At 37.2% G+C, this 72089-nt stretch overlaps 2 protein-coding genes and 1 long non-coding RNA gene across 4 annotated transcripts; 2 read left to right on the top strand and 1 right to left on the bottom strand.

Moving 5' to 3' along the window:
* Positions 1-14382: 14382 nt before the first annotated feature.
* LOC128248334 (uncharacterized) lies at positions 14383-18475 on the bottom strand. The gene is made up of 2 exons (XR_008264573.2): positions 17770-18475; positions 14383-14590 (listed from the first exon to the last, which is right to left on the bottom strand). It is a non-coding gene; the product is annotated as an uncharacterized LOC128248334 (long non-coding RNA).
* Positions 18476-20711: 2236 nt separating this feature from the next.
* LOC106880878 (carbohydrate sulfotransferase 11) lies at positions 20712-65190 on the top strand. Of its 2 annotated transcripts, none has more exons than XM_014931033.3 (3): positions 20712-21056; positions 36567-36601; positions 54503-56669. In XM_014931033.3, exons 1-3 carry the CDS (start codon positions 20972-20974, stop codon positions 55661-55663), a joined length of 1281 nt encoding a protein of 426 aa, XP_014786519.2. In that variant the 5' UTR covers positions 20712-20971; the 3' UTR covers positions 55664-56669. The 2 variants fall into 2 exon arrangements, with proteins under 2 accessions (XP_014786519.2, XP_014786520.1); XM_014931034.3 differs by lacking the exon at positions 54503-56669 and adding an exon at positions 63901-65190 and having other exon boundaries at positions 20753-21056.
* Positions 65191-71173: 5983 nt separating this feature from the next.
* Positions 71174-71695, top strand: LOC149134598 (uncharacterized). Its single transcript, XM_089355119.1, has one exon. The coding sequence runs from the start codon at positions 71174-71176 to the stop codon at positions 71693-71695; it is 522 nt and encodes a 173-aa protein (XP_089211245.1).
* Positions 71696-72089: the final 394 nt, after the last annotated feature.

Below are 72089 nucleotides of genomic sequence, written 5' to 3'. Positions count from 1 at the left end.
TCTAGAGAGCCCTTGCCAGTTCATCTTCCGAGGATGACAATTCTGACCCATTCAGGTCAGAATAGAACATTTTTTTCGCCATTTGGTCCAGCTAATTCTCCTCAACACGGAGAAAAAGCACCACCTTCAAAAACCGCTGCAAAGCAGCACAAAAGCACACAAAAAATCAAACAGCAATTCACCAATAGCACGCACTAATTCGACTTTGGGATCGGCCGGTACCGGACAAGGATTCTGGATTATTTTTCCACATTTCTTTAACTTAATTTTTGAGAGTGGTCGGGTTCATTCTTAGTATTCTTGTTTGTTAGAACAGTTGAGTTTATTTCACATATTCTCATTTTAAAAATCATCTCTGGCTAATCGTTGAGAGGATGTTGGTGTTGCCTTGGCGGAGTTTTGCGCTCTCTGAGAGCTCTTGTTATACTTTGTAGATGATTTGCGGAAGGGTTGTAACTTCTCTCTACAGTTAATCATGGTATGATATAATACAATATGGTATCTATATATTTATTTATTTGTTATTTGTAATTACATTTTATAATTATAATATATTCTTTATATATATGTATATATGATAATTTTGCATATATATGCGGTATTTTTATACCTTCTTATGACCTTTAAAATTTTTCATAATGTTGGAAGTTTTTTATCTAATTATATTTTCCCAAGTTTTTTTTTTAAATACGTTTATCTGTTATAGAACTAATTATCTCATATTTTTGCCTTTAATCCCTGGCCCTCAGTCAATAGAAAATGTGTAACCCTTTCTCAGATGAAATCTTAATTTAATCATGGGTTCATTGTTGAATGGTCTTATCCATGACCACCTTAACAGTTTGCTAGATGAAGCTTTACGAGGTTTCTATTTTATATAAAAGTGTCTACTTTTTTTAGGGCTTAAATTAGTTTATATATCCTTCTTTTACTTGGTCCTTAAATCCCTTTCTAAACTTTTAAAAATTTATTATTTGTTCTACAAAATATAATAATATATAAATTTTGCTAAATTTGGATATACATTTCCCCCTTTGTACCCTTAATGTCCATTTAGACCTCATTGTGACCCCCTTTATTTTCTATTTTGGGCCCCTTTAACTGATAATAATGTTTACGTTACCCCTACCCTGCCTCTTTCTGGACATGTACCATTATCTTACTGACATCTTCTGAGACACGTTCCTTCATGTAGCCATAGCGAATTTATAGCCACAGTAAAATAGTAAAATTAATTAATTTATCACCAGCTGCTAAAACTTATTTTTCAATTCCCAAAGGGTTAAAATTCTAAGTGGATGTAGTATACTAGCTGCATTAGATCTTTTGATTGTGATAATCTATCTATCTATCTATCTATCTATCTATCTATCTATCTATCTATCTATCTATCTATCTATCTATCTATCTAAACGGATTTTTTTAGTTTAGAATCAGTAGTTCTTTGACTGCTATTTCTAAATTTTCAGTATGTTGGAGAAGCAACTCAAGCTAATCCCTGTATATTTATGATGATAAATGGTTTTACCGATAAAGGTTTTTTTCATACTGAACTACTTGGCAAAATTGTTAATTATTAATTCTATTACTAATTGACGATTCCCTGCCCTTATTCTTGTGTATCTATCTATCTATCTAGGTCGTCCCTTAGGATGCCCCAAGACTGCTTCCACACATTTCCCCCATTCATCTCGATCTTCCATAATGGTCCTCAGCTCCTGTATCTCTTCCATACCAGTATCCTCCAGTAGGTTGTCGATGTAGGTCGTCTTCCTCCTTCCTCTCCTGGTTCTTCCTTCCTTTGGTTGTCAGAGCATTAGCTTGTTAGCAACTTCATCAGTATGTCTGATGCAGTGTCCAGCTAGCCCCATTCTTCTATGCTATATCTTCAAGGTTACTTTTGGTAGTTCCTGGCATAAGTCGGCGTTTGTTGTATGGCTCTTCCAGGAGACATTGAGTGCCATTCTAAGCATCTTCGTATAACAACCGTCCAACTGCTTCTTCAATGCTTTAGTGAGCGTCCGTATAGAAAAACAGACTCCACTGTTGCCAGAAACAACTTCACTTTCAATTTTCTTGCTAAATTTGGATATACGTACGAAGGCAAGGAAGAAGAACTGGGATTGAAACTGCATAGGCAAAGAAGTAGACGGCATAAAGTAGTAACAGTAACTGACCTAGACTATGCTGATGACCTGGCATTACTAACAGAGAGGACAGATCAGGCACAGGAGGTGCTGAGCAGATTAGAGCAAGAATTGGGTAAGGTAAGATTGTATTGTAATGCAAAGAAAACATTCTTCAAATATTCAACCACAAAATGCTTGTATCAGTGAAAGTGAGAGACGGCAATTCGCTCAAAGTAGTTGAAAATTACAAATACCTTGGTGCGTGCGCACAAAATACTGAAAAAGGCATCGTAGCAAGGAAAGCTCTTGCCTGGAGCGCATGCCATAAATTGAGAAAGGTATGGAGTTCAAAGTTAGCAAGGAAATTGACTGTGATAAGGAGATAGATAAATGTTGCTATATTACCATCTCTTGACCTCTTTGTTATTCTCTTCTGCCACTCCAAATTATATATATATATATATATATATATATATATATATATATATATATATATATATATATATATATTTAGAATATATATATATATATAGAATATATATATAGAATATATATATATATATATATATATATATATATATATATAGAATATATATATATTTAGAAGCATCAGTTGTGGCGTGCAAGAGAGACGATTGCGCTGGTATGGACATGTGGTGAGAATGGAGGAGGATAGCTGCGTGAAAAAGTGCCACACCCTAACAGTTGAGGGAACCCGTGGAAGAGGTAGGCCCAGGAAGACCTGGGCTGAGGTGGTGAGGCAAGACCTTCGTACATTGGGCCTCACCGAGGCGATGACTACGGACCGAGACCTTTGGAAATGGGCTGTGCGTGAGAAGACCCGGCAAGCCAAGTAAGATCGTTGCCAGTGCCCCTGGACTGGTTCTTGTGCGGGTGGCACATGAGATGCACCATTTTGAGCGTGGCCGTTGCCAGTACCGCCTGACTGGCTCCTGTAGGATTTTCGAGCGAGATCGTTGCCAGTGCCCCTGGACTGGCTTGTGCGGGTGGCACATAAAAGACACCATTTCGAGCGTGGCCGTTTTCGTGCGGGTGACACGTAAAAGCACCCACTACACTCTCTGAGTGGTTGGCGTTAGGAAGGGCATCCAGCTGTAGAAACTCTGCCAAATCGGACTGGAGCCTGGTGTTGCCATCCGGTTTCACCAGTCCTCAGTCAAATCGTCCAACCCATGCTAGCATGGAAAGCGGACGTTAAACGATGATGATGATGATGATGATATACATATATATATATACATATATATATATACATATATATATATATACATATATATATATATATGTAAAAGGATAAGATCTTATCCTTATTTATATAAATTTATATATTTATTTCGGCATATTCACTGCGGTGGTATTTTTGACCATATCGCACTAGGAGTTTTAGGCGGGCAATTTAAACTGGTCGTGTGCATACGTGCATATATGTGTATGTATACGTTCGTATATGCAAGTATCCGTATTGGTGTATATATTGTAGCAAACTCATAAGAGGCGGAGAGAGAACATAGGTTCGTTTTCCCGTACAGGAGAAATTGTTGATTTCTCATTGGTTAAAAATTACTGCCCATATACGAATTCTAAACTTTCGCTAAAGAAATCTTTCACGAAATACGGTTCTTAGAATTCGTGTATGAGCAGTTATAAAAACCCTGATTTTTGGGAAATTATTCAGTGATCGTTGGTTGTCACTCAAATCCACGGCACTCACTCTCCGGTGTCCGTTGATTGTTACTCAATGCCACGACACTCACTCTTTTGAGTATCGGGCTATCTTTATGCCATGTTTATTACTCAAATGAACGTTATTATAGATTTTAAGTTATAATATGACAAAATGTTTACTTTCCATTATAATATTAATACTAATATATGTAAATAAACTAATGTAGAAACTATTTTCTTTTACTTCACGTTCTTTCAACTTGTTAAATTTATTTCTGTATTTATGAAACTGTGTATTTTTTTTATATAACGGTTAAAAGAATACGAATCCATATCTTCAAATCATGTGATACAACAGTCCCAACCGCCGGTGCAGATGAACCATCGCCTGCTAATATAATCTGTGCTTTTTTTTTTAGCACTTAACGTCTATACGAAGTGATTTGTCTGGACGATTACCGCAGCTTACGGTGTTCAAAGCAACACGTCCAACTTAACTTGGACGTGTAAATTAATATTCGAGCAAATCGACCCCAGGACTTATTCTTTTGTAGCCTAGTACTTATTCTATCGGCCACTTTGCCGAACCGCTCCCGGCCCCAGTAGCTAATTAATAGCTTTTGTTTGTATCACAATTTGAACAGCTTCAACATAGTCCATGTTTACCTTCACATTGCCTCGGACCGACCAAAGCCTTGTGAGTGGATTTGGTAGACGGAAACTGAAAGAAGCCCGTCGTATATATGTATATATATATATATATGTATGTGTTTGTACATATGTTTGTCTATCTGTGTTTGTCCCCCCAACATCGCTTGACAACCGATGCTGGTGTGTTTACGTCCCCGTAACTTAGCGGTTCGGCAAAAGTGGCCGATAGAATAAATACTAGACTTACAAAAGAATAAGTCCTGGGGTCGATTTGCTCGACTAAAGGCGGTGCTCCAGCATGGCCACAGTCAAATGACTGAAACAAGTAAAAGAGAAAGAGTATAGTGTATATACATACATATATATATGTGTGTGCGTGCGTGTGTTGCTTAATCAGGGGAAAGAACGGTACTCACAACGCTTTACAAAGTCCCCGAATCTCTAAGGGGGAGATCTCCAAACCGGAGACCTGATCTGCATGATTGCAACGGAGTGGATTCTAAGAACCAGGTGATGGTGCTAAACAGGGTGAAAGATTAAGTGTTCCATGCAAAAAGGCCACGATAGGATTTGACCTTAGAACGCAAAGATTCAGCACAAATGCGGCAAGACATCTCGTCCAGCACTCTAACTATCGCACCAGTCCACAGCGTAAACTAGAATCTTGTACCTGAATACAGTTTCAGGTAACCGACAGAAAATGTGCAAATGATATTAATTTTCTTCTCTGTAGAGCATAACATGATTCCTTGGCATTTCTTCAATAAGTCTGATAAGGTATTCACTATCAACAGCACAGACAAGCTGTCACCCAAGAATATTCTTATCGATAACCTAATTCTGTTTGTGACTGTAGTAGTCGCCTCAGTTATCGGTGATAGTTTTTTAATGACATTCCCTACAATGGCTACAGTCTGAAGTCGGTGTGCTGGCAGAAGCGTTAGCACGCTGCGTGTAATACTTACCGGTTATTTTGTCTGACTTTACGTTCTGAGTTCAAATTCCGCCGAGGTCGACTTTTCCTTTTATTCTTTTGGGGTCGATAAATTAGGTACCAGTTGCATCTGTCTTCCTGTAAGTTTGAATGGTGAAGTTCCAGACGAGTGAGATGTGATCATTTTCAAGCACTAGAGGTTTTTGCAAATTACCCAGTGAATATATTGTGCAGCTCTATCATGCCTGTTGAGATACTCTGTAGGCGCAAGAAGACTGCATATGGAGACAACATGATCAATAGTTTCATTTGGTTGTTGACATACACGACATGTTTGGGAAGCTACCGTTCTTTAATATGTTGGCCTGGTAGTTTCTTGTAGGTAAGCATTGATCTTGGGCTGCTATGATAAACCCTTCTGTTTCTGATTTTAAACTAGAAGCCATTAGCCATTGATGGGTAAGGTCTTTGTCAACATCGGCATTATTAGCTCTCTTTGTGTATTTGCCATTGAGAAGTTTTTCTGGCCATTTATCAGTAAGAATATCTAAGACAGCAGTTTTAGCACGAGTTTTCAGACGCTTAGCTTTTTCTCTGCTTGTTTCTAGTACGTCTATTTCTGGAGCTTGCTGTATTTGGAATTCACTTAGATATTCCTTTGCCTGTTTTGTTACTGAGTATGATGCTTTCTTGTTTTCATGTTTTGAGACAAGTTTTAACATCCAGTCCTCAGAGTTTTTCAGGTAGGTGTCTAGGCCAATCGTGGCAATCTTAATTGTTAATTCCAGTTGTAAAAATCTACGGCCTCCCTCTTTTCTTAGCAAATAAAGTCGTTCTATATCTGCTTTAGGGTGGTGCATTCTATGCATTATCAACAATTTTCGTATTTTTCTGTCAAGATTACATATTTCAGTAATTGACCAGTTAATGATATTGAAACTGTAAGTCACAACTGGTATGGCTAAAGTATTGATCGCTTTGATCCTGTTTCTTGCATCCAGCTGTCTTTAGTATTGCTCTCACCCTGCGATAACATTCTCTTCTGATCCTTTCCTTCATCACCGAATGTTTAATTCCGTCTCCTTCAAATACCCGTAGGTATTTGTAGCTCTCCGCTGGTTCTATCTTTTTTATGACATTCTGCTGGTCAAGGTTAACGTTAGATGTTTCTGTCATTTTTCCTTTGATAAAGGTAGCTTTTGCACATTTATCAAGGTCAAATTTCATCCTGATGTCATCACTGAATTGTTTAACAATCGCTAGTAAGCCCTTGAGCTGTTGGTCATTTTTTTGCAAAGAGCTTTAAATCATCCATGTAAATGAGACGATCTATATTTTTTATCAAACATTTTATAATCGTACTCTACATCATTGAGCAATTTGGAGAGAGGTATTAAGGCTAGACAGAAGAGGAGTGGTGATAGTGAGTCACCCTGGAAAATACCACATGAAATTCTTACATCTCCAGCATTAAGAGATTCATTGTCACTGTTCAAAGTTAGTGTGGTTCTCCATGATCTCATACTTACAGCCAAAACGTTTCACAGAGTAGGAGCTATTTTATACATTTCCAGACATTTCTTAATCCAGTTATGTGGTAGGCTATCAAAAGCTTTTTTTTATAGTCCACCCAGGCTTTCGACAAGTTTTTGTGTCGTTTGGGACAATCTTCCAGGATCATCTTATTGATGAGTAGCTGATCTTTACAACCATATGGTCCACATTTACATCCTTTTTGCTCATTAGGGAATATGCCACTTTCTATTAAAAAAACTATAGGTATATTCAGTCAGGACAGATGTTAGCGTTTTATACATTGTTGCTAAGCAGGTTATGCGTCGATAATTTTTTGGTTCATTTATTTCTTCATTTTTTGGAAGGAGGACTGTTAAACCATTAACTATCCAAGAGGGAATCATACTAGGATGTTGCAAAACATTGTTGTAAAGTTTTGTTTGCAGTTCATAGCTCTCTTGTAAAATTTTGTTAGCAGTTCATTCAACCAGAAGTTAGGAATTTTATCCTTTCCTAGAGACTTCCATTTGCTTGACCTCTTGAGAGCAAATCTACCTTGACATCCTCCCACTTTTGCTCTTCTAAGGAGTCTAAATCTGTAGATATTCTATCAATCCAAGGGGCCTTTTCATTGTGTGTTTTTTCTTCTGCCAAAATTTTATTCCAAAATTCCTGCACTTCTTCTTTTGGTGGGACAGACTTTATTGTAACTGGTATTTTCCCCTTCTTCCTGTAAAAATTTTTGGGATTATTTTTGAGCATGTTGTTGTCCTTGAAGAATCTAACGCGCTTTTCGTACCTTGCTATGCGGGCAGCTTTAGCACATACCTTTTGCTTGATGGTTTCTATGGTGGTATCAATGTCAAATATGGTTTTCATATTATACTTTTTCTTTAATTTTCGGGTTTTTGTAGGTTTCATAGTTTTGTCAAACTTAAGGTTTTTTTAACCCTTTAATATTAACATACAAACTTAATGTTTTTTAAACCTTATTATTATTATTGTTGTTGTTGTTATTATTATTATTATTATTATTATTATTATTATTATTATTATTATTATTATTATTATTATTATTATTATTATTATTATCATTTTATCTTTATCATAGGTTTTGTTGGAGCTCCTGGAGTTTTGCATGCGTTGCGGGTTTGCTACCTGCAGCCTACGGTAACATGCTATTCGTTCTTTTCAGCTATCTAATAATTTCCTGATTATTCTGCCAAGGAGGCAAACCTTTTGTAACAGTTCTACTGGGCACTCTATTCCAATTTCCTTCTCCTGATACTGTTCCCAATGACAACAATAATTGGCACTGTCTTCATTTTCTCCATTTTCCATAACCGCGCTATTTCGTACTTAAGAGGCTTCTATCTATCTATCTATCTATCTATCTATCTATCTTTTCGTCTTCCTTTTTGACTATTCGTGGGTCAAAGAGGCATGCAGCACCAACTATATAACATATGTGGTGTACCTTGTCCCCCACCACTAGGTCCAGTTTGTTATGCCCTGGCACCTGATCTGTTTGGATTGGGAAATCCCATTATTATTATTATTATTATTATTATTATTATTATCATTATTATTATTATTATTGTTCAGTAGTTTTATTTTTATAACGTGCTTTCACTTCACTACCGAGCGCAGCTCTGTGTGCCTTGGGTATGTGCTGTGGTTTGCTGTGATGCTCTTATGGTTACTGTATTGAAAGTATTTTGCGTAGGATGTGTGCAGTGTCCAGTAGTGCAATTTTCTGTATGTTATATATATTTGTAAGTCCTGGTGTTTATGTTATGTATTTGTCTGAATATTTTTTTATTATACCTAAGGCACCTACTATGATAGGAATTGTTTCTGTTTTTAGATTCCACATTCTAGTTACCTCTATTTCCAGGTCTTTGTATTTTGAAAGTTTTTCCATTTCTTTTAGAGAAACGTTGTCATCTGCTGGTATTGATACATCAATTAGAAAGCATTTTTTTCTTCATCATCTTTGATAACTATATCTGGTCTATTTGCCTTAATTTCTCTATATGTGTGTATTGGCATATCCCAGAGTATGGTTGCTTTCTCGTTTTTTGTGACCTTTTCTGGCGTGTGTTTATACCATCTTTTTTCTGTTGTTATTCCATAGTGTTGGCATAGCTTCCAGTGTATATAGGTCCCAGCTTTGTCGTGTCTGTGAATATATTCCTTCTTAGCCAGGACTGGCTGATCTACTCTGAATAACCTATTCTGGTGGTAATCCTTAATTCATTGGTCATACCTTACCATCTTTGTTTTCTTTGCAACGAGGTGCTGTTTCAGTTCCTCCACTTCTACTTTCTGGTCATTTCTTTCAATATTATAGTTCCTTTTCAGCGCCCTGTATTTTTGTTCACTTTTAAGCTCCCCTTTCTCTTTTCGATCTAACACAGAGATTTCCTTCGAGAGCATGTCTAACCCTGCCTGGATTCTTCTTTTCCACTATGGATCTTTTCTTTTGTCACTCCCATTATGTTTCTTTTTCTTGACATCAACACCCACGTTTTCTGCTACTACAATATTTGCTGCCTTGTTATTATTATTTGTTTCTGTGATGTTGTTTGTTCTGATGTATTTCAGAATTTCATTGACATTTTTCGTTTTTTGGTTCAAATTCCACCGATCAACCTTTTTAAGGTTGCAAATAATGTCGCTATCGTTCTCCCGTAGTCTTACCTTTATTCTGTCATAGATTGCCTTTTGTTCATCTGTCATGTCGCCATTAGTTTAATTGTCTTCTTTTAGATTATCTATATGCCTGTCATCAAGTAAACTACCACTGCTCCTTTCCTGTGCTATGAGATTACTCTTATCAGTAAGAACTGTATTTTCATTCTTATCTATGCTGCTATTTTTCATGACTCGTCTTTTGATGGCTTCATAGCTTCGAGCTCTACTTCTGTAAACCAACAATTTTTTCTTATTGCTCTAGCTTGATCACATAGTCTCTGTTCCGTGAGTTGAAACAATCCCTTTTCTCTCCAATGACCATACATACGTTGTCGGTAACCCCTAATTTGAGCACCATTTTCATCTACCGGGCTGCTTAGGTAGTAACACTCCATGACCACAGCACTATTATGATAGCACAGTAATCTGATGACCACCACACACATCTACGCCGTGTGTGGTGGTCCCTTTCTGGATGTCGTCAGGTTGGATCCGGACCAGAATCTCTGAGCCTACCGGGTGTAATACTGTCACCATCATTGGCTTCAGTTTCATTACCACCGTTATTCACAATATTTTGTTATTACATTGTCACTCATATGAGGTAGCGATTATCAGGTTGCGCAATTACCAGTGTTTTTATTGTGACATCATCACTAGATGTATCATTAATCAGCCCATAAGGAGGCGCCACCCGTTTCCTATCATATTATTATTATTATTATTATTATTATTATTATTATTATTATTATCATCATCACTGATATTGTTTTTATGTGTAGTAGCAGTAGTGGTTGCAGCAACAGTTGCAGGGGTGGGGGTAGTGGTAAGGGTGGTAGCTGGGCCTCAAATTCCTGTGCTATCATAATAGTAGTAGTTGTAGTATTATTGTAGTATAGTTATTATTTTTATTGTTTTCATTATCACCATCACCACCACTACCATTGTTGGAGGAAATAGTTGGGCAGCAGTTTGGTGAATAGATCTTATTCTACAGGTCTATGAATAGATTCGGCAGATGGTGGAGAGGTCAGCCGTAGAGACAAAAAGAATCTTCGCACCTTTTCGGTCAGCGAAGGTCAAATGTGTTTACTACTTCCAGTGGCCGCTGAAAGCGCTGCCTTGAAAAGAAACAATTCAACCTGTTCTATTTGTAATTATTGGTTGAAAAAACAATAACACACACACACACACACACATACTGATATTCACGTCGTTGAATTTTTGAATTTCTGAATTCACTTGTGTTGTCGCAATAAAAGGTGTGTTTACGTATTTGGATAATATATTAAAGTTGGAGAATATAGTAGGACTTTTGTAATAAAAAGGATGTTTACATTTTCGAATACTCAGGGAGAGTCAAACAGAAAAGAAGACAAGTTGTAGATAGTAAAGGTTTAAGATTTACTAAATATGGTCTTTTGTATGACCGCACAGAGAGAAATGGTAGTGTCCTTAGAATAAAAAGGAGAATCGTTTGTGTGTTCGAAAGCTGTAGGTATGTAAGTTTCCTAACTTATTTTATTTTGAGGGAGAGTTAAACTATTCACAAGAAATTGTAGATATTCCAGACTTTGGGAATAGTAGGAGGAAGAGATGTTCACCTTGTTGGATTTTTGAATTTCTGAATTTCTTTTTCCTTTCCTTCTGGAATTTTTCTTTTCTTTCTAAAAGTTTTGCTGTGGTTTACAGTTTTTGTAGTTGTGCAGTATGTGTATATTGGCAGGTGCTTAATTCCATAATTTTTTATCGTGCATTTAATTGTGTTGTTACAATAAAAGGCACGTTTGCATATTCTGTTAGTCAGGAAAGAAGGGAAGACAAAGTGTTTACACAAAATTGGAGATATTACAGTTTCTATATTTTTGAGGCGTTCGTTTGTATGTCCGTTTAAAGAAAACTGGTGTTTCTTTTTTTTTTTTTTACAATAAAAAGGATGTTTACATTTTCGAATATTCAGGGAAAAAGGAACCAAAAGAACAGGGAGGTAAAATTTTTTTCACAGAAAATTGTTGATATGGAGTTTTAAAAAATTTACTGAGATGATCTTTTGTCTGTCTGAACAGAGAAAACTGTGGTGTTCTTGGAATAAAGAGGATGTTTACGTTTTCGAATACTCGGGGGGAAGGAAGGATCTTTGGGGTTTGACGGGCAACATTTTTTATGTAGTGTTTTTGGTACCGAAACATTTTCAAACTTCGTATACTTGTATATTTTGTGGTATAGAACAGATAAAAAAATTTGTATTCGAAGTTATTTCACGTTAAAAATTGTCTTATTTCGATAATTTCAACTAATCACTGACGTCTATTCAGTTGAAAACAGTTAGCGCTGTAACGGTGTATATCGTATTAATCCCCGTTAGTTCTGACATTCCCGATTAACTAGACTGCTCGTAAACAAAGGGGAAAAAGCCATCAAAATACTTGAATATTGCCTGCACTTGTTATTGGCGCTGGCAGAATTATTAATGCACGTCCAAGTGCTTCATTTCCTAGAAATAGTAGCCAAATCTTCTTTAAATCAAACTCTAGTTTAGGGTTAGGGTTCGGGTTTTAGAGTTAGGGTTCGGGTTTTAGAGTTAGGGTTGGAGTTATGAGTGAAGTTATGGCAAAAATAATCATAACCCTAACCCTACAATCCGAACTCTAAAATTGTTACACACACAGATACGCACAGCGTAATTTATTATATAAACAATATATGCGTATAAATTACGATTAAACCGGATGAAATATGTCACAGGGAATAACATTTTTATGACCGGCCAGCGGTAACTGTATTCAGCTGAATAGACGTCAGTGATTGGTTGAAATTACAGAAATACGACAACTTTAACATGAAATAACTTGCGATGTACAAAATTTTGTTAAGAAGGTTAAGAGAAGAAGTTGTTTTATATGACACATTCTACCAGTGTCCCAAGTTTGAAAGTGTTTCGTTAAGAAAACAAATGTTGCCCGTCAAACCCCAAAGATCCGAAAGGAAAAATGATAGGTATTCACAGAAGGTGTAGATATTAAAGGTTTAAAGCTGATTGTTTAAGTGTTCGAAAGCTGTAGATATGCAAGTTCAGTAACTTATTTTGAGGGAAATTTAAAATACTCGCAGGAAACTGTAGATATTCCAGCCTTGTAGAGTTATTTTCCAGTTGTCCTGCTGGGTTGTATTAGTGTTTCTGTGTCTTCAGCTGCTGATGGGCCAGAGCAGCGAAGAACACGTCCAGCCGCATTATTATTATTTACATTATTTTCATTTGACGGATATTTGTCCTCATCTTGTTTGTTGTTAACACAACGTTTCGGCTGATATACCCTCTAGCCTTCGTCAGGTGTCTTGGGGAAATATGCCCACGGGCATATGGTGTAGTGGTTTAGAGCGCGGGCTACTAACCCCAAGATTCCGAGTTCGATTCACGGCAGCGACCTGATTAATAATAGTAATAATAATAATATTAATAATAATAATAATAATAATAATAATAATAATAATATAATAATAATAGTAACATCGTTAGGAATGAGAACCCAGGTTCGAAATTTCCCCAAGACACCTGACGAAGGCTGGAGGGTATATCAGCCGAAACGTTGTGTTAACAACAAACAAGATGAAGACAAATATCCGTCAAATGAAAATAATGTAAATAATTCCTCATCTCTTAAATATAGAACTGTATTATTATTATTTATTATTATTATTATCATCATCATCATTATTATTATTATTATTATTATTATTATTATTATTATTATTATTATTATTATTATTATTATTATGGTGGTGGTGAGCCTGCAGAATCGTTAGCACGCTGGACAAAATGCTTAGCCGACGTCAACTTTGCATTTCATCCTTTCGGAGTCGATAAATTAAGTACCAGTGAAATGCTGGAATTGATGTAATCGATTTACTCCTTCCTCCAAAATTTCGGGCCTTGTGCTTATAGTAGAAAGGATTATTATTATTATTATTATTATTATTATTATTATTATTATTATTATTATTATTATTATTATTATTTTTGCTAATGTTAGCTAGATTGGTAACAGCTTGCGAACCGAAATGATGAATTAAGTAAGGCATTCCTTGTTGAAAATTAATTTCAAGCGATTTACATAACACCTTAGATACAATAAATATTTTACCTCAAAAACTTGCGTTGACATTCTCTATAATGATGTATGTATAATGGATATGAAATTCATGTATGTGCGTGCGTCTGCGCACGCGCGTGTGTATGTATGAATATGCGCAGACACACACATGCTTGTACACACACGCACATACATATGCATATATGTGTGTGTGTGCCTATATATGCATGGAAGCGCGTGGCTTAGTGATTAGAGTGTTGAACACATGATCGTAAGATTTTAACATCGATTCCTGAACCGAGTGATGTGTTGTGTTCTTAAAACACAACAGTTCATTTCATGTTACTCCAGCCCTCTCAACCGGCAAAAATGGATAATCTTGTAACGGATCAACGCTTCGCCAGTGTGTCTGTGTCTCTGTGTCTCTGTGTGGAGGATATACACGTCACATAATCCGGGAAACCGGTCAGATGAGGGAAGGAAATTTGATATTTCTTTGTCTACTCATACACAAATACAAAAGACACACATACATATTTATATACAAACACATGCACACATTTATGCATGATAGCATGCATATATATATATATATATATATATATATATATATATATATATATATATATATATATATATATATATATATATTTATAAAAAAGAAGTTTGAAAACGCCACTATATACGATAAATTTTAATTTTCTCAGAGATATTTTACATGTTTCGGTTCCTGAAAAAACGAACCTTATCAAAAATACATATATGTAAAAAATGTAATTAAAAGAAAAGTTCATAATTGTTTCTTACTGGTGTCAACAGAGTCCACGTGGAAGGGTTTTATGTGTGGGGACATAATGGCTGTCTTGAGCGTTGACTTGAATTGTTGGCTGAAGTAGAAAAACTTGTGGAATTTAAAATACTACTAAATGGAATTAATGAAAACATCCAATTCACGATAGAACATAACCAGGAAAAACTACCATTTTTAGATATCCTCATTAAGAAAGTCGGCAACAAAATAGAGACGGATATCTATTATAAACCCACAGACTCAAAGCAGTGCCTACCATCTGACTCATGCCACCCAAGACACACAAGAATGAACATCCCTTTCTGTTTAGTCAAAAGGATTTGCACCATAGTATCAGACACAAACACCCGACACACACGTCTCCAGGAACTCAGAACTACACTCATAAGTAGGAATTATTCACAACTCCTAATAGACAATATAATCCAACGAGCACTTAAATTAAATATAGAAGACCTGAGACAACCAAAACCAAAAGAGGATGAAAAATTAAAAACCCTACCCTACATCTCTACACACAACCCACTTAACAACGAGGCAGGCCCTCAACACCATACTCCAAAGTACAGCCCTACTCAAGGGAAACCCAAAGATGAACCGAATCCTCCAGACGTACACCATCATAAAGAGTAAACGGCAACCAAAATCCTTAAAGAAGATTTTAACCCAGGCTAAACTGCATCCAATAACAACCATAAAACCAACAGTTAAAAAGTGTGGAAGGCCCAACTGCTGGATTTGTATCATCTTAGTAGAAGATTCGGAATACACATTAGAACAAGACCATCATTTCACCATGAGAACAAACTTAATTTATGTGATAACATGCGCAGGATGCAATAGGCAATATATAGGCCATACAAAAACAGCCTACGTAAAAGGGTGGCAGTACATAAATCCCAAATTAGGAATCCTGAATATAGGAAAATACCTGTCAGTGGCCACATAGACAGATGTACACCGAATAAAAATCCGCTGACTACATGCTTCCAACCCGTCAGGTGTGCATGCTTCGCGACCTTCCCATCACCGTAGGATCTCCGAATAAAATAAAATAAATATATACTAAAAATAAATTAAATATATACTAAAATTAAAATAAATATATATAGTGGGGAGGAGCATATATCAAACAGAGGTCAGAGTTTTATGTCCAACAAGGCTTGCACGACACCTCATAGACCTCCACTCACTTGACATTATCCAGAGAAAGCCAGAGCGAGATATCTGGTGCCAATATGAGTCACAGGCTCAGGGATGTAGGAGTGCCATGATCTCTAGCACAAACCAAAGACCCCCAAAATGTCTAATGTCATTCTCTGCATATCTGGTTTTCTATCTGAGTGACCTTCCCTTAGAGACATGCTTCAACAGAAGCTGAGGGGTGCCTCACTCCCAGTGGTCTTCTAGCACAACGGACACCATCCTGGAATTTCTGCGTATCGGTGCTACTGCTAGATAGCCATTGAGCCTGCACTAGGTTCATCCGACCTTTCAACAGGTCTTGTTTTTAATCCTGCTGGGTTTCTAGCAACCCTCCTCACCAGGGTAGCCTGGTGGGGGTGCCAGTTTAGTCACCGACAACCCGACCATGCTACAGGTTGTACTAGATTCCATGTTACCAGCAGTACTTGTGAGAGCCTCATAAGTGACCTTACATACATACATACATAATACATAGACCGGGTGGTGCGTTGTGTTTTTGAGCACCGCGATCACTTCGATAATAGCTGATGTGTGATACACTGTGCACCTCTTCAGGCAACGTCGATTTGATGGAAGGAGTGAGCTAATGTACAGCATAAACATTTGATCACCATAAACAAAACATTTGAGCAGGTCGTTCGGTAAAAATCTAAGCATTCATATATCGACTTCGTGGCTCAGTTTTATCAATCGATTGATTGATCGTCTTAAAATATGGAGAACCGCCCACTAAGATTTTTTTCAGAGTCGCTGTAACCCCTCTCATGAATAAATGAATAAAATAAATCCATTATTTCTGTCATTTTCTCCTGTATCCTTCTGTAACAACATACTGTCTTTATCCTGTAGCGGAACGATGAATTTACATATTTGACTAGTGATGGACTTTTGATTTCGGATTACCCGAAGTACAATACCGATCACAGGACTTCTTTATTAGCTTGGTGTATTCTTATCTATAGTGAACTTAAGAAGTATTACGCCAGGATTACTGATTTAATCCGTTAGTAATCATTTTCTGTACACACACACACACACACACACACACACACACACAAACACGCACACACACACACGCACACACATATATATAATACACGCATATGTATGTATATATGTATGTATATATGTTGCTGGCACTCCGTCGCTTACGACGTCGAGGGTTCCAGTTGATCCGATCAACGGAACAGCCTGCTCGTGAAATTAACGTGCAAGTGGCTGAGCACTCCACAGACACGTGTACCCTTAATGTAGTTCTCGGGGATATTCAGCGTGACACAGTGTGACAAGGCTGACCCTTTGAATTACAGGCACAACAGAAACAGGAAGTAAGAGTGAGAGAAAGTTGTGGTGGAAGAGTACAGCAGGGTTCGCCACCATCCCCTGCCGGAGCCTCGTGGAACTTTAGGTGTTTTCGTTCAATAAACACTCACAACGCCCGGTCTGGGAATCGAAACCGCGATCCTATGACCGCGAGTCCGCTGCCCTAACCACTGGGCCATTGCGCCTCCACATGTGTGTATATATATATATATATATATATATATATATATATATATATATATATATATTGTTACGAACGCCCGCACGCGAAGCACCTCCTTAACCGAAGAGAGAACTCGCGCGCGCGCGAACGTCGTACGCTCAGTGAGCTAGCAGCTCGCCTCGGTCACCTGACCAATAATAAGCCCCGGCTGGAGCACGCAACGAAGAACAACACAGGCAAAAGGAGGGGTGGAAGAAACAACACGAAGACCATGCGTTGGGTAACCTTTTCTTACAACACCAACACTCGCCCTTGAAAACATGAGAATAAAGCATTACATAAACATGAGAATACATTTCAAAACATTACATAACAGTTCAATAGCATATAATGGTGTGACATTGCGTGAACATAATCAAGGGTTTGCAATCATTAAGTCCATCAAAAGTTCTTTCTGTTCTTTCTTTTCTTCGTTTTCTCTTTTCAGTTACACATCACAGTTAACAGTCTTTTTCTTTAAACATCAAACAAATACATTTCTTGGAAGAATATTTGTAACAAACCTTTGCTGTACTCAATTCCTTTCTTTCACAAAACTCACTATATCCAAGTAACCAAGTACTTCCCTTTTTGCCTGCTTCAACAGTTCCCTCTCTCTGTCTCTCTCTCTCATTGCTCTATGCATTTCTGCTGACTATAGACGCTCACTCTCTGTCAGACTTATCATTCTCATCTTCACTTCATCTCTGTACAACTGCTTCGGACGACCGCTACCACTCGACTGCCCAAACTGCTGTCCCCAACTGCTTTCGCGCCAATTCCTATTCTGCTGAACTTTCGGTGACCGGAATCGTTAGCACGTTGGGCAGTACGCTTAGCGGTCGATGAAATAAGTACCAGCTAAGCATTGAGGTCGATGTAATCGACTAGCCCTTTCCACAAAATTTCAGGCCTTGTGCCTACAGTAGAGAGGAATAGTTACTCAGCACCAAGGAGGCAAGCTGGTAGAACTGTTAGTACGCCGAGCAAAATGCTCGGGGGCGTTTTGAGTTCAAATTACGCCAAGGTCGGCTTTGCCTTTCATTTTTTCAGGGTCGTTGAAATAAGTGCCAGTTAGAACACTGGAGTCGATGTAATTTGAAATCAATATTTATTCTACGCCTAGTTACAGATGTTCCTTTGCTACTATTTACTCTGTAAAAACTGTAGTGAAGCTGATTAATGAATTATCTTTCCATGTATCATAAATAAATATAAAAAAATCGATAGTTGTTTTTGCTTTGTAAATAGAATAAACAGTAGAATGAATATGATCAATTTAAAATCTTTAAAGAAACATTGATCCAGCACGACAGCAGTCCAGCAACTGAATAATGAAGAAAGAGAATAAAACACATGCTTGTCTTACAGTTCTTCACACGAACGCACACGCGCGTGCACACACGCACGCACGCACGCACGCACATACACACACACACACACACACACACACACACACAAACTCACACACACACACACACACACACACACACATGCGGAGCTTACAGCTCTTGTACCCTGAGTATGAATTCTCATTCGTACCAATCATGATAGGTGCATTAGGTTATGTACCAACAAATTTGCACAAAAACCTAGAAATACCCATAAACCTACTAACCCTAACCCTAACCTTAGAAATACTAGGTTTCATCGGAAATGAGCAAAAGAAACTGACACAGATTCTCCAAAGCCAATCTCTTAGTAGCACATTGAAGATTTGTAAGACATTCTGAAAATTCTCCATCTGAGATTCTTATATGAATAGATGCATATACTTGGGTGTATGCATTGACAGTTCAACCAACAGGCCAACTCAAACATATTTACAAACACCGGGAACTCTCTTAACTCAAAAGGTTTTGTCGCTTTGTTAACGACCGTCTTGAACTCTCTCAAGAAGAACTTAAATTAAACTCAAAGACAAATCATACATACAGTTGATGACTGATTTCAGGCAATGTCACCGCCTTGGTTGAACTCTTAAGCATGATCAGCACCCACGTGGGTTTTCTGCTTTGCTAAAAACCTATACAAATTTGCAAAAACGTAACAGCGATGGGTGCCTCTTGCAGCAGGTGCTCAGAAGGCTCAACACCCCCGTTGACATATACTTTCATTCTATCAAGGAATTTTTATTGAGTGTTTTGCCTTTTCCCGGCTATAATCAGACGTAATGCGTAATATACGAGATGAAGGCAGCGAGCTGGTAGAATCATTAGCACACCGGGCAAAATGCTTAGTGACACTTCATCCGTCTTTACGTTCTGAGTTCAAATACCACCGAAGTTGATTTTGCATTTCATTCCTTTGGGAAGTACTAGTTGAGTACTGGGGTTAATGTAATCGACTCACACTCTCGACCGAAATTGCTGGCCTTGTGTCAAAATGCGAAACTGATATATAACAGAGATGCTAAAAATTAAGCAATTGCTTATGCTTGAAGCATTTTAAAGAGAAGACACGTTGGATGATGTAGTTCAAGTTATACTATATCAGAAAAAAAAGGTGATGGTCATGGTCGAACTCCTGTTGATCACAAGTTTGTTTAATCAGGATTGAACTCCGGTTCAACAACAGTAATAGCAACAACAACAGCAGCCACTATAGCAACAGCATCACCATTACCAGCAACAGTAGCAGCAACTGTAACGGCAACGGCAGCAGCTGTGAATGCAGTAATAACAATATTATAATTAGTAGATTTTAACCTTCTTCTTTCTTACTTAGCCATCATTTCCTCCTCCTCTTCCTGCTCCTCTTGCTCCTCCTGCTCCTCTTGCTCCTCCTGCTCCTCTTGCTCCACCACCACCATCACCCCCATCCTTCCTCCTCCTGCCTTCTCTTCCGCCTCCTGCCCTCTCTTCCTCCTCCTGCCCTCTCTTCCTCCTCCTGCCCTCTCTTCCTCCTCCTGCCCATACATACACATGTGTTTACATATATATATGTGTGTGTATGTATGTATGTATGTATGTATGTATGTATATACACGCATACAAGCATATATATCAACACGTAATATTTACAATATGTGATAATATTATTTTATGGTAATGGTAGAAGTAGTGGTGGTAGTGGTAGTGGTGGTGGTGGTGTTTGTATAAACTTATATACACACACACACACACACACACACACACACACACACATATATATATATAATACACACACACACACACATATATATATACATGTGTACATATATATATATGCATGCGTATATACTGACGTGTACATATGTGTGTGTATGTTTGTGCATGTGTGTACTTGTGTGCGTGTGTGTTTGTGAGTGTGTAAATATGTATGTATACACATGCATAAAGATTTACCTTTAAACTCACTGACCCCATCCTCACATCAACAACACTCTCTTTTCTACTATATCCTTCTCTTCTTCTCTCTCTATATCTCTCTCTCACACAATTGCACATTCACACACACATATACACGCTCACATACATACGCGCGCGCGCGCTTACAATATAAACTTTGCACACATGCACATACTTCGAACACTAACAATAAACTTGTATGAAACACCACAGCATTGTTCGAACTAGTCACAGCCCAACAGTACTGTCGACATTCCGACGTCAAAATCCACAGCACAAGAACAAGAATAGGAACAAGAACAACAACAACGACACTTTGTGAAAGAAGAGAGAAAGAGAGAAGAAGAAGAAGAAGAAGAAGAAGAAGAAGAAGAGAACAATTAGAAAACAAAAAAAAATGTTTACCAAATTTATTCGAAACAAAAAAATTATTTTAATTGGATTAGCCACTTATGTATTCGCCGCACTTTACCTGTCTGAGAGTAAGTATGTTGTTCTTGTTACATTTCTTGTAAGGTGGCCATCTAAGTCAGCTTTGATCCACTTAACCTCTTATCAAAAGCATTCCAAACATGACTGCCGCGTTTGTTCGATAGTCTTTTTATTCTCCCCTCCGATATAGACAACGTGTTACACCTTGGGAGGGTCCTTATGCTAATGAGAAACACACGCATTGGTTCTATTTCAGTTCACTAATTATAATTAATCAACTGGTTAACCATTTAACCAATTAACTAATCAATTTGATAATAGGCCTTCTAGATCAGAGCTTATTTGCATAGTAGCTAAACTCCACAGGATTTGCTAGACGAAACAGAAACGTCATATATCTCAAATATCTTAATTGTATATTTAGGCTTTGTATCTGTTTTGCAAAATTCTTGATGTGAAATCGTGTGTTGAAGGAGATTTGGTTTTTATCTTTGGAGAATCATTATAACAATAAGAAATGCATGCACCGGTTCTATTTCACTTCTTTTATTACTATTAGTCAACTAGTTGATCATTTAACCATTTAATCAATCAATTGTTTGATTAATCGTTTGATCGATCAATCAATCATTTAGAGTTCGTCAGACTTCCTTCGTCTCCTCTCGCGATCTCATCAACGGCTTATTCTCGCTTCTGCTAAATTACAGTGTCTGATAATGAATGATGTAGTCGGTAAAAGCGTTTATTATACTTAATTTTGATATGACGGTTTTTCGTTCGAATCTTAATCTAGTATTATACATAAAAAATAACACGTTTTGATGATCAAGTTATCAACGAGAGCTATGGATGTAAGTAATGTTTCTCATATAGGCACAAGGCTAGAAATCCAAGGAACTGGGGGTAATCGATGACGTCTACTTTATTTCTTCGGTTTTATTGGTTCCATCAATTTACGGTCGAAAGAATTGGAACTCTGGATGTGTAGAGACGGAAAAGAAGCAGTTAGAAAATTTTTCCGACGCACTTAACGAATCAACCAGCGCAGTCGTATAGTATAATGATAAATAGAATAAAGAACTTAAAATGAATTTAAAAAAATAATTTCTAAAGATTAAGTTAATATTCCGAAATATCGTAATCATACTTTAAAATAAACTCAACTTAGAAATTTGTTCAACGACCTGTATATAAACACGAAACTGGCAAACTGATCCAAGAATACGGTACCTGATGATGTTCTGACGCTGAAATCGATCTCAGAGGGCATGAATTAGAGAAATCTTTGACTAAATTAATAACCACACTTTACCTGAACGTATGGATGAATAACTGCAACCTCCGCATTCTTATAAACACAATGCCACACTAGTTACCAACATCACTGGGACACCTCTTGGCCATTGTATACCGCTTAAAGTGAGCAAAATACCAACTTGAGTCTCTCAATAAGTATCGCTCACCGTAGCATGAAAACGCAAAAATCCTACGCCTATCTACACTGGTGAACCTAACGACTAGCATTGATTGCTTTCTACAGGTTATCGATGATTTCATTAGTCATTAAAAAAAAAAATACACATCTACTGTGTCAGTATTTGCGTCCATGTTTATGACTGTGCAACTGCTATAAGTATACCAGCCAGATCCAGTGAACTGCACAACAGAATCTGTGACTCTTTATCAAGCGGAGTCCTATCACTAGCTAGTAATAGGCACTGACTTTATTAATATCTACTTAATTCTGTGTACGAGCGTATGTGCGCCAAACTACGCGCGCGCGTGTGTGCCTGTATGTGTGTATGCGTTTGTACGAGCGAGTGTACGTGCGACAGACCACGTATGTGTGGGCGTTTATACATCCATATCTACTAAATATTGTATCTAATACTTTTTGGCTGTATTAGTTCAGTAAATGTACACCAGGATTCATCACTAATTGCTACAGAAACGAAACCAGTGTTATTTGTCTTGGATAAAGGTGTCTTATGATGTACAAAAAGTCCCAAAGAATCATCAGAGTGGAATATGGTAAAATAACAGAATGAAAAAGCATCACTATTTTGCCACTTTTTAACTTGGTGCAACTCCAAATGGTCATAACCTCTTAACTAATCAAGATAATCCAAACAAAAGAACACCTTTACCTATGTTTTCATGGTTAATCTTTCAAGTAAAAGTGTTAAAAATGAGTTACCCCTACCCATAAAGTTAAAAATGAGTTACTCCCTACCCTCCACCCCTTGCACACACACACACACATACACCCACAATCAAATTGTTTACCACAGGATGAAATAAAGCTCCTAATCTCAAATGCTTTCGTTTATATTGACATCATCAGGGGATAAGAAAGAAAGAAAAGAAAATACATAGTCAGACACAAGTATATGCTGTACAGTAAAAACTTACAGTCCACAATGTCCGTCAGTTCAGTTACCTTTTCAGTCGGATTTAGCTATATGTGTGTGTGTGTATATAGACATACCTCACCCTGCGTCGTTAATTGTTTCCAGGAGACACGACTAGAATTAACTTGTCTCTAGGCTAGACTAGGCCGAATTTACTTGACTCTAGGCTAAACCGATAATAACTATTCTCAGTTCTGTACTTTATTTATGAATGCATTTTCAATAATACATGGTTGATAAAAACCTATTTTAAGCTTACAAACAAAATGATTTTTATTTTTTAATACAGTACAGTAAAAAAAAGTTATCTAAATTTACGAATACAATTTGGCGGTGTTTACCGTACATTGCGGACGCTTTATTTATGAATGCGGTTTGCAATAGGACATGGTAAAATAAAGCCTTTTTTAAGCTTAAAAAACAAATTCAGTAATTACTATTATTTTGCAATAGTAAAAAAAACTAAATTATTTTAAATTTACCAATACGTACATATAATTTGGCGATTTACATCGCGGATGTAGATGGCTGAAGATCGTCAACATCAACAGCTGACTCTGGCTGTTCTTGTTCGATGCACTTAAAAAACCGGTTGAGAGTTCCTTGAACTGTTTTATTCTTTTCCTCAAGGGTTACATTATAAGGAACAAAAGCTTCGGGACAAGCCCCCATAACCTTGGAAAAGCGTTGAACATTTGGATCCATATCCTCAAACATAGAAAGATCTTTTTTGATATAGGCAAATACTTGCTGGATTTTCTTAATGGTAAAATGACGTGGCTCAGGTTCGACTTCCTCTTCTTTATTTTACTGCTCGTGAAGCTCTATCAAATCCTCGTTCGTCAGGGGCTGCTTGTCTTTTTCAGATAAATCTGTGAAATCCTCCTCTTTCAAATCCATTTCCAGTTCTTTGCTCGTAGTCACCAACGTTTTGTTGATGGCAACATTATCAAACCCCTTTAAATCATTCACGAATTGCGGGCATATCTCCTTCCATACACCATTCATAGCTGTGCTCTGTGCATCATTCTGTGCTGCTGCTATGTTCTGTGCAGCCTTTTAGATATCGTTTCTCTTCCAAAAGTCACGAAGTGTGATGGACTCATCAAGATCAGTTGCAGCTATTGCTTGCCGCAGCGTACGCTTCATATAGTAATGCTTGAAGATAGCAATTATTCCCTGATCCATTGGCTGCAGAAGAGACGAGGTATTCGGAGGAAGGTATACGACGGTAACGTTGGGATCAAAATCTACGATGTTTTGCGGGTGATCAGGAGCATTATCTATGATAAGTAAAACCCTAAATGGAATCACCTTCTCCTAACAGTACCTATCTATCTGCTGCTGAAATAGAATGATTGAAGAATCAATTAAAAAACAAACAAACAACAACAACAGTAACCCATGCTTTTGAATTAGCCATTCATATAACAGGGAGAGATAGATGCCTTGAGTATGTTCTTCAGGGCCGGGGGTTGTGTGCATGGTACACAAGCAATGGCTTTAACTTAAAATCTCCTGAACAATTACCTCCCAACATAATGGTCACACGTTCTTTTTGAGACCTTGTACCCTGGAATAGTTTTCTCCTCCTTGGAAATGAACGAACGGTCTGGCAATTTTTTCCATACAATCCAGTTACGTCTACATTAAAAATCTGTTCGGGAAGAAACCCGTTTTCTTCGATGATTTTCTTTAATGGATTAGGAAATTCCGCTGTTGCTTGTTCATCAGATGATGCACTTTCACCTTGATTCTTAATGTAGTGATAACTTCTTCGCCCTTAAATCTCATGAATCATCCTTGGCTTGCCTTGAACTCTACATCTTTCTCCTCTGGATATTTTTTAGGTCCTCAAACACAACGCTTTCTCTTGAGTGATTTCTTGACAAATAGTAGCACACTGACGAGTCAACCTAACAATCCATTTCCATTTCTTCAAAGATTTTGCCCCTTTTCCTACTGATGACCGTGTTCTTCATCCCTGAGGCTTCAGATATGATGTGTGCTAAAATCTTATGTACAATCGTCGATACAATTGTACGACTCATCCCAAATGATCGTGCAATTGCTACCACTTTTTCACCTTTTTCATGGTGTTTTAAGACAGCCAGTTTATCTTCCAGCGTTATAGCATGACGTTTAGCACTTTCGCTATGTATTTTCTTAGTATCCATGGGGGCGAAAAATAAAGTCACAAATGAATGAGAATGAGAAAATAGCTGATAAACAGACGTAAACAAATCTGAATTCAAAACAATCGCGGTAAACACGAGTGACAACGATGCCTAACGGTTGTTATTGGAACTATAGTGCAATATGAGTTCCGAAAGACCGATAAATAAGACAATACAGATGATTCATGATTTCGTTCACTAAGGTACACTACTGTATGGTGTGTATCTTATTGTACGTATTTTAATATGATTTTATATGCTTTTATTCTAATTTATTGTACAGTAACAGGATTTTATGTGCTTTTAATGGTTTTCTAGTGATTTTACGATTCCAATATTTGTAGCGGACCGAATAAAGACGAGTAAAATAACCTGATTTTTATCTTTCCATATATTATTTTTGAAAACCGTCGTATAATCGAGAACGACTTAAATCGAAACGACTTAAGCCGAGCTATGCCTGTACACACACACACACACACACACACACACACACACACACACACACACACACACACACACACACACACACACACACACACACACACACATACATACACATATATACATATATGTATGTATATCTATGTGTACATGCATATATATGTAGGTAAATGGATATGAACGTAAACAGATAGAAATACCGATAAATAGGTACATAGGTAATATGAACAGACAAGCACACGTACACACATACATAGTCACAAAAACCTATACAAAGACACACTCAAACATGCACAAACAAGGAAAAAGAGGTACACACACACATAAAAATACACAAATACAAGAATATGCAGAATACATACACACAAACGTACACACACGCATACATACATATATATATATATTCATACACACATACATGCACAAACACAGATACATACATACATACATACATACATACATATGTGTATGCGCAGGCACATTGACCCACATTCATGTGCACAAACAAACAAAAAGAACGCAGCCCGGAGAACGGACAGGCTCAACGATTATTGAATAGGTTGCAAGACGAAACAAAATTTGAGAAGTAAACGAGTGGAAACTAAACCCGTGAGTGTGTTAAATAATAAGGCAGAAGAGGAGAATGACTCTCCCCAGACAAACAGAAGAAGAGTATATTTTAGATTAGAAAAGAACTTTGTTTATCTTAATTTTGAAAATAAAAGTATAAAAAACCACATTATTTATGGGATGACCCTATATATATATATATATATATATATATATATATATATATATATATATATATATATATATATATATATATATATATATATGAAAGTCAGTATGAGAAGTACACGTAAGCCTATGCTATCGTAATACAACAGTATTACAAAAGCCTTAGAGTGCCTTTGGTAAATTAGAAGAGGTACACCAAGGGAAAATGAAAGAGGCTATATCTGGCTAAGCCGATTTAGCCTCTTTCATCTTCCCTTGGCGTACCTCTTCTATATTTATATATATATATATATATATATATATATATATATATATATATATATATATATATATATATATATATACACACACACGCATATATATATGTATGTATGTATGTATGTATGTATGTATGTATGGGTGTATATATGTATACATATATATATAAATATATACATAAATATCCAATATGTATCATATATATATATATATGTTTATATATACATCCATATATACATACATATATATATATATATATATATATATATATATATATATATATATATATATATATATATGTGTGTGTGTGTGTGTGTGTGTGTGTGTGCATATACATATACATATATATATATACATATATATATATACATATACATATATATAAATTTAGTAAATGGAGTAAAACGCACATGTTAACTGAATACTTTCATTTCCAACATATGTTTCGAAGATTACAAATTATACCTTCCATAGGAATAGGTGATGTTGATAAGAATGTAATCTTCTCTTCAGAGAAATGCATGGAAACTAGCTTAACCGTAAGACATTTTTACGGTTAAGCTGGTTCCCATGCATTTCCACCCTCACTTTCCTTTTCAAGTAAAACTTGAAAAAGTCGATGAGGGCTTTACCAAAGAGGAAAATTTCCGTCCTCATTCCTTTCAGCCTCGTCCTCCATATAACCTCTGTTGCCACAGCCACCAAACAAAGGAAAACTGCCTTGCCAGGCCGATTAAAGGAAGGCGGCGGGACAATCATCATTACGGACTCGGACGACAGACGGGTCTGTCCTACGCGTGACAGCAGCTGTTCGACATAACTCCGCAAGTCAGCAATGCCCGGACACTGAACGAGTGCATGCAGAACGGTTTCGTCGCTCTACGAGCAGCTCGGACAAGGCCGTCTGACAGCACATCTGTGACTGTAGAGTTTATCTCGAACCGGTAGCACCCCCCAGTCGGCCAAAGACATCTGGAAATTATCCATAACAGTCCCCGGCCAGTAAGTCCTCCGGAATAGACTTGCCAGTGCACCTTCGTCGACACCTAGGGCCTCCCCGAGGAAGTCATCGCATTTCCCCGCTACTAATCCAGGCACCCAGTCTCGGCCTATCCTTTACCCAGGACTGCAGCACTTTCAAGGAGACGAGCTGCGGAAAGGCGTGTCTCACAAACGAAGCCCACACACGTTCACCTAGAAATCGCTGCAAGTGGCGGAACCTGAGTGCGTGGCTGCGCATTAAAATCTATGGCATGCCGAAGCCGCTACGCAAAGGAAGTTGGCAGAAGACCGACCGCTTGACCATTGGAACGCGTCCTTTCTACAAGAGAATAAACAGGATACGCTCCAATCTAATCAAGCAGTAACTGGGGCAAGGTACAACGGTCAGACAATAAATAATGACAGAGGCGATGTAGCCATCGTCACCTCTGCCTGACCTCTCAGCGACAACTTCGACTCTGCCCATTTCTGTGTAAGAGAGGTCACCCTGTTTGTCACCTCTTCCCAATTCTTATCCATCTGGGGGTCGAGACGAAACAAATCTCCAAGCAGTTTCACTGGTCCGTCAATCCAGCGTCCGACGGCATCGATCTACCTCTCCAGGTGCCCAATTGCAATCCCACCGACTTGTCGGCATTAATTTCAGCCCTGCAAACGACTCATATTCCTTTACAATGGACCGACCGTCTCCACTACGGAGGCGTCCGACACCATGACGGTGATGTCTTCCGTTTATGCAGACACTGCCCTCTCGAGTCGAATTTCGAAAGGAAAGTCTCTTAGCTGTTCCAACTTCCGCAACAGTGACTCGACAGCCAGCACATACAGAAGAGGTGACAGCCGGCAGCCCTAACGGACCGAACATACGATACTGAGCGGTTCCGATAGGTGGTCATTTACTTTGACCACCGAGCAGGCGCCGTTGTGCATTGCAGCAATCCAGCCTCTGAAAACGGGTCCGAAACCGGCCGCTTTAAGGACGGCTTCCAAGTAGCAACATCACACTAGATAAAGCCAATGAAATAAAAGAATTAGACCAAAGCCAGCCATACAAATATTTAGGAATCAATGAACTAGATAGGATACAACACACACAAATGAAAGAGAAAATAAAGAAAGAATACTAAAAACAGAGCTCAATGCTAAAAACAAGATAATAGGTATTAACACTTTAGCCGTCCCAGTTATAAGTTGCCGCTACAATATCCTTAACTGGACACTAAACGAGCTATCTAAAATAGACAGGAAAACAAGAAAAATAATGACAGGATCTAGGATGCACCACCCAAAATCTGACATAGAAAGGCTATATATACAACGTACAGAAGGTAGCAGGGGTCTTATACAGCTGGAAAACTATTATAAAATAACCACCATAGGACTGCAAAAATATCTACTTCAGAAGCAAGGAAAACTAATACAAATAGCCACAAAACACGAGCAAAACAAAAAACTGTTTTCAGTCTTTAAGGAAGCTGACAAATACAAACAAGAAATCATACTACCTAATAAATACGAAGAAGAAGAAGAAGAAGAAACAACAAAAGCTATAAAACAAATGAAATCCAAACTAAAACTAGAACAGCAACGGACCATGATAAAACGATGGCAAGAAAAGCCCCAACATGGTAAATACTGGGCTACTAAATGAAAAAGAGATAGACAGATTAAAATCCCAGCAGTGGTTGAGAAGCTCAGGACTCAAAGCAGAGACTGAAGGATTTTTAATCGCTGCACAAGACCAAAGCCTCCCCACCAGAAATTACCAAAACCATATAATGAAAAGAAACATAACAAGTAACTGCAGAATATGTGGCGATGGACAAGAAACAATAAATCATATTATCTCTGGCTGCCCAGTCCTGGCTAAGAAGGAATATATTCACAGACACGACAGAGCTGGGACCTATATACACTGGAAGCTATGCCAACACTATGGAATAACAACAGAAAAAAGATGGTATAAACACACGCCAGAAGAGGTCACAGAAAACGAGAAAGCAACCATACTGTGGGATATGCCAATACACACAGATAGAGAAATTAAGGCCAATAGACAAGATATAATTGTCAAAGATCATGAAGGAAAAAAATGCTTTCTAATTGATGTATCAATACCAGCAGATGACAACATTCTTATAAAAGAAATGGAGAAACTTTCAAAATACAAAGACCTGGAAATAGAGGTAACTCGAATGTAGAATCTAAAAACAGAAACAATTCCTATCATAGTAGGTGCCTTAGGTATAATAAAAAATATTCAGACAAATACATAACAAAAACACGAGGACTTACAAATATATATAACATACAGAAAATTGCACTAGTAGGCACTGCACTCATCCTACGCAAAACACTTTCAATACAGTAACCATAAGAGCATCACAGCAAACCACAGCACATACTCAAGACATACAGAGCTGCACTCGGTAGTGAAGTGAAAGCACGTTATAAAAATAAAACTACTGAACAATAATAATAATAATAATAATAATAATAATAATAATAATAATAATAATAATAAATGTCCTGATGCAGAACCAGGCAGTGGCTCTCATGGTTTCTGATCTTAATTGATTGGAAGTGTTATCATGTACGTTGTTTTGTCTTGGTATAAAAGATGGGCTACAGCAAATATTCTGCTTAATACCACAGATTTGCTTGTCAGTTGTTTGATCATAACCAGTTGAGTATGTCCCTTGGTGGCTGACGATATGTGCATCTCTGATCACGAGCAGAAGTAGTGGGGGAGCATCATAGCCATGTGTTTTGAGGAGTTCTTTGGAGTTTGAATAATTCACCTTTGGAAACATGGGTGTTTTGCTCAACATCCTTAAACAAACCTTATTCAGGGATCTTTTGAGTGGGATTGGCTACTCAACCTGAAGAAAATTCTAACTGGGCCCCAACTGCAAGGTCATGCACTGTTTATCTTGATATGAGATCACCATGTCGTGCACATATGGTTGTGATGCATGTGCCTGGTGTACCCTTATCACACGGGTAGTCATGATGGGTATATTGGGCTTTGTATATTTTATCCCAGTGTCACTTTGATGGCATGCACTGCTCTCTCACTCAATAATAATAATATAGTCATGCTTTGATAATTGTAGGGTGACCATACCTGCAGCACAACATTTATTGTCGCCTAAAAGATGGCCCAAATCGAATGTGTTGATAGAGATATGGGTGTTATTTTAGACAAGCTCTCTCCTTACCTCGCATTACTGCTGTTATTATTGTTATTGTTGTTGTAATCAGCTAGTCCCCCTCCCCGTAAATTTCAAGGCCTTGAGCCTTCACTAGAAAGGATTGTTGTTGTTGTTGTTGTTGTTGTCGGTGGTGGTAGCAACGTTTAGCTCCAGATCGCTCCTTATTAGGCAGTTGTATGATTAATGGCGTTCCAGCCGTGACCATATCCCTTTTTGAATATATAGAACTGCATTCACCATCCCATGTGCTCTTCTCTTCTCTTTTTTTTTTAAGACAGTAAGATTAGTTCTGGGTTCAGTCCCACTGCGTGGCACCTTTGGCAAGTGTCTTCTACTATAGCCTCGGCTTCCGACCAAAGCCTTGTGAGTGGATTTGGAAGACGGAAACTGAAAGAAGCCCGTCGTATATATGTATATATGTATATATGTATGTATGCGTGTCTGTGTGTCTGTGTTTGTCTCCCCACCATCGCTTGACAACCGATGCTGGTGTGTTTACGTCCCCGTAACTTAGCGGTTCGGCAAAAAGGAGACCGATAGAATAAGTACTAGGCTTCCAAAAGAATAAGTCCTGGGGTCGATTAGGTCGACTAAAGGCGGTGCTCGAGCATGGCCACAGTCAAATGACTGAAACAAGTAAAAAGAGTAAAAAAAAAGAGAGAGATAATTGAAGATTTGGCTGCTATTTCTTGCAGATCGAGTGACTTCTGTGTGTGTTGTTGCTGTTGTTGTTATTTATCTCTAGGTCAGTCCTCGTTGCTAAGACCTGTGATGAAAGGCGTTCTTGCCGTGACCATTAAATAATTTTATTAAAGGTTACGTTATCCTATGTGTTCTTTCTTTTTTTAAAAGCCGGTTGTGTGCATTTTGACAAAGATTTAGTTGCAATTTTTAACTGGCCTAGCAACATGGTAAAAGGGTCCCTTGCGTTTGTGATTTATGTGTATATATAGTCTTTGCGTCTATGTGTATTTTCGGGTTTCTCTTTGCATGTGTGTGTACGTGTATGTGTATGAATGTGTGTATACGTGCGCGTGTGGGTGTATGTGTAAATGGGTTGTTGTTGGCACTCCGTCGCTTACGACGTCGAGGGTTCCAGTTGATCCGATCAACGGAACAGCCTGCTCGTGAAATTAACGTGCAAGTGGTTGAGCACTCCACAGACACGTGTACCCTTAACATAGTTCTGGGAGATATTCAGCGTGACACAGTGTGACAAGGCTGACCCTTTGAATTACAGGCACAACAGAAACAGGAAAAAAGAGTGAGAGAAAGTTGTGGTGAAAGAGTACAGCAGGGTTCGCCACCATCTCCTGCCGGAGCCTCGTGGAGCTTTAGGTGTTTTCACTCAATAAACGCTCACAACGCCCGGTCTGGGAATCGAAACCGCGATCCTATGACCGCGAGTCTGCTGCCCTAACCATTGCGCCTCCACTGTGTAAATGGGTATACACATGGGTATGTGTGCCTGTGTGTTGTTTTGTGGCGAGTTTAGCGTGGGTGTTGTGACTGCTTGCTTATAGTTACACGCTCGTATGTGTACACGTGTGTATGTTTGTGCTTGTGTATGTGTGTGTGTGTGTGTGTGTGTAAACTTGCTATACATATGTTGGATGTGTTAGTCATGTGCATGCGTGTTTGCATATTTGTATGCATATTTGTATATTTGCATATTTGTATGTCCGTATGTGTGAGTGTGTGTGTGTGTGTATGTGTGTATGTGTCTCTGTGTGTTCATGTGTTTTTATTTGAGTGTGCGTGCATGTCTGCATGTGGGTGTGTGTGTCATATGGCCTAAATAATCCTAAACGCAGAAGAGAAAGACAAGAAATGAAATCTACAGCTGCAGAAAAACAAAACAAAACAAAAAAAAAAGTAAAATTAAACATATCAGATTGCTTTTTTCATGAATAATAAATCGTTATATATATATAGACACACGTCTACACCCAGCTACTCGCACACAAACATAAACACGTACGCACTCAAACAAATGAAAAAAATATATGCACACAAGCACGCGCAAACATGATTGTACGCACATCCTCATGAACATACAATCACTCACGTGTATATATATATATATATTATATTATAGTATATATATATATATATATATATATATTACGTATATATATATATATTACGTATATATATATATATATATATATATATATATATATATATATATATATATATATATATATATATATATATATATATATATATATCCAGTACCGCTGCTGTAGTCTCCTTTAGGGAGACTTAGAAATATTAATATTTCTATTTTTGAAAACCAGTGGATGTATTCCACTGAATTTAGGTAAATAATCCTTCGTACAGACGGTCAGTAGCGACGCCTGCTGGGTTCGGCTGCTCTACATTGATAAGGGGCAATACCCCGAAACTAGTCTGTAGATGCCAGACCAGCAAGGGGAAGCGGCTGACCTCCCCTGTTGGAAGGTTATAATGGATATCGGTTCGTGTGTCACATAGCTAGCTAGAGGCAATGACCTCTTGGAGCTAATCAACGGCAGCATTCGTCCTATTTTTGGGACTGCCATGTTGGCTTGGCGATAACTATTAATATCCAATACCGCTGCCGTAGTCTCCGTTAGAGAGACTTAGAAATATTAATATTTCTATATATACTTCATTTAAAAGCAGCAGAAACATAACAAAAAACTGTTACTCAGATTTTCACGTTCCCGTTCATCGGACAGTTTAGTTAGAAATGGGAAAGAAAATTAATATATATATATATATATATATATATATATATATATATATATATATATATATGTGCACACTCAAAACAACGTACACGTATGTAGGTTGTTTTACATCTGTATGTTTTTTTTTTAGGGATTTATTTTCAGCTTTTTCTGCGAAGTGGCTAGGCTCTTTTGTTTGAGTCATGACAATACAGCTCTTGAGGTTTGCGGTTAACTGAATTGGGTGATGTGTGCGCATATGCGTGAACGGTGTATCTATGTGTGTGCGTTTGAATAACCTTGCAATCTAGGGTGTACATACTACAATAAAAGTGTCTATATTTCATTACTTCATGTGTGTGGTTGTATATGTACTAGATATGTAAATGTAATTGTGTGCATATATTCACCCAGGGTTTCAAATGAAGAATCTCTGAAATATTTTATAAATTTTCACCACACACGCACACACACACACACACACACGAGCCTCACCTCCAGATTTGTGGAGAAAATTCCTCAGCTTGTGCATGAGAATCGCCGGAGGACAATCAATGACATTGCTGATGTTGTTGGTCTATCGTATGGGTCCGTGCAGGCAATCCTGACGTCTGAACTGAACATGCGGCGTATCTCTGACCACTGAGCAGAAAGAACATCGCGTTGAAGTCTACCAAGATCCGCGTCAGCGTGCCGCTAATGACCCATCCTTCATGTCGAGGATAATCACCAGTGACGAGAGTTGGATCTACGAGTACGATCCTGAGACAAAGCAGCAGTCATCACAATGGAAGAGCCCTTCATCTCCACGATCAAAGACGTCAAGACAGACAGTAGCTAAACCAAGAGCATGCTCATTGCTTTTTTTTCGACATCTGCGTTGTTATGCATCGAGAATTTGTCCTCCAGGGCCAAACCGTCAATCAAGAGTTCTACTGCGACGTTTAAGGGAGATCATTCGGCGAAAGCGACCAGATCTTTGGAGCGCGAAGAATTGGATTCTTCACGACGACAATGCACCCTGTCACAAAGTTCTCCTCACTCTGGAGTTTCTCCTCACTCTGGAGTTTCTCCTCAAAAACATGGCATAGCCTCTGTCCATGCCCTATACGCCAGATTTAGCACCCGCGGACTTCCATCTCTCCCCCAAGTTGAAAATGTAGCTCAAAGGTCACCGTTTTAACACTGTTGTCGAGATCCAGAGCGAATCGCAGAAGGTCCTCGACTCGCTAGGCCGTATTCAAAGAAGTGCAGGAACGCTGAAACCGGTGAATTGCTGTGCAAAGTGATTCTTTCGAAGGAGATGATGTTAAAACCTAGGTAAATAAGTTAATTTCTATTAAACATAACTACGGATTGGTGCGCTTACGCGAACACTATAGACTTTTCTACTCCCTTACCTTTACCCCTCCCCTTACTTAACGGTCTATAGCTCTTTTGTCTTAATAACAGTCAACCACACAGTCATTTCCCTTTGTTTAACGGTCATTTTTCACAGGAATTTTCAATGTCCTGATAACTGAAGATATGTTGGCGTGGGTTCCCACCCCGGCATCCGAAACTCGGAGTTTTATCATGGCTACCGAATAAGTGTCACATATTTTTACAGATAAATTCCTCTATTTACATAATATTGAGGTCTCTTTCTTTCTTTTGTTGTCCTTTCTATCAATATATATATATATATATATATATATATATATATGTATATTTCAATACGGAGCAAATAATTCATAAGAAAAAAACAATACACGGGAAAATAATTTGCGAAGATATCATTGACTCTATTATTATCTAGTGTAACAATTTAGAAATGACTGTAACAAAATCAATAATATAGGTGATTGCAGGCCCCCCCCCCCCCCAAAGCATTAAATAGCTGAAGGATTAAAATTAATCGAAGCTCATACTAAGTATATCTACCTGCTTGAAATAACAGTCAAAACTATTATTTAAATCGCCAAAATACACTGATAATAGTTATTATCAGTGTATTTTGGCAATTTGAATAAGAGTTTTGACTGTTATTCCAACAGGTAGACATACTTAGTATGTCCTTTGATTAATTTTAATTTAAATTATATATATATATATATCAACGATGAAGTCAGTTACTCAGAAACACCATTTATATGACAAATAATAGTGAAGGTACTATGAACATATTGAATATAGTGAGCACCAAAGAGCTAACATGTTTTGCATATACGTTGATGTTGGTTAAGTTATTACAAGTGGTTTTATGGCCTAATGTTTATTTTAAATATCTATACATCTATGGGAGACAATGTCAGGTTTATTTCGGTGTTATAAAGCCTCCTCATCAAAGACAGGCTTCACCGAGAGAAAGAAAGCGTATAATTTGTATAACTGTGAGGATTATCAAGAGTGGTCCCATGTATAATGAAGGTGAAGGAGATAAAGCAGTTCGAAACCTCGTCTCCCCCTTTTTTTGCAATAAACATAGAAGTTAATGAATTCATACGGTCTGTGGCATGTTACTTATTGTATTATAGAGTATTATAATTAATGTTGCTATTATTTTCATGTGACTCACCTTTAATTTTTCTTTTTCTTCTCCTTCTTGTTCTTCCCCTTCAGAAATTTTTGTGATCTTCAGAAGACCTTCAGTAGAGGTGAGTTAATCTTCTATTCAATCCTATTGATCAATAGCAGTATTGTACCAGTGGTTGAACCATGAATTAATATGCTGTAGGTTGCTTAGTTTAATGCTTTCAAACTCTGAGAAAAAATAGAAAACAAACAGACAAGCAAATAAAGAAAAACATTAAAACCTTTCATTTCCCAATTTTCAGTTCACTAAAATAATTGATAATCACAAAAATGGGAGAGAGAAGCAATTTGTTCACCTCTATGCTTTAAACTACAAAAATATTTTATTCCTTCTAAGCACTATGAGAACCACCCCACCAAATCGTTAGTATGCTGGATGAAATGCTTAGTGGTCGCTATGTTCTGAGTTATCTTCTTTCATTCTTTCGGGGTCGATGAAATAAGTACCAGTGAAACACTGGAGTCGATGTGATCGACTAGTCCCCTACCCCAAATTTCAGGCCTTGTGCCGATTGTAAAATAGACAATTGGTAAGGCGGCGAGCTAGCAGAATCGTTAGCACGCCGAGCAAAAATGCTTAGCGGCATTTCGTCCGTCTTTACGTTCTGAGTCTGAATTTCGCCGAGGTCGACTTTGCCTTTTATCCTTTCGGAGTCGATAAAAAAAGTACCAGTTCAGCACTGGGATCGATGTAATCGACTACGCCCTCCTCCAAATTTCAAGCTTTGTGCCTATGGTAAAAAGGTTTATTATGGACGTTGGTATACTAAAATTTGTTATTATACCTTTCGTGTTAATGTCTTTTCTCACCACATATATATTCCGTGATGTCTTTTCCCCACTACATTTCGTTCTTTTTCCTGTTCTTTCTACTCATGCTACATGCATATTTGTAGCTCTTAACAATTCTTTGTTTCTGTTACATTCTTGGTGATAATATCATTGATGATTCCATTAATTTCCTCGAAATCTCATTTATATCTCTTTCAATATTCTTGCACCAAAATCATTATTTGTAATAATTTGTAATACTTCCTACGACGTCTGTCACTATCAATTAATCAACTTCATACAATTCAGTATCTCTGTTTGTATTCCTTTCTTTGGCAATTCCATCTCTTCTATAGTCCCATTCTCTACATGTTTATCACCTGTATCTTGTTCTACATCACCCTTATCATTGACCTACTCCATATTCAAAGTTACTCTTCGCCTTATTTAGTCAAGCTCTAATTCAATCAGTCACCCATTTTCCCTAACCACTCTACCTTGGTCACAAATTATTGTAGTATTACATCAAATATGCCCCCTTTTCTTCACTTTTGGCACATTCTCTGGCAGAATCGTTCCACTGAAATTCCATTTCGGTTTACTGTGTTACTGGCATAGAAACATGCCGACCAGGTAGGGCTTGACAAAACACACACTGAACCATCTTTTATAATCCAGTTATGAGATGTTAGCGAATTTAAGATTGCACAACCACTCGTATTTTCATTGAGACACCTTCTCCATGAAGACGGTCGGTCAAGTCTAAAGAACTTCTGTTATCAACTGGGCGCAGTTTTATTCTGCAAGACTCCAAACCAGTATTTCTAGACTTCTGGAATTTGAGAATCCATAATCCTAGACAGGAAACCTTTACTGGGAATTGTCAACCAGAACCAGCTGAGTTCAGAACTCGTGCCAGATCAGATTGTTATACCGTGGACTAATGCTTAATAAATTTGTCTAGCATTTATAACTATACACAGGCGCAGGGGTGGCTGTGTGGTAAGTAGCTTGCTTACCAACCACATGGTTCCGGGTTCAGTCCCACTGCGTGGCACCTTGGGCAAGTGTCTTCTACTATAGCCTCGGAACGACAAAAGCCTTATGAGTGGATTTGATAGACGGAAACTGAAAGAAGACCTCTGTATATGTGAGTGTGTATCTGTGTTTGTCATCGCTTGACAACCGATGCTGGTATGTTTATGTCCCCATAGCTTAGCAATGTGGAAAGAAGACCGATAGAATAAGTACAGGACTTGATTTGTTCGACTAAATGCGGTGCTCCAGCATGGCTGCAGTCAAAATGACTGAAACAAATAAAAGAATGCATATTTATATACTGATAAATTTTCATTTCCATATATAACTATATGTATATATTTTCATTCAACAAGTTTATTAATGAGATCAAAGCTTGGCAAAAGCGTAGAGGAAATAAGGTGTCTGCCTGAATTAGGTACAGGGCTGATTGTAATTATCTTATATTTACTATTTAGTAATATGGTTACTTTACATTTTGAATTTTGATATGGCAAGGCTGATATGACACTGAAAAATCCTAAATGTTAAATTTTACTGTTAATTCGCTTGAAGAAAACGTTTTTTTTTAATTGACATAATTGTTTTGTTCATCAATAAAGAACACGTCTGAAACAGCTGTAGTGAATCTCAGCCCATCTATGTTATGATTTATATTTATGTATATGGTGTGTTTTCATTGTTCAAATGCTTTCTGGTAACTAATTCATGAGATACTAAGGTTTGTTTTCCTCTTTTTGGTGTCTGCTATAATAGCCGAGTTAACGAGCAGCTATATGTCTGCAACCCACTCCAACACTTTCTGTCTATTTTTTAAATATTTTGGTAAGCTCATACACAATAAGGATAAACCCCACATCCACGAAAGAAGAAAACATCACAACAGACCTCATTACATACAAAAGCACATAAACCCCTGAAAAACAAAAAAGGAAACGCATGTAACAGATGTGACTACACATTACAATAAATGAAGGCTTAGAACCCACAAAATATCTTACAGTATTTAGTTGTATCATTTGTAGTTCTCTGTTTTGACAATTTTATCCATCCTAAGTGGAAGAGTGTATACGATACAGAACCAGTCATGTACTGCAAGTAATTAAAATCACCATAGCAACTCCCTTTATTTCGTGGTCTTATATTAATATCAGAAACCACGGTTACATTTATATTTAACTAGAATGTGTCATTTTTAAAATAAAATTATTAAAGAAAATGATGTGAGGAATTTTTTAACGATGGTCTTCAAATGAAAAAATAAATTGAACGAATAAAAAGAAGTGAAAAAATAGAGAAATCTCTGTAGATTTTCTGGTCAGAAGAAAGAATTTATAGTAAATATTGTAGCTACTTTTCTTTTAAATTCTTCAACATCGAGAATTGGTCCAGACAGAGAAGAAATTTAAGGAAAATAAGCCCTAAAAATAAGAAGGATTAAGAAAAGGAAAATGAAGCCGGTGAATCATTTGAAATTTGAAGAGAAAAAAAATCAACAAGAGAAGATTTATATTTTTGAACGGTTAGTATTTATATTTCCGCTTGAAGATTCCACAAATGCACTGTAGTTACCCTTATGCTGCACATACGCGTATACCGGTATCTTGAATTTTTTTTCTTATGAGCAAAGGATTAGTTTCCTTCCAGCTTCCAGCAATAATCCCTACACTAATTTTTGCTAATTCTCCCTGCCTATCAACCCGTAGAACCTTTTACCAACCTACACCTCTTTATTGTTTATGTTCAGATATATGTTTTCGGCACTTCTTTTTCTCCTTGCAACAAGCTTATACAATTGCCTTTATATTTTGTGTTGACACCGTCATTAGTGTAATCGTTGTCATGTTTTATATTCTTTATGATTTAAAAAAATGCCTATATCCACATATGCACACACATATATGCATTTTCTTTTACTGAAACTGAATATTTGCTTCACGACACGAGTTCCATGTTACTACGTTCTTCAGATGTGAAACTCTAGTAACGAGATAAAGCCTCAGTTTTAGTTTCAATGAGAGGAAAATAACCCATATCTTCTGCAACTTGTACTGAGCAATCCTCTCTCATTCGTCTGATATAAACCAACACACACACACGCACACACACACGCACGCACACACACACACACACACACACACACACACACACACACACACACACACACACACACACACACACACACACACACACACACACACACTACTACTACTACATACTTTCATTTATAGCTTTATCTACGCGTTCCACTGTACAAAATGATTTGCTTCACGTCACTGAAGTTTCTAAATTCTTATGACATCTATCTATCTATCTATCTATCTATCTATCTATCTATCTATCTATCTATCTATCTGTCTGTCTGTCTGTCTGTCTATCTATCTCGCCCCCTCTCTCTTTCTCGCTCCCTCTCTCTCTCTCACACACATACATCCACACATATACAAAGTGAAGTGCCGCAGCATGTCTATAGCCCAACGACTGAAACAAGTGAAAGATATGTACGTAAGTATGTATGTATGTATGTATGTATGTATGTATGTTTGTATGTATGTATGTATGTATGTATGTATGTATGTATGTTATGTCAGGTCACTTTCGAGTGCTACTGGTAACATGTTACACAGTACAACCTGTTGCATGGTCGGGCCGTCGGCGACTAAACCGGCAATCCCACCAAGTTTCCTTGGTGAGGAGGGTGTTTATTGGACACTCTGCGGGATGAAAAACAAAACCCGTCAAAGGGTGGTGGAACTCTTGCGAGTCAACGGCCATCCAATATGTGTGTAGTTATGTATTTACTCTATATCCCCACTTTTTTTTTCACTAATGTTAGATAATGGAAATTTTTGCAGTTTGCTCATTATATATATAAATAAAAAGAAAGAAAGAGAGAAGAAAAAAGAAAAAGAGAAAAGGAAAAAAAGGAGAAAAAAAACATTTTATGTATTTATTTTATCTTTTATTTTTTTTAATTGTTTGCTCATATTTTATGTAAATTTTTATAGGTTGCTCATTATATACATTTTTTCATGTATTCCATATCGCCATATCGTATATATTGTATATCAACTTTTTTATTTATTTATTTATTTATTTATTTTATTTAATTTTAATTTTATTTATTCATTTATTCCCCCCCCCTCCAGCTTAAGGCTGTTTTTATTTTTTTTTATCCAGCTTAATGCTGTTTTTTTGCGCGGGGACATAGAAATAATCGGACTGAATACCCGATCGTGAGGTTAAACCATTGGGAGTGAAGGACCCCTAGCCCTTGTTAGGGCATCCTTCTAGGAGAAGGCAACTCAGGCAACTGGGATAACTCCGACATAAAACCTGCGGCTCAGTGGTTACCGATGATGTTGAATTGTTCTTCTTTTCGGGTTATGGCTACTGTTGCTTAGTGAGTGGGATTGACTCAGTACACAGCCTTTCCTCACTTTAAAAACAATCTTCTTGCACAGGCACTGCACGATAACAACATGGATTGATTGATTAACCAATTAACTAATTGATGATTGTTGATAGTGCTGTGAGTCTTAACCGAATGGCTGGCTGTAGCCTTAAAAAGCAAACAATCAATGATGTACCAAAACAGTAAAAAAATAAATGGCAGTAAGGACTCTGGAACCACATCAGATGGAAGGGTCTGGCCCGGCAGGGTATCCAGAGCATCACAGTCTGAACCCGGCCGTCATCATGCTACTGTGATAGAACCAAATAAAATACTGAATATTGGCTGTTGGAATGTACGGACACTGCTTGACCGCAAGTCCTCAGAATGTCCTGAACGCAGGACTGCTCTTGTTGCGAAGGAGCTTCGACGCTATGATCTTGATATCGTTGCTTTGTCTGAGACGAGACTGCCTCATTTTTCATGAACGGCTTGATGTATTCACCAACGATATTGGAGAGCCTAAGCATTAAAGTAGTAATTGAGAAAACTTAAGCTGACATGAAGGACTAGAAGCCATCTGAATATTGAAAAAGAGTTACTTGCATCATGATGATTCGCGTTGGATTTTCAAAATACTGACATCATGCCTGCTACTCAATGCTCTGTGAACATTGTAAAGGCTGTAAATCGTGACATGGACAGCTATAACGAAGACTACGAAGCTGTGGACAGCAGGAACTGTGATGTTTTTTTTTTTTGTGAGGGTCTCCCGTGAGTCGACGTCAAACCGGCCACATATTTGAACAAAGCCTCAGTTCTGAATGATATGTGAAATTACTGGAGACTGTAGCCGAACCCTGGCTGGAGAGGGTTGCTGCTGGACGACCACATGTATTGCAGTAGGATTCGGCTCTTTGCGGTATCTTCGTAGAAAGTTAGAGGTGGTTGGAGAATTTCTACATCACCAGCCTCAATTCTGACTTTCTAATTCCCCCGACTGTAATTCTATGGAGCGCAGTTGAATGACACCTGCCTCTTTTTCTGCAACACGAATATATATACATATGTGTATGTGTGTGTGTGTGTGTGTGTGTGTGTGTGTGTGTGTGTATGTGTGTGTGTGTGTGTGTATGCGTATATATGTATATCATTTACACACACACACACACACACACACACACACACACACACACACACACACACACACACACACACACACACACACACACACATATATATATATATATATAGGTGGAGGCGTGGCTGTGTGATAAGAAACTTGCTTCCCAACCACATGGTTCGGGGTTCAGTCTCACTGCATGGCACCTTGGACAAGTGTCTTCTACTATAGCCTCGGGCTGACCAAACCCTTGTGAGTGGATTTGGTAGACGGAAAATGAAAGAAGCCCGTCGTGTATATATATATATATATATATATATATATATATATATATATATATATATATATATATATATATATATATACATGTGTGTGTGTGTTTCTGTCTGTGTTTGTCCCCCCACCATTACTTGACAACCGATGTTGGTGTGTTTATGTCCCCGAAACTTAACGGTTCGGCAAAAGAGACCGATAGAATAAGTACTAGGCTTACAAAGAATAAGTGTTGGTGAACAGAGATTTATATATTCAGTTTTATCTTGCTGTCAATCACGTCTTTCCATTTCTGCACCTACATATGTTTCTGTTGCAATTAGTAAAAATTATGATAAAAAAGTTCTATAAAAGAAATAATAATAGGAATATAAGCCAAAATATTACGAAACACAACAACAGCAGCAACAGCTCCGCGCTGAATAGAGAAAGGAACTCCGCGCTGAATAACAGCTTGGATGTGCTACACTGGGCTCTCCATTCAAAAGCAAATCTTATCTAATAACATCGTTGGAATGGGATAAAGGAACCCGTGGAAGACTTGAAAGGAAGCGGTCTTTTAACGAAAATAATCACAAAAACGAAATTTTACTGCCACACAAAGCACACTTTCTTCCATGCACCATGTCTGAGTGAAACACGTGCGAAAGACACACATGCAAAATCAACATCGGAAAGTTTACAAATTATAAAATATAAGTGGAACAAAACAATAAGTACGTAAACTGATTAATTACGCATACACTCGAATATCTACACAATAATATCTACATCTTAGTACCCATAGGACTACACATACATCCCAATGTTTACACAACTACGTGAAATTTACAGGACACACATACACGCATATGAAAGCACATGTCACAAACGAAGCAAAAAACCCCTCCCAAAAAACAAAAAAACAAAAACAAAACAAAATAAAGCAAAACAATTATTTTTCGAATTAATATAGAGTGAACGATTCATAAGTTTAAAAACACTACAAAAACTATGCCTGGTGATAAATCTATCATCAAAGAAAATACAGACGAATACAGATCTGTTAGCCTTAAGAAGTTACGTTGCGAGCAATGTTTTCATTCAGAGAACTCGGAAGTGGTGTTGTCTCAAAAAATTAACCCTAAACAGACAGATTCATCCCCTAATGTGAACGTCCAAGCTCGTCCAAAGATAACAAAGCAAAATACAAACCAGATCTGCCATCATCTGGTTCAACAAGGACCGTGCACCGCAGTGAGGAACCAGACTGGGTACGAAGAATCAGCTACTGGTCCAAATCTTCCCCAAACACAGGAGCTGGAAGTACCCCACAACCGGAATATTCCAACAGGTGGCTATCCACTCTCGTCATCAAATAACCAAAAGAAAAAGAATGAAAATGGTCTAGGGGAGATAATAAAGAAGTTCATAAGGTCTTCTATCATGCCATGTATTTCCCCACAAATAAACCTAATACTGAACAAACCTACCTAAACTGGAGATAGAAGCACCTTGAAGTAAGATCCTGCATAGACACTAACAAACTTGCCAACGTCAGAAGAAACATTATGAAAACGAAATTACTAACTGAATTAGAGATTGACCAAATTAAACGATCAGTAAGGGATAAAGGGAACGAAGTTGCAGGTAACGAAGATACTATAGAGGAAATAATTATAGACCAACCCAGGTCTGAGGAAAACATGCAGTAATGATAGAAAGAATCAGTGTAACTGAGAAGCAAAGTGGAATACTCTCTGTACAAACCATAAAACCCCAAGGCAGACGAAAATCAAATAGATGAAGAAAGTCACACAGAAATTGACCCAACTGTACTAGATGATCTAAAAAATCAAATCATGACGGAATGGATGAAAATTAAAGAAACCAGTATGAATGAACGTGACACTCTCCCAAAAATTCGCAACTCTAAGTAAAACCTGAAAGTAATTGGTAAAATCCGCCTTGCACTTAAGGATATAATTTCAGCTAATGATGTTGACATTACAGATCTCAATCACCTGTACTATGCATCCGCAAAAATCTCAATGATTCTATGTGGTGAAAAGATTAGAAAACGACAACATTCTCACAAAGAGCCTACTTGGCAACAGCGTATTCAGCACTAAATTCAGCTACTTAGGTCTGACATGGAATGTTTAAAAAACCTTAAATTTGACAAGACTATCAAACAAACAAAAATCTGAAAATTAAAGAAAAAATATAATATGAAAACCAAAAAAAATATAATACTGAAAACCAGATACGAGTATTTAAAGGGAAATTTGGCAGGATGGTCAGTCGCCTGCTGACATTCGTTGACGCTGCATCGAAGAAACCAAAGAACAGAAGAAAAGGAGAAAGAAGAAATATCTCCGAAAGTGGGGTCCCGCCACGTCGAAAACGGTAGAGGAGTAGGGCCTGAAACCAGACGTGGTTCCTTCTGATGATGTTTTTAGCCACTGGATCCTATAAAGGAGCTGTTGAGGTGGCGAACCACGAAACGTGGTTGGAATTCCTCAGATACTGACTGCAGCGAAAGACTTGCTGACAATCCAGAAAACAGGATGACAAAGCGTAGAGACGCTTGACAGTATGACAGTGTAACGAAAGATCAAATGGGTTTGCAGCCCGATCCGGAGTAAAGTTGCAAAAAGTAAGCATGATGAACCATGCCCCCATGATCCTGGAGCTCGGGGGGGGGGGGGGGGGAGAACGACGCCTCAAACAGGGACAGAAAAAGGAATGGACCAGGACCGGAAATGAACAACGAGAAAGGAAACGTAAAGGAAAGGTAGATGAGGAATTCAGCTGCTGCGGAAAGGTGTTTTCTAGTTAAATCGGGCTGAGAATTCACCAAGGGAATGTGTATCAGAAGAAAGTGATTCAATAGTGCGGGTTGAAAAACCAGAAGACGTGTGGCCAGAACCTCATGGAAAGAAACCATAGCGAGGGTCATTCCACAGTTGAATCGGAACAGCCAAGAAAAGAGATAGGTGTGAAGAAGCCAAAGATTAAGTGGCCGAAGGCAAATGATGCAGCGAGCTATAAAAAATTCGATGACGAGGTAGCAAGAATGACCATCAAGAATGACCACCAAAGGCGGCGCGCTGGCAGAATCGTTAGCACGCCGGGCGAAATGCTTAGCGGTATTTCGTCTGCCGTTACGTTCTGAGTTCAAACTCCGCCGAGGTCGACTTTGCTTTCATCCTTTCGGGGTCAATAAATTAAATACCAGTTACACACTGGTGTCGATGTAATCGACTTAATCCCTTTATCTGTCCTTGTTTGTCCCCTCTATGTTTAGCTCCTTGTGGGGAATAAAGAAATAAGAATGATCACCAAATTCAAAGGGGATGACGAACAAAAGTTCGAGAACTTGGCTAATATAATCTATCAGGAAGGAGAGAAAAGATTTGGACTTGAAACAACAGAGAATGGAGAATCATCGGTAGGGGCGGACCATGGAGGAGAGAAAGGCGGATCGCAAGGATACGAAAAGAGAAGATTCCTTATGTATTTAATTTGTCAGATTCCTTATTTACTTAATTTGTCAAATTCTTATTTACTTAATTTGTTAAATTCCTTATTTACTTTTTTTTTGTCAAATTCCTGATTTAATTAACTTGTGAAATTCCAAATGTTAATTTGTCAAATTCATTATTATTATTATTATTATTATTTTATGTTTGACTTTTGTTTTGCATTTGTACAAGTTGGATCCAAGTCTCACCCAGAGACCTCAAGAGACAACAAGTTAGAAGTTCATGTAGGTGTTATGCCTAGGGTACCATATATTTGGATTTGTACAGTTTTGTTCAAGTGAATGTTTAAGAAACCATAAGAAAATTATGTGCTTGCTTTAAAATTTGAGATCACATAGACAATATTTTACGTAGGATATGGGCAGTTCCCATGAGCACTATCTTTTGAACTTCAGCCATTTTGGGGTTTCCTGGTATCTGAGCTAGGTAGTAATCAGCCCGTTTCGCTGTCATTCCCAGGGCACCTATGACAATAGGTATTGTTTTCGTCTTCAGATTCCACATTTTGCTAATTTCTATTTCAAGATCTTTATATTTGCTCAGTTTTTGGTAGGTCTTGACAGATACGTTTATATCGATTGGGACAGTCATATCAATGAGGAGGCATGATTTTTGTCTGAAGTCTTTCAGTATGATGTATGGCCTATTTGCGTCTATCTTTCTGTCAGTTTGAATGGTGAAGTTCCAGAGGAGTGCAATGTGATCATTTTCAAGTACTGGGGGTGGTTTGTGTTCCCACCAGTTTTTATCATGGGGCAAGTCCAGGTTTTTGCATATTACCCAGTGAATATATTGTGCAGCTCTATCATGCCTGTTGAGATACTCTGTAGGCGCAAGCAGATTGCACATGGAGACAACATGATCGATGGTCTCATTTTGTTGTTGGCATATACGACATAATGGGGAGCTGCCGTTCTTTAATATGTTGGCCTGGTAGTTCTTTGTAGGTAGGCATTGATCTTGGGCTGAGGAAAACATGCAGTAATGATAGAAAGAATCAGTGTAACTGAGAAGCAAAGTGGAATACTCTCTGTACAAACCATAAAACCCCAAGGCAGACGAAAATCAAATAGATGAAGAAAGTCACACAGAAATTGACCCAACTGTACTAGATGATCTAAAAAATCAAATCATGACGGAATGGATGAAAATTAAAGAAACCAGTATGAATGAACGTGACACTCTCCCAAAAATTCGCAACTCTAAGTAAAACCTGAAAGTAATTGGTAAAATCCGCCTTGCACTTAAGGATATAATTTCAGCTAATGATGTTGACATTACAGATCTCAATCACCTGTACTATGCATCCGCAAAAATCTCAATGATTCTATGTGGTGAAAAGATTAGAAAACGACAACATTCTCACAAAGAGCCTACTTGGCAACAGCGTATTCAGCACTAAATTCAGCTACTTAGGTCTGACATGGAATGTTTAAAAAACCTTAAATTTGACAAGACTATCAAACAAACAAAAATCTGAAAATTAAAGAAAAAATATAATATGAAAACCAAAAAAAATATAATACTGAAAACCAGATACGAGTATTTAAAGGGAAATTTGGCAGGATGGTCAGTCGCCTGCTGACATTCGTTGACGCTGCATCGAAGAAACCAAAGAACAGAAGAAAAGGAGAAAGAAGAAATATCTCCGAAAGTGGGGTCCCGCCACGTCGAAAACGGTAGAGGAGTAGGGCCTGAAACCAGACGTGGTTCCTTCTGATGATGTTTTTAGCCACTGGATCCTATAAAGGAGCTGTTGAGGTGGCGAACCACGAAACGTGGTTGGAATTCCTCAGATACTGACTGCAGCGAAAGACTTGCTGACAATCCAGAAAACAGGATGACAAAGCGTAGAGACGCTTGACAGTATGACAGTGTAACGAAAGATCAAATGGGTTTGCAGCCCGATCCGGAGTAAAGTTGCAAAAAGTAAGCATGATGAACCATGCCCCCATGATCCTGGAGCTCGGGGGGGGGGGGGGAGAACGACGCCTCAAACAGGGACAGAAAAAGGAATGGACCAGGACCGGAAATGAACAACGAGAAAGGAAACGTAAAGGAAAGGTAGATGAGGAATTCAGCTGCTGCGGAAAGGTGTTTTCTAGTTAAATCGGGCTGAGAATTCACCAAGGGAATGTGTATCAGAAGAAAGTGATTCAATAGTGCGGGTTGAAAAACCAGAAGACGTGTGGCCAGAACCTCATGGAAAGAAACCATAGCGAGGGTCATTCCACAGTTGAATCGGAACAGCCAAGAAAAGAGATAGGCGTGAAGAAGCCAAAGATTAAGTGGCCGAAGGCAAATGATGCAGCGAGCTATAAAAAATTCGATGACGAGGTAGCAAGAATGACCATCAAGAATGACCACCAAAGGCGGCGCGCTGGCAGAATCGTTAGCACGCCGGGCGAAATGCTTAGCGGTATTTCGTCTGCCGTTACGTTCTGAGTTCAAACTCCGCCGAGGTCGACTTTGCTTTCATCCTTTCGGGGTCAATAAATTAAATACCAGTTACACACTGGTGTCGATGTAATCGACTTAATCCCTTTATCTGTCCTTGTTTGTCCCCTCTATGTTTAGCTCCTTGTGGGGAATAAAGAAATAAGAATGATCACCAAATTCAAAGGGGATGACGAACAAAAGTTCGAGAACTTGGCTAATATAATCTATCAGGAAGGAGAGAAAAGATTTGGACTTGAAACAACAGAGAATGGAGAATCATCGGTAGGGGCGGACCATGGAGGAGAGAAAGGCGGATCGCAAGGATACGAAAAGAGAAGATTCCTTATGTATTTAATTTGTCAGATTCCTTATTTACTTAATTTGTCAAATTCTTATTTACTTAATTTGTTAAATTCCTTATTTACTTTTTTTTTGTCAAATTCCTGATTTAATTAACTTGTGAAATTCCAAATGTTAATTTGTCAAATTCATTATTATTATTATTATTATTATTTTATGTTTGACTTTTGTTTTGCATTTGTACAAGTTGGATCCAAGTCTCACCCAGAGACCTCAAGAGACAACAAGTTAGAAGTTCATGTAGGTGTTATGCCTAGGGTACCATATATTTGGATTTGTACAGTTTTGTTCAAGTGAATGTTTAAGAAACCATAAGAAAATTATGTGCTTGCTTTAAAATTTGAGATCACATAGACAATATTTTACGTAGGATATGGGCAGTTCCCATGAGCACTATCTTTTGAACTTCAGCCATTTTGGGGTTTCCTGGTATCTGAGCTAGGTAGTAATCAGCCCGTTTCGCTGTCATTCCCAGGGCACCTATGACAATAGGTATTGTTTTCGTCTTCAGATTCCACATTTTGCTAATTTCTATTTCAAGATCTTTATATTTGCTCAGTTTTTGGTAGGTCTTGACAGATACGTTTATATCGATTGGGACAGTCATATCAATGAGGAGGCATGATTTTTGTCTGAAGTCTTTCAGTATGATGTATGGCCTATTTGCGTCTATCTTTCTGTCAGTTTGAATGGTGAAGTTCCAGAGGAGTGCAATGTGATCATTTTCAAGTACTGGGGGTGGTTTGTGTTCCCACCAGTTTTTATCATGGGGCAAGTCCAGGTTTTTGCATATTACCCAGTGAATATATTGTGCAGCTCTATCATGCCTGTTGAGATACTCTGTAGGCGCAAGCAGATTGCACATGGAGACAACATGATCGATGGTCTCATTTTGTTGTTGGCATATACGACATAATGGGGAGCTGCCGTTCTTTAATATGTTGGCCTGGTAGTTCTTTGTAGGTAGGCATTGATCTTGGGCTGCTATGATAAACCCCTCTGTTTCTGATTTCAAGCCAGAGGCCATTAACCATTGGTGGGTAAGGGCTTTGTCAATATCTGCATTATTCGTTCTCTTTGGGTATTTGCCATTGAGAGGTTTTCCATGCCATTTTTCAGTCATAATATCTAAGGCAGCAATTTTTGCATGGGTTTTCAAGCGCTTAGCTTTTTCTGCAGGTGTTTCTAGTTCGTCTAATTCTTGAATTTGTTGCAATTGGAATTCACTTAGATAGTCCTTTGCCTGTTTTGTTACTGAGTAAGATGCTTTCTTGCTTTCATGTTTTAAGACAAGTTTTAGCATCCAGTCCTCAGAGTTTTTCAGATAGGTGTCTAGGCCAATTGTGGCTACCTTCATTGATAATGCCAGCTGTAGAAGTCCTCGGCCTCCCTCTTTTCTTGGCAGATAAAGACGTTCTATATCTGCCTTAGGGTGGTGCATTCTATGCATTGTCAACAGTTTTCGTATTTTTCTGTCAACATTACATATTTCAGTAATTGACCAGTTAACGATATTGAAACTGTAAGTCACGACTGGTATGGCTAGAGCATTGATCGCTTCGATCCTGTTTCTCGCGTTCAGCTCTGTCTTCAGTATTGCTCTCACCCTGCGATAACATTCTCTTCTGATCCTTTCCCTCATCACTGAGTGCTTGATATTGTCCCCTTCAATTACCCCTAGGTATTTGTAGCTCTCGGCTGGTTCTAACTCTTTTATGACATTTTGCTGGTCAAGGTTCACATTAGATGTATTTGTCATTTTTCCTTTGATAAAGGTAACTTTTGCACATTTATCAAGGCCAAATTACATCCTGATGTCATCACTGAATTGTTTAACAATCGCTAGTAGGCCTTTGAGTTGTTGGTAATTTTTTGCAAAGAGCTTTAAATCATCCATGTAAATGAGATGATTTATATTTTTATCAAATATTTTATAACCATACTGTGCATCATTGAGCAATTTTGAGAGCGGTATTAGGGCTAGACAGTAGAGGAGTGGTGATAGTGAGTCACCCTGGAAAATGCCACATGAAATTCTTACATCTCCAGCATTTAGAGATTCATTGTCATTGTTCAACATCAGTGTGGTTCTCCATGATCTCATACTTACAGATAAAAAGTTTCGCAGAGTAGGAGCTATTTTATACTATTATTATTATTATTATTATTATTATTATTATTATTATTATTATTATTATTATTATTATTATTATTATAATTGTTATTGTTATTGTTATTATTATTATTATTATTATTGTTCAGTAGTTTTATTTTTATAGCGTGCTTTCACTTCGCTACCGAGCGCAGCTTTGTGTGCCTTGGGTATGTGCTGTGGTTTGCTGTGATGCTCTTATGGTTACTGTATTGAAAGTGTTTTGCGTAGGATGTGTGCAGTGCCCAGTAGTGCAATTTTTTGTATGTTATATATATTTGTAAGTCCTGCTGTTTTTGTTATGTATTTGTCTGAATATTTTTTTTATCATACCTAAGGTGCCTACTATGATAGGAATTGTTTCTGTTTTTAGATTCCACATTCGAGTTACCTCTATTTCCAGGTCTTTGTATTTTGAAAGTTTCTCCATTTCTTTTAGGGAAACGTTGTCAACTGCTGGTACATCAATTAGAAAGCATTTTTTCCTTTATGATCTCTGACAACTATATCTGGTCTATTTCCCTTAATTTCTCTATCTGTGTGTATTGGCATATCCCAGAGTATGGTTGCTTTCTCGTTTTCTGTGACCTTTTCTGGCGTGTGTTTATACCATCTTTTTTCTGTTGTTATTCCATAGTGTTGGCATAGCTTCCAGTGTATATAGGTCCCAGCTCTGTCGTGTCTGTGATTATACTCCTTCTTAGCCAGGACTGGGCAGCCAGAGATAATATGATTTATTGTTTCTTGTTATTTTCCTTTTCATTATATGTTTTTGGTAATTTCTGGTGGGGAGGCTTTGGTTTTGTGCTGCAATTAAAAGTCTTTCAGTCTCTGCTTTGAGTCCTGGGCTTCTCAACCATTGCTGCGATTTTTCTCTGTCTATTTCTTTTGCATTTAGTTTAGCCCAGTATTTGCCATGAAGGGGCTCTTCTTGCCATCATTTTATCATGGTCCGCTGTTGTTCTAGTTTTAGTTTGGTTCCTCCTCCTCCTCCTCCTCCTCCTCCTCCTCCTCCTCCTCCTCCTCCTCCTCCCATCCCCTTCCACCCTCCTCCTCTCCCCCTCTTCCTCCCCTCCCCTCCCCTCCCGTTTTTTTAATACTTCTTTTATTTTTTCAAAATTAAGATAAACAAAGTTCTTTTTTAATCTAAAATATACTCTCCTTCATTTTCTACAATGCTCTTCCATCTATCTTCCAAAATTCATTTGTCCGCGACGGAAAATACTCCTCCAGTTATGTTCTGAACTCGTCTACAGAATTCATATTTTTTCTGTCCAAATGGTTTTTGAAGACGGCAGAATAAATAATAATCTGATGGAGCAATGTCCGGCGAATGTGGTGGGCTTCCCTTTCAAACTGCTTCAGCTTTTGAAATATCATCCGTACTGGCTGTATGTAGCCAAGCATTATACTGATGGAAGAACACCCTTCGTCTTGAAACCAAAGTTAGTTGTTTTGCTTCTAGCGCTGACTTAAGTCGCTCAAGCTGCTCGCAGAGATCTCCTTTGTTACGCAGAGATCTCCTTTGTTACGCAGAGATCTCCTTTGTTACGCAGAGATCTCCTTTGTTACGCAGAGATCTCCTTTGTTACGCAGAGATCTCCTTTGTTTTGGTTTGGGTTTAAAAGTTCAAAGTGGATGAAACCTTTCATATCCCACCAAACAGATAACAACATCTTAAGTGGTTGAAAACCATCTTCAGCCTGGGATGCCGGTGTTTCTCCTTTCCCTATCCACTGTCTCCGGTGCTTGACATTTTTATAGAGAACTCATTTCCCTTTGCCAGTCACTATTCGGTCCCCAAAAAGGTTCATTCGTATGACGTGACAACAAAAAGAGCACACATTCACTCTCTGAGTGCGATTAGACTCGGGAAGTTTGTGAGGAACACATTGACACAGTTTGCAGACTTTTCCGATCGCATGTAGGTGTCGATGAACGGGTAAATAACCAAATCCAAGATTCCCTGCTAGTTCCTCAACAGTTACGATGGGATTTAGTTCCACTAGGGTTTGCAGGACGTCCTCGCTGAGCTCTATAGATCTTCCGCAATTTCTGGAACCAACGTTGACATTGGCTTACGCTTATTGTCCAATCTACATATACTGCATTAACATTCCCCGCACTTTCCGTTGCTTACGCTTATTATCCGATCCCTCTATATTGCCTTGATATTCCTCGTACTTTATTGAATTCATAAAAAGCAAAATATACTGAATATGTTCCTTCGTCACTTCCATTATAACTTTGAAACAATAACTGTTAAAATCGAACTGTACAATTCAAAACTTGCACTAAGAATAAGTATCAAGGTAAAATTACTACCTGGTTTTATAGCAAGTTGTTGCAGGTAGTCTAACCTGTCTCCCCCACCCCGACTTTTAGTTCATGCAATGGAAAAACCCCACATTATTTATAGGCTGACCCTATATATTAAATACATGAAATACAAAAAATTATTTACACTTTTAGCGCTTTTTTCCGTTATCGGATATATGTACACACACACACACATACACATACACACGCACACATACACACGCACGCATCCATGTGCGTGTATATATATATATATATATATATATATATATATATATACACATACACACACACACGCATATACACACACACACACACACACACACACACACACACATATATATATATACACACACACACATACACACACACACACATATATATACAAATACTCATGCACGCACACACGTGCATGCACGCACACATATACACGCAGACACACACATATTATATGAAAAGTCTTTTGAGCCACCATTTGTATATGTACTTGCATTATCAAACCTCTATTAATATGCTTATATGATAGTTATAAATATAAATATCTTTTTTTCTGCTTTTAATTTTTAGGTGAAATCGTCGCTCGTTGTGTCAGATGAATCGACTCCGACTCCTATCGATATAAAAGAGAACATTCAGAGACTGTGCTCAAAACATTTCTCCCATTACAATGGCTACAGAAACAATACTTATTTAAATTCGGCTGTCGTCATACACAAGTACAAATTTGTCATCTGTCTCACCCCTAAAAGCGGTTGTTCGTTTTTTAAGCGTTTCTTGTATTACATTAGCAGTCATAAATCTATTTCCAGCCCCTTTATTTATTCGTTAGGTGCTGCCCACGGTCTTCCATTGAACACTACCAAAATGTTAACGGAAAAACAACTGGAAAAAGTTCAGGGAGAATATAAATTCGTTTTATTTGTCCGCGATCCTTACAAGCGTTTATTCTCAAGTTACGTCGATAAGGTTTTCTCGCGTTATGACTATTGGAGTGGATTTAGTCGGAAACTAATTAAGGAAAGTAGACCTTCAGCTCCAGACAAATCAAAAAAATGTGGCACTGACGCTACATTAACGGACTTGATACGTTATCTTGTGTCTCAAATATCTGAAGGTAAATCCATGGATAGTCATTTTATGCCGACGCACTTCATAACTAATCCGTGTTCAGTGAAATATGATTTCATAGGAAAGCTTGAAAATTTCAAAACAGACGCAGCAACTATTTTTAGTAAGCTTCATGTAGAATACCAATCTATCTTGGATGAGATTGATAGTGGAACTATCAAAGATGAACTCGAGGACGTTGTCAATATAGTATCTGGCTTAAAAAATAATAAAAAGCTTAACAAAAACCCATGCTTTGATATACATAACTTCACGCGGCGTATGTGGCGCAAACTTCAAATCAAAGGACTTATCTGTTACAAATTTAATTTGACAATAACAAAAGAAGAATTACTGTCCCTTAACAAAACTCAGTTTCTTTCAATTTTAACGAAATACAGCAATAATTCTTTTAGTGATCCAGATTGTCATAAAACACGGAAATTTCCATTTTTGGAAGCGTATTATTCAGTACCGAAGAAAGACTTGGAAGATCTCGCAAAACTATTCAGCAGTGAATGTGAATTATGGGATTATCCGATCAAACCGGACATCATATTTGATCCCGATAAACGCATCTCAACAGGCCCCTTTACGTATTTTAACTTTGACGATGTCTAAATGAATATGTGAATATACATACATGTATACATACGTGTATCTCCATTTTTAAACCTATCCTCACAAATCTACAAACTAATTATATATGTACACGCACACACATACAGACACACACACGTATACACATACGCGCGCACACACATACGCGCACACACACATGCACACATACACACACCTCCACTCACAAAACTATCTGAAAGAACACTTTTGAAATATCAAAAATAATACAACGTCTCCATGACAGAACACCACCAGTGGACTCTGCATTTATACTTTAACACATTTTTAAAGAAATTAATTCATTTTATTAATTTAAATACATAATCGATTAATTTCGGTAACTTATTAAGACAGTTACTTATTCATGCATTTATAAATAATTCATATTGAACAAATTCCCAAACTGAAATAAATGATCACTTTTATTTTCTATATGAAAACAAGTGGTACCTAGAAAACATGAGTTGGTCAAGGAAAAGCATTTCAGATTTGAATTCAAATTACGAGAAAAAAATTCCTGATCAATTTCATTAGGTGTTCACTGTCCAATCTAATAAGTGATTCGTATCAAAGAAACCTGAAAATGTTGGGGTATTCCAAGACAGAACACAGCAACTGACTCTTATCTTTTAAATCCGAACATTCTAAAAGATCTACATTTAAGGTTCTTAGAATGAATACAAAAATATACACCCTCCCACATACATATAGACGCTCACATGATCGCATAAGTGCATATGGCACATACGCACACACACAACACACACACACATACACACACACGTAATCTTACAATAATTCTGCTTGTCATTGCGTTACTTAGACCTTCGGTAACGCTTTCACGTGATTAGAGAAAAAAGAGGGAAAAAAAGGAGAGAGAAAAAGAGAGAGAAGGAAAAGAAAGAGAGAGAGAAGAGGAAGGGAGAAAAAGAGGGAGAGAGGAGTGTCCATGACGAGGTAGAGGTGATGTAATTGTAAAGCTTTCACATGATTAGTTGAAAAGAAAGAGAGGAGGAAGAAAAAGGAGAGCAAAAAAGAGGATAAGTTGAAAAGTGAGAGAGAGAGAGAGAAGCATCCATGACATGAGGTAGGGGGAACGTAATATTTATCACGTGGTTAAAAATGTTAGTTGGAGGTAGAGGGGAAGAGTTAAAAATATAATTTTAGCAGAGGGGACATGTGCTGATGGTGTAGTTAAAGAAAGGCAGAGAGAAAGAGAGAGAGAGAGAGTGAGAGAGAGAGAGAGAGAGGGGGAGAGAGAGGGAGTGAGAGAGGGGAAAGAAAGGAGGGAAAGAGAGGGTTGATGATGGTAGTAGTGGCGGTGGTGGAAATGGAGGTGGTAACACTCGAGATGGTGGTGGTGGTGGGGATTTGATAGTGAAAAGTGCATTTTTGAAATTGAACTAAGTTTTGTTTTTATATCACCCATCCCTTAATGCATGCACATAAGTGCAATTCCGTGAAATATTCACGTTTATTTACGTAGCAGATAAATGCAATTTAACTAAAGGTTGTATCATGTCTAGAGGATGTTTCTTTTCCGATTATAGAACAAAATGGAAAAATAAGATTGAATATTTATTTTATCAGTGCTGTGTATTATATGAGTGCTGTGTATTAAGTGCATAAAGTATATATAATATATATATATATATATATATATATATATATATATATATATATATATATATATATATATATATTATAAGGTTTTTAAACTTTTAAATTTTCATATTCAAAAGAGACAGAGACTTCAAATTCGATATATCGATTTATTCACCACTCTATGTTAACATTTCTGTGCCAAACTTATCCAGTGACTGGTCCATTGGATTTAGACATTTGGCACTTCTTCAGGAGTGGTTACCTTTCGAACAAAACACGGAAAAACACATACATAACTATTATTAGGTCTTTAGGATCTCGTTAGCTTTCGTCTTTGTTATTATAGGGGAGATAACTCCTTAATTTTCTATTTTTATTGCTCTCCTGTGGATTTCCACTAGATTAATTAATTATTTTGTAAACAAAATAATTAATTAATCTACATTCTCAGTGTAGAAGGCAGTAGTGCTCATAAGATTCTAACTTTTCCCCCACCACCTCCTCTTCCGGTCCTTTCACAATGTAACCTCGTGGGCATCGGTGCCATTTTCCTCTTCCTCCATTTTTCCATTCTCCGAACTTTCTGTCTTTCCGACGAAGGGCTCCGCCCGAAACGTCATACTCTCTCTCCTTCCTTTCCCGAGCGTCCAATAACACTATCCGTATCACGTCCTCACTTTGTTGTTTTTTTGTTATTGTTTTTTTTTGTTTTTTGAACTTATATATATATATATATATATATATATATATGTAAAGTGCATTAAGAAATCATCGCATTCCAATTTCTTTCACTTTTTAATGAGCAGCAGATAAGCAACTATCTTTCCATACACACACAATACAGGTTACGCTTTCAGGTTTTTGGATAAAGATTTCAGAAATAACCCAATAGATTTACCATATATATGTATGTACATATATGTATGCATGTATACATTTATATTTATATATTATTTATATTATTATATGATTGAACACCACGCATCCATTTTGAAGTACATATACATATATTTATATATATACATTTATACATATTTATCAATTGCATCACTGTGAATACATTCTAATATTCGTCTACATATAAGCACACTCAGTTTGCATCAGCATATCAAGAAATTACTAATACATTCTTGACTAAAAACAAGGAAGACTTAGCATTTTGGTTTTGACTTGCTTAAATAAGTCCCAAAGCTAATATTCTTTCATGTATGCATGCATACGTATATGCATATAGCCCGGACATTCTCAGTGTAGAAGGCAGTAGTGCTCATAAGATTCTAACTTAGACTCCGATGTCTTTACAGGGGATCAATTCCACAGGGTAAAGAATGGTTATAAGAGGGATCAAGTTGAGCAGATATGGAGGCAATCAGGCTGATAAACAAATTAGATATATTAACTATAATAGTGTGGGTATGAGATACAAAATATGTATATATGTATACATGCAAAACGAGAGAAAGCAGAAGTAGGGACTTTCAGACGATGAATATCTAAGTATAAATATATAGATGTTTATATTAATAGATCCAACTTAAACAGAGTACAAACGACAATCGAAAATTTAAATTATTTACCTCCTTAGCAACATATGTACAGAACTTCAAATCTCAAAATGTTCCTTATACCCTATCCTGATCCATCGTAAGTCAGACTCCCCTATACAATGCAAATATCGGTATTTGTGAATTGTATTTTAGGGAATCGCTAACCATCCTTCGCAAACATAACCCCTATTACTTAATAGATTCTCAGATGCAATACTCTCTTGTAGACACAGATTCTACTCACCATTTTCCCATTTTATTAAATCTACGTAATCCCATAACCATAATTAGCCTTAATTTTAATTAACCTCGAGGTACGACAAGGCCAACCTAGCAACTTACCCCCTCCATTAATACCACCATTTCTATTAAATTATCCCTTCTCATGATTACCCTTGCAAATTCCTCTTACCCACCATATCCCACTTCCCTCACAGTCTCCTTATCCTCACGAGTGGTATTCTTTCCCCGTTCAATCATTTTCCCTCTTCAACCAAAAGCACTTAATTAGATACTTACCTGTCAACGTCTGTCTCACTTAATTAGATACTTACCTGTCAACGTCTCACTCCTTCTCTATTCACCTCCCTCAATTCAATTTTATATACCTCTGCACTCCTCAGTACTCCCCCTCCAATACCAACCCACATCCATTATTGTATTAACCACTGTTATCTTGACCACCAACTCTTCACTTCACTCCATCTTCTCTCATACCTTTCTACATACCTTAGTAATCTCCCTGTAATTAGATACCTTCTCTCCCTCAAATAATTGCCGTTCCTTTTCTCACTATCTCAACTTTGAATAATTCTATAGCTACTATCCCTTAACTTTGACACCTATAGACAAACTCAACCCAACTGACCACCCTGCAATTACTATCTATCCTACCCCTCGCATTCATTTCTCAACTCTCCACTTCTACTACCACCTCCCTTAATACCCTATTACTTATCCCCACCCTCTTCCTGAACTAGCTCTTTTATCTCCTCTCTGTCTTAACACTGCTATAATCCCCCGGCCCTCTTACTCCCCCCTCTAATACATTTAGCTCTCCACATTCAATCATTCCATCTTTGAACTTCTCTGCATTAAGGTCCGAAATGTAAGATCTTCTCCACCCTGATGACGGAGGCTCGTCTTATCCAACATTGATTGCATCCATTACGGCCGCATATTGTAATGAACTACACCAACCAACATTATCATGGACATCCGAGCCTTCAGAAACAGCTGTTGGACTTATAACACCTTTCGTCCAACCCTTTAATTTTCTCTGTCATTTGTACTCTGTGGAAAATGGATCTATTAATATCTATATATTTATACTTAAATATTCATCGTCTGAAAGTCCACAACTTTTGCTTTCTTTCGTTTTGCATGTATACATATATACATATCTTATATTTTACATCCAAACTATTATAGTTAATACATCTACTTTGTTTATCCGCATAATTGCCTCTACATATATACATATATACATGCGTGCAAGTGTGCATTCATATACACATACATACGTGCATACATGTATAAATGCACTCGTTTCTACAACATTTATACGTACATACTTGTAGGCATGCGTACATTCATACATACATGTCTATATACTTACACGCATCCATGCTTACATGCACATATATATATTGATACATCCATCCATAATTAATATATACATGCATACATTCAGTGGTACTTTGTAAACTGCAGTGGACTCCTTATTCATATTGACGAGGATATCTGAAGGGTATATAATTGATTCACAGGAAGACAGAACGACACAGTTTCTGTATGTGCAATCTGAAAATAGCAATAAGAAAAAGCATAAATGGATTGGAGCAGCGCTCTAACCCGGTTATGATATTTGCGAAGCGTAAAAGAATAGTATTTGTCCAGGATGACTCTTTCTGATTTTGACATCAGAAAAAATATACCCCTATCAAGTAACATCATTATCAATGACCTAACTAATTGCTCAATATTTGATTTTTAAATAATGGTTACGTACAGGGAAAGAACGGAGACGCAAGTAAAACGGCTAAATGATGTAACAACTGATGTCAAATCTATTTGAACAAATGTCGAGGTTGTGATCCACATCCAAAGCATCATTTCGAAAATTTTATTATAATATAGTACAGTGAAAATGGTAGGTATCATAAACTACTGGAATTAACAAAGACGTAAGAGCATGCTCATTCATAATATGAAATGTAACATGAAAATATCTATAAATATAGGCATAACATGCTGGATACAATGATTAGGGGAAAGGTAAAGGAAAGTGGGCAAGCAGACGTTATCATGCTATTAAAGATAAAAGTAAAAGAAACTTGTATGCTGGAGTCTTGAGAAATCTACGGAGACTATTAATGTGACACCATGCATTAGTAACAAGTAATTCTGCAGGGAGATATCTTGTCTGTACTGCTCCTCTTTTTTCCCGCTATAATACCAGCTCACAAGACATAGTGTTTATAAAAAAACGGTGGTGGGATTCCCTGATCCAGAATCATCTCTCATATTATCTTTGTAGATACCCTGGAGCTGTGTAAGCCAAGTATTAGCCACAGGAAAAAGTAAATAGATCTCATTACACAATATTTCACATTTCAATGAATTTTGATGAAGTCAAATGTGCCTTTTGGTTGTAAAGTGAGGAAAATTTGTTATGCATCCCTCGAAACTAAACTTAATCGGTTTAATAACACAGTCTATTCTTTTGGGCGAGAACTACAAGTATTTTGGTTGGGTTGAGAATGTCAGATATGATAGAGCCATTAATAAAGAGAGGATAACCTATGAATACAGCAAGGGAGTGAAGAAAATATATATGGTGATCAGAACGTTTAGCTTACAACAAATTTGTCGCTCACAGTAACTTTATAGTGTTTGGTCTTTCAGAATCAGACGGTACAAGAACTTAACGAAATGAATGTAAAAACACGAAAACTACTCAGTGCTAGTGGAGATTTCAGTATTAAGAAACTCGTAGAAATAATATTTTTTCACGCTGCGAGAGCAGCTTTAGCTTTTAATTTGTATTAACATCAAAGGAAATCCGGATTGTAACAATACGCTGAAGCGCCATCCTTAGCAAGGAAAAATGCTTAGCGACCATTTCGGTAAAGTTTGTCAGCATAAAAATGAGAAAAATTACAAGAACAACCAGCGAGGTTGTAGAGAGATACGAAATAAAATTTGACTCTGCTGCAGCAAACTGAAATAGAGTGAAAAAGTGGCAACAAAGTTGAAGGAATTGAGAGCAACAGATCAAAAAGTATGGGAGGAACCTAAGAATAAAAACAGCAATTGAAACACAATGAGCATGTAATTACTGTCTGGAACCAAAATAATAAATATAAGAATATACTTCAATGTACGAACCAGCTCTTCTCATCAATGCTGTAAAAAAGACATCTGTGGATCATTGATGAGGATCGAGCAAGTCCAGAACATAAAATGTACTTTAAGCTTTACACATATCATTATTGGAATAACAGGCTATGTAGCAATCCATCTGGATTAAGATATGGCTGAACTTGGGTTTTTGAAGGAGAAAAATGCAGTTCTACATTTCCTATACAGACGATCTCAATATCTCGATATCTGGGGCCAGTAAAAATGTGCAAGACATTTATAAGATTTGAAAGATGAATGATTGCGCAGAGGATGATGATCAAGTGGTAAGGAGGAAAGAAACACTAAAACTTCAATAAGGAAAAGAATGCATGCATATATAGAAATATACATCCCAAAAATATATACGTACATAGATACATACATTTATATATACATTCGTACATACATACATATATATACATATATACATATATACATATATCTATATATGTGTGTGTATATATATATATATATATATATATATATATATATATGCACACACACACACATATAGTTGAAAAGGGGTTAAAATTCATACAAATCATAGGTTATAGGTAAAAAGTAAAAGTGGAAACAATACAGAAGTATGTTTAAAGACTTATTTCCTTTCTTTAATTGGACAGGATAAGTACTTTTTAGATTTGTTGCATGAAGTGACTTATATAAATATAAATATAAATATCTATCTATCTATCTATCTATCTATCTATCTATCTATCTATCTATCTATCTATCTATATATATATATATATATATACAAACACATAGATATGCATGTATGTACGTATACACGACGGGCTTCCACACAGTTTCTGCGTACGTATTCATTTACATGACACTAGTCAGCATGAGACTATAACAGAAAACACTTGTATAAGTTGCCGCCATGCAGTGGGACTGAAGACAAAAGCCGTGGTCGTGAACCGTATTTCTTAATTACACGGCAATACATTGGTGTTAAAAATTATCGCTCCGTGTAGGATTTAATTTTCCTGGATAAATTTCTAACTCGTCGCCCTAGCTAAATTTACTTTCTAACTCTTGCTTTCACTTTCCATCTAACTTTTCTTTGCCTAACTTCCCGTCTAACTTTTCTGTCTAACATTACGATCTTATCCCTAAATAAAACAGTAGCCTATTTTAGGATTTCTATCCTGGATGGTAAATTTTTTTTTAAAAATGCCCATTTTTGAAACTTGCCTCGCAGACATATTGTTGCTGCAGATAAATCTCGAAATTTCTTTGTTTCTCATTTCATCATATATTTTTTCATGAAATCCAAATTAACTTGTATTAATATACTTCAACATATTCTGAAATTATTTTAGATAACAGTGGATTGTATGAAAGTACCTGTCTGTTGTCCAAATTTAAAATTGGCTTTCTCCAGGCTTCATTATTCTGTATAGGGATGACCTTCATAACTGTACATTTTCAATTTTCTATGCCAAAATGTTTCTATTATTCTGACTTAGATTTTAAAATGATTACACATACAGAAGCATAACCCTAACCAGCATTTGCAAGCAAGTCGACTTTGATTTCATCCTTTTAGAGTCACTAAAATAAGAACCAGTTGAGAGCTGGGGTCGATGTAATCGGCTTACCGCTCCCTCGAAATTGCTGGCCTATTCCAAAATTTAAGATCATTATTATTATTGTAAAGTATGTTTTTTTTAGGTGGTGCGACAGAATATTGCAGGCCGTCAAAGAGAGCTTAAAGAAAACATTTATGCAGTATGCCAGAACGACACTAGTAAATACTACGGATATACCAACAAGTTCATTTTTCACAGTCATATATATGTCAATACGCGCCGTGAGTTCATTCATTGTCTCATAGAAAAGGTTGGCTGCTCCTTCTTCAAAAGATTGTTGTATTTCTTTAGCAACAATAAACACAGTCTAAAAGACCCATTCGAAATCACACTAGGGGACGCCCACGGGTTACCAAATGAAAGATTCTCCCAGATGTCAGTCAGACAAATAGAAAATATTTTGAAGAACTATAAAAAAATAATTTTCGTTCGTGAGCCCTATTCACGATTGTTATCTGCATACGTCGATAAGTTGTTTGTAAGGAGCAGTCGTTGGCAGTTGGTTCTACGGAAAATTTCAAACGCAAACAATCGTCCTCGAAGAAAATGCTACAATAATGTCACGTTTGCCGAATTTGTAACATATTTCGTGAAGACCATCACGAATGGACTTAACACAGACGGTCACTTTATGCCTATGTATACTCATTGTAAGCCGTGTCTGATAAAATACGATTTTATAGGGAAGCTCGAAAGCTTTCAGAACGATGCCGAAAAAATGATGGCTTTCATTGGTCTATCAGATCACAAATATTTAATTCAGAAAGCGAAAAACGCCAGTGTTTTGGATGAGTTAACGGACGCTGCACATATTTTATTTTCAAGTGATAGCAACTTGAAAAACCCTTGCTACGATCCTTACAACGCAGCACAAAAGACTTGGCGCAAACTTCAAATGAAAGGTCTCATAAGTATTCACATAAATTTCCCTTATTCCCCGCAAAATTGGCTAAATATTACGAAGCAAGAATTTTTGACTTCTTTAATGCAAAAGCATCAACATTCTGTAAATACTGATACGAATCTTTCTGAAAATCGAAAGATGGTTTTAAGGGAAGCTTATCAGGATATCCCGGACGAAACAAAATTAAAACTGAAAGAAATATTCGAGCCAGATTGCCTGCTATTTAAATACAATCCATTTCCTTCATTCGTCTTTGATAAAGCTCCTTTAAAATCTTCTTTCCGATTTTTCAGTACCCCATAATAGCAGCAGCAACAATAAGAGCAATGAGACATTCCCGTCTGCTATCAGAACCACCGCCATCAGCTCCACCACTGCTACTATCATTACCATTACTATGACGACCACTTCTACCACAACGAATAACATGACGAAAATGACGACCTTAAGCAAAAAACAACAAAAAAATCAAAGAGAAATAATAGTTGCATTTGATATTTTGAGATATTTTACAGGTGGAAAAAGGTGTCCTCTTCTAACTCAAGAAGACGCGTGTTTTTCTTAAAATCATGTCTCTTTTTAATTATATATATATGTGTGTGTGTGTGTGTGTGTGTATGTATGTATGCATATATATATATATAGATATATATATATATATATATATATATATATAGAGAGAGAGAGAGAGAGAGAGAGAGAGAGAGAGAGAGAGAGAAAGGGGGAGAGAGAGAGAAAGGGGGAGAGAGAGAGAAAGGGGGAGAGAGATGAGAGACAGGTATTCTCTGTATAGCATGCACTTCGTAGTGCTCAAGAGATTTGAACTTGAGCAGGTAGAGGAGTAAATGTAAAGACAAGCAAGTTAGACATGTCGAAATACAAAAAAATATTAAATACATTTAATACAAAGACTATACATAAGTATACATATAATAAAGTCCGGCTTACACAGAATATAAATGATATCAGAAATTAAAGGGGTTGAATAAGAATTTTACGAGTCCAGCAGGTGTTTATTGTGGTTTGGTGGTCCAAAATAATAATTGTAACATGATTCCATCATCGGATAACACCAGCCTCCGTCTTCAGGAAAGAATTCTTCGGATAATACCAATCTCCATCTTCAGGAAAGAATTCTGTCAACACCCCAAATGTAAAATTCTTCCTGAAGACGGAGACTGGTGTTATCCAACGATGAAATCAAGCTACAGTCATTATTTTGGGCCACCAAGCCCCCAGAAACAGCTGTTGGACTCGTAAAACTCTTATTCAACCATTTTAATTCTTGATATCATTTATATTCTGTGCAAGTCGGACATTTATCATTCAACTATGGTATTCTTAAGGCAGCAATTTACTCACACACGGCATCTTTCAGAGCTTGTCGCTAATTCAGTTCTTAACTAAATTAAAAACTGTTAACATTTTTGAAGAAGACTGGTCCCTAGCTACATTTTAGCATAAGAAAATTAAGATTTGGTCCAGTAGAAAAAAGAAGTTTACATCAAAATTTGTAGCAACATTATAGGAGAGTAAGTAACGCCACCAATCAAATTTAGATCTAAATAACTTTTTTATTTTCAAAGCAAAATATATTTATCTTAGCTTCAATGATAAAAGCAAGCATGGAGAATTTTATAGTTTTGGTCCCATGCAACAAAAATTTGTATAAAAAGAGTTGTGAGGTAAAATATCTTGAAGAAAATATAAGGCAAAAAATTGGATCCAAGTATAATTAACAAACTATATTTTAATTAAGCTTAAATGATAGAACTCAATTCTCACGCAATGAAGTTCTAAAAGAAAAAAGTTATGAGTGTTTGTTTCTCAAATTTGAGGGTGATAGTATAGTTCTATACTTTTTATGAATATGGTTTTATAAAAAAGACTTTTAATATATGTCACCGGGATCACTGAGGTAACGAAAAAAATTATCAACGACACCGCGAGGAATTTCATAGTTTTGGTCCCATTAAATGAAATACTTTTCCATTGTTTTTGTGTATCAGTTAACAATCTCATGCAATGAAGTTCTAAAACGAAAAGTTATGAGTGTATGTTTCTCAAATTGTGGGTGAAATATAGTTCTATACATTTTGATGTATATAATTCTATAAGGAGACTTTTAATATATGTCACCGGCATCATTGAGGTAAGGAAGGAATTATCAACGACACCGCGAAGAATTTCATAGTTTAGGTCCCATTAAAGTAATTTTTTTTATTGTTTTTACATATCAATTAAAAATTAAAAATTACACACTCATAAATCTTTCACATTCATAATTTCATTGACAATCGATCTACTTTCATATTGGGATTCTTAATACTACAATTTTAAAATAAAGTAAGCAAGGTTGTTTAATAATCCAATTTTTCAGCTTTCCAATGAAGGGTTTGGGGAATGTGGGTTGAGGGGATTACTTGCTTTTATAAATAACTTCATATTAAGTTATGTTTTAAGCAACCTAAATTATTCAATAAAATATAACCACTTGTGACTGTGTCTCTATGAGCAGTACTGAATCATGTAGTAAGGCTGTTCAGAAAAGGTGCAGTTTTAAGTGATTATATTTCATATTACTTTTAATTCTAATTTAAAATTTATTAGCATTGAAGTTATTTACATATGCTTTAATAAATATGTCATTGACCATTGTTAATTAAATTAAATTCATTACATAACACAAGTGTTTATTTTTCATTTCAATTAGCAACAATTATTATTATTTTCATCAACTTAAGATCTATGTGACTTAAAGTGAGCCTAGTCAATGAAAGTTTCGGGGTCTTGCAGTTTGTTATCGTTTGGTGAGCCATGTTGCAAATTCAAGATGATTATATTGTAGTTGTTGTTCCTTGTTATGAGATCAATAATTTTTGCTTATAAAAATGCATATAATCTATTAATAATTGCAAGAAAATAAATTTGTATAAAAATTAACGTTATTTTATCTTTATTTTCTTTAAAATTCCAAATTCACTTGATAGAATATAAACATTTCTGGCTGTGTTTCTATGGGCAGTACTGAAGTCATGTGGTAACGTTGTTCAGAAAAGGCATTGGTCAAAAGTGCTTATATTCTACAATTTAGTTTTTTAACATTAATATTTAATTAATAAAGTTATTTTTAATATGCTATTGCACTTAAGTAAGTTTTATTTTTATTATCATTTTTTTTTCTTTCAGCCTTACTTGCTTTCTGCTTTTTTTGGTAATTTCGTTTTAGTTGCTTTCCTTTTTCCCTTTTAGTTAATCATTAATGTATTATATGTTTTAGATATACACATCTAATTTTATTGGGGAAAGAATATAATCATTTTTGGCTGTCTCTATGGGTAGACCTGAAGGCATATAGTAAGGCTGTCCAGAAAAGGCATTGTTATAGAGTGATTATATTCTAAGCTTATTATTTAATATCGAAATTAATTCGAAGGGATTTTCAGATATCAATTTTTGTATTATGGGAATGTAGGTAATTTTCACTTGTGTATATCTGATATGCTTTCATAATTACTGTTGTATTGGATAGCAGCTCTGCAAAAAACAATTTCTGAGCCACTAACAAAGTAACTGCATGTGCACTCGAACTAATTTTCTCACATATTGTTCCCACTTACTTTGTATACGCATAGCTTTCAGTTTGTCTAAAACCTCTTCTTCTAATGTTTACTTCCATTTTATGACAACTATTACGCACGAATCCTGTTTTCCTGATTGGGGGAGAAAATAGTTAAACTTTATGCCCCTATAACATTTTTCTAATTTTTTTTTGGAATAAATGAATCACAAACCCGGATTCAGCGTGAAAAAGTACACCAATACACCAAATTTGAAAATTTTCAGTTAATTTAAATATCTAAAAAATCTGTTACAGTGACAGATATGATCTCTCTCTCTCTCTCTCTCTCTCTCCTCTCTCTCTCTCTCTCTCTCTCTCTCCCTCTCTCTCTCTCTCTCCCTCTCTCTCTCCTCTCTCTCTCCCTCTCTCTCTCTCTCTCTCTCTCTCTCTCTCTCTATTTCTCTATCTCTTTCGTTTTCCCTTGGTAAACTCAGAGTAATTTCATTAGAGCGACAGAGTAATTTAAAAATAATATGTAAAAAATAATTCATTTTAATGGCATACTATTCTATTAGTACATACGAGGAAGGTACAAGGTCGTTGAATGTGCTAGAAGCAGCAGCTAATTCTCCTTTAAAACACCTTTCCGCCTGCAAATTATTTGGTAATCTATACTATATATAAAACAGAGATGTGTGTGTAATCGCTTTTCACGTGAAATCGACTTCACCAAATGCTTCCATACTTGTAATGCATGAATAATTTGACCTCGGATAAATCTTAGGCCCTTTATTTGATTTTTTTAATTAAAAATAAATAATATTGATTTATATTTAAGATTCACTTCTTTAAAAAGGTTCCTCAACGTCAACTTCCGGTATTGACGTAACAACCGCAAAAAGCTTCACTTTCTATTTTGTGTGTTCGTGTGTATGAGAGAGAGAGAGAGAGAGAGTAAATACTACATACACACCGCTCTCTCACTCTGTCTCACACACATACACACGCACACACACACCTTGACTCACTCACACTCTGTCTCTTACAAACACACACGTACATAAATGTATACAAACATATTTACAAAGACACACGTGTGTATGCGCGCGCGTGCGTGTTTGTAAGATACATAGTGTGAGTGAGTCAAGGGCTGTGTTGTCATATGCATACATCCAAAGATGTATGTATATTATGCATGTACGTATACATGACAACAAACCTCTCTCTCTCACTTACACTCTGTCTCTTACAAACACACACATACATAAATGTATACAAACATTTACAAAGACACACGTGTGTATGCGTGCGCGAGTGCGTGGGGGGATCCACAATCGCCATTTATTTCAATTACTCTTCTGAGGATATTCACGTAAATCATTTTTTTCATTTAATCATCATCATCATCGTTTAACGTCCGCTTTCCATGCTAGCATGGGTTGGACGATTTGACTGAGGACTGGTGAAACCGGATGGCAACACCAGGCTCCAATCTAATTTAGCAGAGTTTCTACAGCCGGATACCCTTCCTAACGCGAACCACTCAGAGAGTATAGTGGGTGCTTTTACGTGTCACCCGCACGAAGGCCAGTCAGGCGGGTACTGGCAACGGCCACGCTCGAAATGGTGTATTTTATGTGCCACCCGCACAAGAGCCAGTCCAGGGGCACTGGCAACGATCCCCATTTTAATTTTCGTAAAAGTTTCCAAGTACCAATGAGGCTTTTTGGCACATCTTCAATTTTCCCCATTCATGAGAGGCGCCCAGCCATCATTCATCTGAGAGTCCATCTACAGAATGTCCTCAAATTTCTATACAGCATATTTTGCCTTTTTTTCTTCAAGTATATAAGCAACAATTTCATTCCCGAGCAACGCCGGGTGCCTCTGCTAGTTATATATAAAAACAAATTGCAGATTCAGATGATTACAGTTTTTTGAAGTGACATTATGTAATCATTCTTCTGCTAAAAATGCATAAGAAGCGGCTGTAATGAGCCGACATCGTCTGTTATTATTCATTTGCTTATATACGAGGTCTGGTCAATAAGTATACGGACTGTTGCTATAGTAACGAAGCTAAAGCATGCAGAACAAAGCCGCTTGACAAAGATTAACATTGAACTCTGCTGTATATGTGCCCTAAGATTTAGCGTTCTAGCTCACTTCCGCTGTTTACAGTAGTACTTGAAAGGAAGGTGTGTAGTATGCGATCGTCGCATTGACCATGACAGAGTAAGTTATCATGGTGATACCTGCTCAGAGGCCTATGCAAAATTGCAGAAAGTATACGGAGAGGAGTGTATGAGCTACACACAAGTGTAGAGTGGTTCAGACGTTTCCAAGATGGCCGAAAAAAATGACCATATTGCCGAACGTTCTGGGAGACCCGCAGCCAGCAGAACTGAGAAAAACATCGCAGATATGCGAGTAGCTGTAAGGGGAAATCGTCGAATTACTATCTGTGAGTTATCAGAGAACGTGCAAATTAGTTACAGTTCAGTTCAGGCCATTATCAACGTAGATTTGGGCATAAGGCGTGTGTCTGCCAAGTTTGAGTCAAAACTGCTTTCAGCTGATGAAAAAGACACTCGGGTTTCTGTTGCACAAGATCTCCTTGATTGTGTCGAAAACGAGGAAAACTCTTTGAAAACTTTGCGTAGGCCTCTGAGCAGGTGTCACCAAGCTTTTGGCAAAATTTGATGCAGATTCTCTGCTCAACTTTCTTTGTCATGGTCATTGCGACGATCACCCACTACACACTTTCTTTCCAAGCACTGCTGTAAACAGTGAAAGTGAGCTAGAACGTTAAAACCTGTTGTGCATATATATATATATGGGCAAATTTGTTGTTGAAAATGCATCTAAATTTGAAAATCAGGACACCCGATGGCACCAACCAAATGTGAGATCCCGAAGGTGATAAATCTTTCACATAAAACTCTTTCAAACCAACAAATCAAAATTCTCGCAAAAGGACTGATATTCACCCCAAGACCACAAAGATCGAACTTAAATGATATACAAAATGATAGCCAGAAATTCTGCAGAAATCTTCGAGTCACTGAAGAACTATTGAATAAAGAAACTAATGATCACACAACACTTCATAATAATAGTAACTACTGTCCGACAAAAGGAAGAAATCAAACTCTGGATAACTTTTGTGATTTGGTATTCAGTTATCCCTATAATTTACTCTCACCTCGAAAATTTATAACAAATACAAGTCGAGAAGAATGGGAAATCATTAATGATCTTAAGGAGGATCATAATATGATTATGAAAGAAGCCGATAAAGGGAGTGATGTAGTAATCATGGACTCAGAAAAATGCATAAACACTACCATAATCTTCCTTCAAGATAATACCTACAACGAAAAATCAACAACTACAGTCAATCCAAGATAATGACAAAACTTTCTACCATTATCCATCAGTTCCAGCAAGATTTAACAGAAAAGGAAAGAGATTACTTGACTAGATTTGATTACAAAACCAGTAACTTTTATGGACTTCCCAAAATCCACAAAAGTGAAGCCATAAACGAAGCCTGTAACAAATCAACTTCTGTACTGATAAATATTCCACACCTGAGAGATCTCAAAATGAGACCGATTGTAGCCAGTCTCTCGTGTGAGACACACAGACTCAGTAGCTTTATTGACGTCCTCCTTAAACTTATTCTCCAACATACACCGAGTTTTATAAGGGATGTTTTGGACTTTAAAAACCATCTCCCGAACAAAACCAGCATTCATTCGACATAATAAACCTCTACGCCTCGATTCCTCGCGAAAACGGA

Source organism: Octopus bimaculoides, chromosome 7 (assembly GCF_046866305.1).
Source record: "Octopus bimaculoides isolate indiv1 chromosome 7, ASM4686630v1, whole genome shotgun sequence".
Lineage (NCBI taxonomy): Eukaryota > Metazoa > Mollusca > Cephalopoda > Octopoda > Octopodidae > Octopus > Octopus bimaculoides.
The sequence above is the reverse complement of the archived record's forward strand: the minus strand, read 5'-3'. Positions and strand labels throughout refer to the sequence as shown.

Excerpts from the sequence above, each read along its gene's own strand:
- LOC106880878 (XM_014931033.3), top strand. The coding sequence starts at position 20,972 with ATGTTTACCAAATTTATTCGAAACAAAAAAATTATTTTAATTGGATTA. Across the intron at positions 21,057-36,566 it reads CGCACTTTACCTGTCTGAGA|AAATTTTTGTGATCTTCAGA; the intron begins GTAAGTATGTTG and ends CTTCCCCTTCAG. Across the intron at positions 36,602-54,502 it reads TCAGAAGACCTTCAGTAGAG|GTGAAATCGTCGCTCGTTGT; the intron begins GTGAGTTAATCT and ends TTTAATTTTTAG.
- LOC149134598 (XM_089355119.1), top strand. The coding sequence starts at position 71,174 with ATGGCACCAACCAAATGTGAGATCCCGAAGGTGATAAATCTTTCACAT.